The sequence below is a fragment of the Chiloscyllium punctatum genome, chromosome 6, assembly GCF_047496795.1.
Source record: "Chiloscyllium punctatum isolate Juve2018m chromosome 6, sChiPun1.3, whole genome shotgun sequence".
NCBI classification, from domain to species: Eukaryota; Metazoa; Chordata; class Chondrichthyes; order Orectolobiformes; family Hemiscylliidae; genus Chiloscyllium; species Chiloscyllium punctatum.
Genome location: NC_092744.1, coordinates 20,812,689 through 20,868,613, shown reverse-complemented (window position 1 = coordinate 20,868,613; position 55,925 = coordinate 20,812,689). Strand labels below are relative to the sequence as shown.

At 41.8% G+C, this 55,925-nt stretch overlaps 1 protein-coding gene across 6 annotated transcripts; it reads left to right on the top strand.

Moving 5' to 3' along the window:
• The first annotated feature begins 7,307 nt into the window (after positions 1-7,307).
• On the top strand, positions 7,308-50,674 carry gpr160 (G protein-coupled receptor 160). 6 transcript variants are annotated; one of them, XM_072572102.1, is made up of 4 exons: positions 7,308-7,484; positions 28,700-28,781; positions 38,499-38,574; positions 48,603-50,674. In XM_072572102.1, the coding sequence occupies exon 4, from the start codon at positions 48,692-48,694 to the stop codon at positions 49,724-49,726; it is 1,035 nt and encodes a 344-aa protein (XP_072428203.1). In that variant the 5' UTR covers positions 7,308-7,484; positions 28,700-28,781; positions 38,499-38,574; positions 48,603-48,691; the 3' UTR covers positions 49,727-50,674. The 6 variants fall into 6 exon arrangements, with proteins under 6 accessions (XP_072428203.1, XP_072428202.1, XP_072428206.1 ...); XM_072572101.1 differs by lacking the exon at positions 28,700-28,781; XM_072572104.1 differs by lacking the exons at positions 7,308-7,484; positions 28,700-28,781 and adding an exon at positions 7,662-7,732.
• The last annotated feature ends 5,251 nt before the right edge of the window (positions 50,675-55,925 follow it).

The window sequence follows — 55,925 nt, the reverse complement described above, 5'->3', positions numbered from 1 at the left end:
AAGATGGACTGTTCTACATACCCACCAAAGAGACAGGCATAGCTGGGACCCATGTGGGTGCCAATGGTTACCCCTACCATCTAGAGGAAGTGAGAGGATTCAAAGGAGAAATTGTTGAGGATGAGGACCAGTTCAGCCAATGAATGAGAATGTCAGTGAGGGGTACTGGTGGGGACATCGACAGAGGAAAAAAACGGAGGCTTGAGGCCCTCATCCTGGCGGATGGAGGTGTATAGGGACTGGATGTCCATGGAGACGATGAGGCATTGGGGACCAGGGAAACAAAAGAGGTGGAGGGCGTGGGTAGTGTACCGAACATATGTGGGGAGTTCCTCGACTGGGGGATAGGACAGTATCAAGGTATGTGGAAATGAGTTTAGTGCTGAACTCATCTCCACATACCTTGATACTGTCATAACCAAGATGGACCAGAGCTCCCCACATACATTCAGAACACCATCCACACCCTCCACCTCCTCCAAGACTTTCGTTTCCCTGGCCCCCAATGCCTCATCTTCACCATGGACATCCAGTCACTATACACTTCCGTCTGCCATGACAAGGGCCTCCAAGCCATCCATTTATTCCTCTCCCGACGTCCCCACCAGTACCCTTCCACTGACACTCTCATTCATTTGGCTGAACTGGTCCTCACCTTCAATAATTTCTCCTTTGAATTCTCCCACTTCCTCCAGATGAAAGGGTAACCATGGGCACCCACATAGGCCCCAGCTATGCCGGCCCTGGAGAAATAATTAGCTCCCTTGCTCAGTATGTCTCATCACCATTGTCACATCCTGTTGCAAGTCCTATTACACAGGCATAGTTTCACAATAGAATTGGTGAAAGCTTGCTTTTTATGTCCCCTAGGCACATTATGCAGGTTTAGTCATGGTCCAGTGGTAATATTTTCACCCAAAGTTATAAAATTGTGGAATCACATTCCACGCCAATACATGTGATCATGTAATCCAGGCTAACACTCAGGTGCCATTACCAATGCACTACTAATGCAGTGGGGTTGCTGTCATTTCTTAAAAGATTAAATAAAGACTCTGTCTGTCCTTTTAGGTTGGCATGAATGATCACACTTTGCTTTTTTGAAGATTGTAAACCAGGTTTCTTGACAAATATTTATCTCCCACACAACTCTGAAAAGCAGATGAAGTAATTTCAGTTATTATCTGATGTGGGAGCTTGCTGTGTACATAATGTCTGCCATGTTTCCTTGGATTGCAAGACTGCCAATCATTGGATAGTTACTTGTATACATGTAACGAGACATTTATTTTCACTTAATAGTGGGTTGTAGAGTTGGGTTATACATTTAAATTCATAGAGTCATAGTGATGTACAGCACGGAACAGACCCTTCAGTCTAACTCGTCCATGCCGACCAGATATCCCAACCCAATCTAGTCCCACCTGCCAGCACCCGGCCCATATACCTCCAAACCTTCCTATTCATATACCCATCCAGATGCCTTTTAAATGTTGCAATTGTACTAGCCTCCACCTCTTCCTCTGGGAACTCACTCCATACATGTACCACCCTCTGTGTGAAAAAGTTGCCCCTTTCTCCTCTCACCCTAAACCTATGCCCTCTAATTCTGGACTCCCCTACCCCAGGTAAAAGATTTTGTTGATTTATCCTATCCGTGGCCCTCATGATTTTATAAACCTCCATAAGGTCACCCGTCGGTCTCTGACGCTCCAGGGAAAACAGCCCCAGCCTATTCAACCTCTCCCTATACCTCATGAGCGATTTATGTTCGGTCCTATGGTATATGACTTTGTCATCCATGATACTTCAGCTTCAATGACTGTGACCAATGTATATGCTGAATAAGTGCTTGAACACTTTAATTTCCAACACAAAAAGCTTAACTAAACTCGGGTTTACTACCGGTGCCACGAGATAGCGAGGTGAGGAACAGGGAGCGGGCGCAGCTTAACACGTGGCTGCGCAGCTGGTGTAGGAGGGAGGGCTTCAGATATGTAGATAATTGGGATGTCTTCTCGGGAAGGTGGAACCTGTACGTGAAGGACGGGTTGCACCTGAACTGGAAAGGGACCAATGTCCTGGGTGGAAGGTGTGCTCGAGTTGTTCAGGAGGGTTTAAACTAGTATGGCAGGGGGGGTGGGAACCTGAGCTATATACCGGTGGTGAGAGTTGATGGAGATGAGGCAGTAGCAAGAGGTAGTGCAGCCAGTGGGAAGGAATTTCCTGGGAAAGTACCAAGGGATCAGTTAAAGTGTGTTTGCTTTAATGCAAAGGGTATCAGGAATAAAAGTGATGAACTTAGAGCATGGATCAGTACCTGGTGCAATGATGTTGTGGCCATAACAGAGACATGGGTTTCTCAGGGGCAGGAATGGTTGCTGGATGTTCCAGGGTTTAGATCATTTAAAAAGAATAGAGAGGGGGGAAAAAGAGGAGGGGGTGTAGCACTGCTAATCAGAGAGGGTATCACAGCTACACAAGTTACCATTGTCGAGGACAGTCTGTCTACTGAGTCAGAAATTAGGAACAATAAGGAGCAGTCACTTCATTAGGGGTTTACTACAGGGCCCCCAATAGCAGCAGGGAGATTGAAGAAAGCATAGGTCGGCAGGTTTTGGAAAAGTGTGAATGTAGTAGGGTTGTTGTAATGGGTGACTTTAGCTTTACCAGTATTGATTGGAACTTCCTTCGAGCAGATGGTTTGGAAGGAGCTGTTTTTGTAAGGTGTATACAGGAGGGTTTCCTAACTCAGTACGTTGACAGGCCAACGAGGGGAGAGGCCATTTTGAATTTGATGCTCAGCAATGAGCCGGGGCAGGTGTCAGATCTTGCGGTGGGGAGCATTTTGGTGATAGTGACCACAACTGTCTCACATTCTACATAGCTATGAAGAAGGAGAGAAGTAGGCACAATGGGAGGATATTTAATTGGGGAAAAGGAAACTATGATATACTATCAGACATGCGTTGGGAAGCATGGCCTGGGAGCAATTGTTCCATGGAAAGGGCACTATAGACATGTGGAGACTGTTTAAGGAACAGTTGTTGCGAGTGATGCACAAATGTGTTCCTCTGAGATAGGCAAGAAGGGATAAGATAAAGGAACCTTGGATGATGAGAGCAGAGGAGCTTCTCGTCAAAAGAAAGAAGGCAGCTTACGTAAGGCGGAGGAAGCAAGGGTCTTGCTCAGCTCTAGAGGATTACAGGCAGGCGAGGAAGGAGCTCAAAAATGGTCTGAGGAGAGCCAGGAGGGGGTATGAAAAAGGCTTGGCAGGAAGGATTAGGGAGAATCCAAAGGCATTTTACATGTATGTGAGGGATAAGAGAATGATCAAAGAAAGTGTAGGGCCGATCAGGGATTGCATAGGAAACTTGTGTATAGAGTCTGAGGAGGTAGGGGAAGCCCTAAATGAGTTTTTTGCTTCTGTCTTTACGAAAGAAAAGGACGATGTAGTGACTGAAACCATTGAGGAGCAGGTAAGCATGCTGGAACAGATAGAGAATGAGGAAGCTGATGTGTTGAAAATTTTGACAAACATTAAGATTGACAAGTTGCCAGGACCAGACCAGATTTGTCCTCGGCTGCTTTGGGAAGCGAGAAATGTGATTGCTTCACCGCTTGCGAAGATCTTTCCATCCTCTCTCTCCACCGGAGTCGTATCTGAGGACTGGAGGGAGGCAAATGTAATTCCTCTCTTCAAGAAAGGAAATAGGGAAATCCCCGGCAATTGCAGACCAGTAAGTCTCACGTCTGTCATCTGCAAGGTGTTAGAAAGGATTCTGAGGGATAGAATTTATGACCATCTGGAAGAGCGTGGCTTGATTAAAGGCAGTCAGTACAGCTTTGTGAGGGGCAGGTCATGCCTCACAAATCTTATTGAGTTTTTGAGGATGTTACTAGACAAGTTGATGAGGGTCGAGCAGTGGATGTTGTGTAATTGGACTTCAGTAAGGCACCTGATAAGGTTCCCCATGGTAGACTCGTTCAGAAGGTCAGGAGGAGTGGGATACAGGGAAATTTAGCTGTCTGGATACAGAATTAGCTGGTCAACAGAAGACAGCAAGTGGTAGTGGAAGGAAAATATTCTGCCTGGAAGTCAGTGGTGAGTGGTGTTCCACAGGGCTCTGTTCTTGGGCCTCTACCCTTTGTAATTTTTATTAATGACTTGGATGAGGGGATTGAAGGATGTGTCAGCAAGTTTGCAGACGACACAAAGGTTGAAGGTGTCGTTGACAGTATAGAGGACTGTTGTAGGCTGCAGCGTGACATTGACAGGATGCAGAGATGGGCTGAGAGGTGGCAGATGAAGTTCAACCTGGATAAATGTGAAGTGATGCATTTTGGAAGGTGGAACTTGAAAGTTGAGTACAGAATTAAAGACAGGATTCTTGGCAGTGTGGAGGAACAGCGGGATCTTGGTGTGCAGGTACATAGTTCCCTTAAAATTGCCACCCAAATGGACAGGGTTGTTAAGAAAGCATATGGTGTTTTGGCTTTCATTAACAGGGGGATTGAGTTTAAGAGCCGTGAGATCTTGTTGCAGCTCTATAAAACTTTGGTTAGACCGCACTTGGAATACTGTGTCCAGTTCTGGTCGCCCTATTATAGGAAAGATGTGAATGCTTTGGAGAGGGTTCAGAGGAGGTTTACCAGGATGCTGTCTGGAATGGAGGGCTTATCTTACAAAGAGAGGTTGAATGAGCTTGGACTTTTTTCATTGGAAAAAAGAAGGAAGAGAGGGGACCTAATTGAGGTGTACAAGATAATGAGAGGCGTAGATAGAGTTGATAGCCAGAAATCTTTTCCCAGGGCAGAAATTGTTAACATGAGGGGTCATAGTTTTAAGTTGTTTGGCGGAAAGTATAGAGGGGATGTCAGAGGCAGGTTCTTTACGCAGAGAGTTGTGAGAGCATGGAATGCGTTGCCAGCAGCAGTTATGGAAGCGAGGTCATTGGCGATATTTAAGACACTGCTGGACATGCATATAGTCACAGAAATTTGAGAGTTCATACGTTAGGTCTTCCTCACATGAGGATCAGTGGTTGGCACAACATCGTGGGCAGAAGGGCCTGTTCTGTGCTGTACTGTTCTATGATCTATGTTCTAAACCTGAGAATTCCTCACTTAACTCGGCTGTGAAGTTCCCACAGTTCAGCTCCTTAGACCTTCACTTATACCACCAGTTCGGAACTTAATGAGGATTGAATCCTGGTTTCCTCCTTCACAAGCTGGCTATCAGAACTTTAACAGTATGTTGTAACATTATTACAACATTCCTATATTACAATAGTTTGCTTAAGAAATATTTCAATATAAAGTAACGAGTCAAAAAAGGTTGTGAAAATCATTACAAATGCACTTTATAAGAACAGTCTTCTCTTTTTTACTCCCAGAAGATTTAGAGAGAGAAGTTTGAAGAGATAATTCTGAAGCTCTGTAGATAATGTGTCCATTTGTACTTGCTGCAAAATTAAACAAAGCCCCTTACTTATGCCGGTTCCCCTCCAAGCCATACTCTATCCTGACATGAAATTATTTTGCTAATCCTCCATTGTTGTTGGGTCAAAATTCTGGAACTCCCTTTCCAACAGCACTGAGGGCATCCATGCACACCATGGACTGCAGTCGTTCAAAAAAGGTAGCCACCACCTTCTCAAGGGCAACAGGGATGGACAATAGATGCTGCCTCAGCCAGCAAAGTCTGTATCCTTTGAACAGCCCCATTAACAAAGTATCAACTCTATGGCTTTCTTTTTCTGTTTTGAGTATGTAGCATCAGTTTTGTTTGAGATCATCCTACCATAAACAATTACTACCCACATCTGACTCCTGCCTGACTGGCTAGGGCCATTTTCATCTTTCTGTGCTTGGTTCAAATTGATACTGCTGAAAATGTGTTGCTGGAAAAGCGCAGCAGGTCAGGCAGCATCCAAGGAACAGGAGAATCAATGTTTCGGGCATAAGCCCTTCTTCAGGCTTATGCCCGAAACGTCGATTCTCCTGTTCCTTGGATGCTGCCTGACCTGCTGCGCTTTTCCAGCAACACATTTTCAGCTCTGATCTCCAGCATCTGCAGTCCTCACTTCCTCCTCAAATTGATACTGAACCTGTTTGGCTTTAAGATGTATATTTGGGTGTATGATTTATGCACATCAAAGCTTTAAACTTATCCAATGTTTTAAAAAGCATTTATATTTCTGTTTATCAAACTTTAGTCCATGCAGTTAATATGACAAATGAAGGATTTATGTTCGCTCCTATGCCATATGACTTTGGCATCCATGATATGTCAGCTTCAATGACTGTGAGAAATGAATATGCTGAATAAGTGCTTGAACACTTTAATTTCTAATTTAAAATGCTTAACTAAACCTGAGAATTCCTCATTTAACTTGGCTGTGAAGTTCCCACAGTTCGGCTCCATAGAACTTCACTTATACCACCAGTTCAGAGTGCACAAATGGACAATTGTTTGGTCATTCTCAGTATATTGTATTCCATTAAGTGCAAACCATAACTGACTTGATGCCATTGTCATTTTTCAATCACATGTTGCCAGTATGAGCTTTGAACAAAAACATCGGCTAATGATCTACTATTACTCAGTTCTGTCTTTTCAACGAGCTTTTGAAATGAGGACTTGTATACACTCTCAGGTGTACACTCTCAAGATCCCATGACACTGTTTTGATGTACAGCAGCACTTTGCTATTTGTGGGACCTTGTTGTGCTCACATTGCATGCTACATTTCCCTATCAAAGTACTTAATAGACTATAAAGTACATTGAGCTACACGCAGGGCATATAGGTCCATGTATAACTGCATACATTATCAGACAACAGGACTATAAGAAATAGGAAAAGCAGTAGGCAATTCAGCCCCTTGAAAGATCTTTATTTCTATTGAAACAGAGTGTGTTCTCTTCATCTGTAAAATTTCACATGAATATTTTAGTTGTTTGTTTAAGCCAAGGAATCGTCTGAACATATAAATATTTGGAACACACACTTCTATTAATTGCAGTTTGTTTTACAATAATATGTACTTTTATGTCGAAATTACACCCAATGTAATTACTTTAAAAGTTATACTTGTTTGTTCATTTGTAGGGAGAGGCATGAGTTGACTAATCTTGGAAACCAGTCATAAAAGCAAAACAATTATGGTTTTTCTTGTGTGCTTTTCGTCTCTTGGTGAACCTGACAATGTTTGAGATATGGATCACACCCATGGCCTGGGGCTTTGATTTGGACTCATTTGTGGGAGGAGTTAAATGGTGGGCAAAGCAATATATATAATCTCTTCATCAGTTTTTGTGATTCTTTCTCTCTTCGGCACACCTTCTCCTTCCTTTCTTTAATAATTACAATTCAAAGTTCTCTCGATTGTTGAGTGTGTCAGATGGTGAGAAAAGCAATTTTGCATTTAATCGAGTGGAAACAGGCTTCTGTTCACTGGAGAGGAAGGCACTAAGCTCAGGTGAGTGGCTTTAAGTTAGGCTAATAATTCATTTATACAGAGTGGATGCTGACTCTAACATATGTGTATTATTTTTACTGATGCCTTTCATGAGATCTGCACATGGGTTATTTTAGTGTGACAATATTTTTAAAAATTAATTTCAGAACATACCAAGTACTAGCATGGCAAATTTGGTTACATGGAGGCTGCAGCTTGTGCAACATTATGAGGCAGACTACTTGAATGAGGAAGCTGGTGTTATAATGGTAAAGTCAGTAAACTAGCGAACAAAATAGCCTTTCCTGCCGGCATGGGTTCAAATTCACGTAAGGTGGCTGATTTTTAATTTCAATCAATAATTCTAGAATTGAAAGCTAATCTCAGTGGTCGAAAACTATGACAATTATAAAGGATTACTGTAAAGACTCCTTTGCTTTACTGAAGCAGTTCTGAGAGGCATATCTGCCTTCTCGACCTGGTCCAGCCCACTTGTCCCATTGCAATTTGATTGACTCTAAAATGGCAGCTTTCTGCTCTTTTCTCAATATCCTGCTTTCACAGAATTTCCGGTATTGCAACTACAGTAGTACTCTTTGATGTATGTTATAGCTAAGGCAATAATGGCCATTATAAAAGGCAGCTGAACAGCTCTTCCTAAATAACTTACATTTAGATGTTTAGCATACACCTTTATCCAAGATGATTTAAACTGTGTGCTTTCTGCTGCACCTCCATTATGCATCAGAAATATTCCAAAAAGAGAAAGTAGTTAAGTTAGTGTACTCTGGATTGAAATTTGTGTACCAGGGACTTCCAGGCTCTTTCCTTGAGACACAGCTGCCTAAACTTGGATTTATCTGGAACATGAATCACCCTTGGCTATTTCCAAAAAAAAGTGATTTTAAATCATCTCCTGTTATTACTATCTGTTAGATAGGAGACAGAGGGTGGTGGTGGAGGATTGTTTTTCAGACTGGAGGTCTGTAATTAACAGTGTGTCACAAGGATTGCTGCAGGGTCCACTGCTTTTCATCATTTATATAAAAATTTAGATGTGATTATAGAAGGGATTATCAGCAAGTTTGCAGATGACACCAAAATTAGTGGTGTGGTAGACAGCAAAGAAGGTTAGCTAAGAGTACAATGTGATCTTGATCAAATGGGCCAAGGAGTAGCAGATGGAATTTAGTTCAAGTAAATGTGAGGTGCTGCATCTTGGAAAAACAAATGAAGGCAGGACTTATACACTTAATAATAAGGTCATGGGAGTGTTGCTGAACAAAGAGACCTTGGAGTACAGGTTTATAGTTTCTTGAAAGTGGAGTCACAGATAGACAGGATAGTATGCTTGCCTTTATTGGTCAGTGCATTCAGTCTATGTTGTTTACGACATTGGTTAGCCCACTTTTGGAATATTGCATTCAATTCTGGTCTCCCAGCTATAGGAAGGATATTGTTAAACTTGAAAGGGTTCAGAAAAGATTTACAAGGATGTTGCCAGGAATTGAAGGTTTGAGCTATTAGGGAGAGGCTGAATAGGGAGAGGGCTACTTTCCATGGCACATCAGAGGCTTATAAAATAATGAGGAGCATGGATACAGTGAATGGCGAAGGGCTTTTCCCACGGGTGGAGGCGTCCAGAACTAAAGGGCTTGGTTTAGGGTGAGAGGAGAAAGAGTTAAAAGGGACCTAAGGGGCAACTTTTTCATGCACAGGGTGATGCCTGTATGGAATCAGCTGCCAGAGGAATTGGTAGAGGCTGATATAATTAAAATATTTAAAAGGCATTTGGATGGGCATATGAAAAGGAAAATTTTTGAAGGATTTAGGCCCAATGCTGGCAAATGGGATTAGATTAATTTAGGATTTTTGATTGGTGTGGTCGAGTAGAACTGAAGGGTCTGTTTGCATGCTGTACATCTCAGTGACTCTTTCATGAACACCAAAAAGTAAATAGATTAGATTCTCTGCAGTGTGAAAACAGGCCATTCGGCCCAACAAGTCCATACCAACACTCTGAAGAGTAACCCACCCAGACCCATTTCCCTACACTTACCCCTGACTAACACACCTAACACTATGGGCAATTTAGCGTGGCCAATTCACCTGGCCTGCACATCTTTTTTTGAATGTGGGAGGAAACCAGAACACCCGGAGGAAACCCGCACAGACACAGGGAGAACATGCAAACTCCGCACAGTCATCCAAAACAGGAATTGAATGTTGGTCCCTGGCACTGTGACGCAGCAGTGCTAACCAATGAGCCACCATGCCACTCCATTATATTCATGCTAGGGTCATTTTAAACCTTATCATTGGCACACCCTAACCTGTTAGAATTCAGCAGGAGTAGACAATTTAATTACTGGCATCTGCATCCATCTGGCTGATCACAAGCAGTAAGGGCACTCATACAAAGTCACCAGTGTTGTTCTTTAAATATGCAGATTAGTTATTGATGATATTATCAGGAGTTGGCAGCAGAATCAACTTAAGGCCTGGGAGTGAGGTGAATGTTATTCTGCTGATTTTTCCTCTTGGAAAAAGGTCTTAGGAGTTTGAAGTGGCTCAGAGAAATAATAAAAGGACTTGGGACCCATCCACTGCCACTGCTGAGATTCTGCCATTCCCGCTCAGAGGAAAAACAGTGTAGTGATGCATTTTCACATTATAATTGCACCTGATTGAAAACCAACACCCTTATTCAACAAAATTATACAGTGAGAACGGTAAGGGAGGACATTGTATTTGGTGTCCTCTCCTGATACCAGCCTCCTGTTACATGTTATTAGATGTCACTATAAGCTCGCTCCTTTTACTTAGTAGCTATACTTAAATTTCTTAGTTTCAATTTTCTTCATTCCTAAGTGTGCAAGGAATGGTGTATGGAGGATAAACATAGTAAACTCAATGTAACTTGGTGCATTACACTGCCCATGCTCTGTCATTTCTGACCATATTGATTTCAAATTGATCCCATTGCCCAAATATCATGTCACAAACTAAAACTATTCTTCCAGCCTGTTGTTCTCACTGCAGTGTATCAATCACAAACTAAACATATTGACCTTATCTCAATTCTAAATCTCCTCTGTCACCATAGCTATGTCTCAATTCAAAATAATTCCAGTTCCCTCAAAATCCCTATTCCTTATATCATTCTCAAATTAAATCCACTGACCATCCTATTCCCCTAGCCTTCTTTCAATCGCAAGCGAAACTCACTCCTGATCTCTCACCCTTGCCTTGTTAAAATCCCAAACTAAACCCTCTGCCCTACTCTGTTCCCATAATCCTGTATCGATATCAATCTAATGCCACCATCTGCTATCTCCCGATAGATCAGTGATTGAATGGCTTCATTCTGCTTCTATGCCTTATGGAGAGGGGAAGAGGAATGTGATTGGTGTTGGGTAATATTTTTGATGGCAGCCAATGAAAGTTGGGGGGTGGGTGGCAGTATGGGTGAGGGAAGGGTAATATTGATGGAGAAGGTAGGATAGCGTGGATGGTAAGTGGGCAAAGGTGTTTCAGGTGGAATGGGGGTTCATTTCTGACCAGCCTTTTCACAATCCAAGGAAAAGGTCTAGACTGGAAAAAATGAGTGACGGTGTCAGTAACTTAGTTTTCTGGATGTGTTTGAATATGACATGTACATTCTCCTCAAGCATCTCATGTAATACAATTAACACAATCCTTTTAAGATTGCAAAAGATAATTCAAATGATTCAATTTATGGTAGTCTTGAATTATGGAAGTCCATTTGAAAATGTTTCACATGTTTTCTGATAGCCTCATTAGTCTCATATTTGTTAAATAATTCAGGGAGAACTGTTTGTAGCAGAGAAATGCTTGGTATCATTTAAAAGCCAAGAGCAGCATAGTGCAATGCTGAATCTGGGCAAATGGTCAGATACAAAGAGAATTTAGCCATCTTTGATTTATTTTTATGCCAAACATAACAAAAGTCGGGCATATTGAGGGCAAAAGAAAACTTTTGCTGTGACGCATTCAGTCAGGTCAGTAACTTACAATTTTAAGTGAAGAATTAGTTGACAATCTCACAGAGTTGCCTTGGGTTTTTTCAGAAATACCATGACAACAACAAGTTCCATTTATATAATGCCTTTAATTTAGTAAACCATCCCAAGTCGCTTCACAGGAATGTTAAACAAAATTTGACATTGGACTACATGGGGAGATTTGAGAATTGGCAACTTAAAGCTGGGCTGAAGAGGTTGATGGAGCATGTTGGGGGAGTAGGAAAAAGGAATGAAGGGGTTGGCAAAGGAAATTGCAGAGCTGAGGATCCAGGCAGCTGAAGGCTCAGTCACCATTGTGAAGTGATTAAAAATCTGTGGCCAGAGTCAGGGGAGTGCATATATTTAAGAGGGCTGTAGGACTGGACGAGACTATGTAGAGGGGCAAGTCCATGGAGGAATTTGAAAGCAAGAATTTAAAATCTAGGGAATTGCCTAACTAGGAACCAGCAAGATGAGGTCATTAGGACTATGATACAGATTGCTGGGAGGGCTCTACCTCTGGCCCAGAGGACCTCGGTTTAAATCCCACCTGCTCCAGAGGTCTGTCTTAGCACACCTGAACAGGCAAATTGATTTTTTAAAAAGCTTTGACAGGATAGTTCTGACTGATTTCAATTATCCCAAGAGTATGGACTGCACAGTGGCTCAGAGGTAAACACTGTTGCCTCACTGTACCAGAGACCTGGGTTTGATTCCACCCTCAGTGACTGTCTGTGTGGGGTTTGCACATTCTCTTTGTGGATTTTCTCCAGTTGCTATGGTTTCCTTCCACAGTCCAAAGATGTGCAAGTTAGGTAGATTGGTAATGCTGAACTGCACTTCCTATCCAGGGATGTGCAGGCGAGGTGGATTAACCATGGGAAATGCAATTTCATTCTGACTATGGCCAACTTTTAATGGACATTCCTAACTATCCTTGAGGAGTGCTGGTGAGCTGCCTTCTTGAACCATTGCAATCCTTTTTTATGTAGGAATACCCACAGTGCTATTATGGAGGGATTTCTGGGATTTTGACCTAGGAACAGTGATAACTTGTGTCCCAATGTGATGGGCTGGATTAAATTGTGCCCTGTATTCATCTATACTATGCATTCTATATCACTTACAGCACAAAAAGATTTTGTCTCCTGAAATCACCTCTGGCTCTTTTGACAATTACCTGAAATTTGTATCTTCTCTTTATCAACCTTCCAATCATTCGGAAAGGTTTTTCCTCAAATGCTCTATATAAATCCTTCATCAGTTTAAAAACTCTATTAAAACCCATCTAAGTACTATGACTGCAAGAACAGGCTGGGAATTCTTAAGTGAGTAACTCATTTCTTAACTTCCCAAAGCATCCACAAGGCACAGGTCAGGAGTATGTCAGACTACTCCCCACTGGCCTGGATGGGTGCAACTCCAACAACATTCAAGAAGCTCAAAGCAACTGACTTGATTGGCATTCCATCTATCACCTTCAACATTCAGACCCCTCACTATCGTTGAAAATGGTAGCAGTGAGTACCATCTACAAGATGCATTGCCGCAACTCACCAAGGCTCCTACGACAGCAGCCTGACCTGACCTTTGCCACCTACAAAGACAAGGAGAGCAATTACACGGAACGCCCCCATTTACATGTTCCTCTCAAAGTCACACACCGTCCTCCTTTGGAAAAATATTGCCATTCCTTCAGTGTTGCTGGGTCAAGCTTTTAGAGCTCCCTTTCCAACAGCACTGTGGGTGTACCTTAGCTCATGGACTGCAATAGTTAAAGGAAGTGACTCAACTTTTCCATGGCAATGGGGGATGGGTAATGAATGTTAGCCTAGACAGCAATACCCAAACCTTATGGCTGAATATGAGAAAAAAAACTTGGCATAGTCTCCTTTGCAATAATCCAGTTTCTGCAGTTGATTCACACACCTGTAATTCCTCATTCTGTCACCACTCTAGTAAAAAAATCATATCCTTTCCAAAGATTTCCTCATGCGTAGTGCACATAAGTTAAACAAAATAGTCCGGAAAGAGTGCTGATTGTTTCTGGATGAATGATCTCTGATGAGCAAAATGATGTTCTTCGTTTAAATCTGTACAGAAATTTTTGACCATGCAGAAGTAGTAATCTCAATGGACTGCAAGCAGCACTGTTAATTATTAGAAAGAGTGGGTGAGAAATGGTTGAAACCCATTCAGTGTCCTTTCTCACCAGTGAGGTCAATGAACAAACCTCAACAATGATCTGTTCAAGATAGACCATCCTTTGAGTTAAATCTTTTCCCTGGTGGTAGAACCAGGAGTTGTTCCGGTTCCTGAAGATTGAGGTGAGGGGCAAAGGAGTTTAATTTAGTAAAATGTGAGGTGTTGCATTTTGGTCAGGCAAACCAGGCAGGACTTATACATTTAACAGTAGGGTCTTGGGGAGTGCTGCGAAACCAAGAGAACTAGGGGTGCAAATGCGTCACTCTTTGAAAGTGGAGTCACAAATAGACAGGGTAGTGAAGAAGGTGTTTGGCACACTTAACTTCATTGATAATAACATTGACTAGAGGGGTTGGGATGTCACATCACGGCTGTACAGGACATTGGTGAGGCTACGTTTAGAATACTGGGTACAATTCTAGTTGCGCTTCTTTTTAAATTTGAGAGAATGTGGAAAGAATTTATAAGGGTGTTGCCAGGACTGGAGGGTTTGAACTAGAGGGAGTGGCAGAATAGACTGGGACTTTTCTCGCTGGAATGTAGAAGGCTGAGGGATGACTTTATAGAGGTTTATTAACTTAACTTATTAACTTATTGAGAGGCATGGATAGAACAATTAGCCAAGGCCTTTTTGTAGGGTTGGGGGAGTTCAAAACTAGAGGACACAGGTTTAAGGTGAGAGGGGAAAAATTTAAAAAGGACAGTTTTACGCAAAAGTTAGTGCGTGGATGAAACAAGCTTCCAGGCAAAGTATGGAGATGAGTACAGTTGTAATATTTAAAAGGCACTGGGATGGGTATTTGAATAGGAAGCGTCAGAGGGATATGGGCCAAATGCTGGCAAATAGGACTAGGTCAGATTGGCATGTCTGGTCAGCGCGGCAGAGTTGGACTGAGAGGTCTGTTTCTGTGCTATATCATTCTGTGACTCTTTGAAGAATTCACTGACCTGTACATCTGACCAGGGAAGGTTCTGAATTGGCATGGACTTAGGCTCAATCTCCAATTATGCGCAGTAGTTTGGCACACAAAGCAGTGGATTGCTTTGCAAGAAGAGTCCTCTTAATTACTGTTTGAAACCTTTAATTCAACAAGGCTGGTGTCCTTTATATGCCCTGGAGTTGGTGCTTGCATACCAGCCATTCTTGTAATTTTCAGACCTCTGTTCCCATCTTCAGTTGGGCCTGCAAATTCAGTGTTCTCTCAGGCTGCATGGATACTATTTCAATTCTGAAAGGATAATTGTCGAAAAGAACAAGAAGATGTGCATTTTTATGTATGCATTCACGACCTAACGATATCAGAAAATGCTTTTTGGTACTTTTTGAAATGCATTTATTGCAGCAATGTGACAATCAATTATGCACCCTGCAAACAGAAATGCAATGCATGACCAGATAGTTTGTTCTGTATGACATTGATTGATAGATAAACATTGGCTGAGGCACTTAGGAAAACTCATCTAGAAAACATTTAACATTGCTGGAAAAGTGACATGCCATTGAAGCTTTGCCTTGCAATCATCAGGCCAGATGAAAGAACGCCAAATTTCAAGTGGAGCAAGAATTTATACTGCATGGGAAAAGAGTGCTGATTTGTTGGCAAATTAATTCTAATTGAATGAGATGTTGCATGGAGAATGCACTCAGGAATTATGTCCCAAAGCTTTTGTTAATACAAATTATGCAATGCTTGAACATGTTCCTTTTGCCCGCAAAAGACCTGCATGAATATATGTAGCTTTCAGTATGCGTAAATGATCCGAACTGAGAGCCCAACTGATAATCGTAAATTACTTGTTAGTGTAATTCTTAGTACATTCTCAATTGTTCAGAAGGTGCTGCTAATAAAAAATCCCAACCAAAATTAGATCTTATAAATAAACAAATGCAGCAATTGCTGGAAAAGCTGAGATCAGGACTGGCAGCATCTGTGGAGAGAAAGCAGAATTAACGTTTTATGTCCAATGACCCTTAGACATTATGACCTGGATTTTCCAATGGACAGGCAATCCAGTTATTCTAATGTAGATGAAAGTTGTACACAGAAACCCTGTAAAATCCCCATTGTGGCACGCTCCAAAGGAATTACCCAGGAAATTGAAGATTCGGTTGTACAGCTCTTTTTTGCCTGGGATCTTCAGAAGTTAGCCATTTAAATTGGAGATTTCAGAAGTTTCCGATAAAATTAAGTAAATAATTGCTCAGGAAAAGCTAAACTATTAAACATAGAGGAGGCCTAATGGTATTATCACTTGAATGTTAATCTAGAAAAGTCAGCTAATGTTCTCGTGACCTGGGTTCAAATTCTACTATGCAGATGGTGGAATTTTAAAAAAAGCTGGAATTAAGAATCCAATAATGATCAATTGTTGGAAAAACCCATCGAATACATTAATGTCCCTTAGGGAAAGAAAATGCCACCCTTACCTGGTCTGGCCTACATGTGACTCCAGACCCACAGCAATGTGGTTGATTCTGAACTCCCCTCTGGGCAATTAGAGATGGGCAATAAATGCTGACATACCCAAAGATGCCCATATCCCATAAGTGATTTTAAAAATATAATTTAACTCCTTAGTAACTATTCAACTGATCCCATACTTACCTCATGCACCCACAACAACTCCTCCCCCAGACCACATACGCATGCTAGACCATCCCAGGACCCTACACTGTCCCACTTCAGCCCTGACATCCATCTTTCCTTTGCTCTGGAGCCAACACACACCTTCCCCCACTTCAGAACTTCTCCCCTTCTCCCTACTCTGAACCTGAATCTACCATCCCCTGCTCTGCCTCCCATCCCCCCATCCCAGTACACAACCATTACTCCCTCCCCTCATCATCATCTGTTCTGGACTTGGCACCTCCCCTTCTCCACACCCTTCAGACTCATTGCTCCATTCCTCAGCTCCAGGCCTAATCTATCTTTGTGGCATCCAGCCCAAAAGGATACGAGATCTCCCAACCACACCAACCTATCCTAAACACTGCATCACTTACCAGCACCCCTCTCTTATTACCTTGCAACATGGACAAAAGAGCTGAATTCCTGAGGTGAGAGCAACAGCCCTTAACATCAAGGCCTCATTGACCAAATGTACCAACCGAAAATGAAATCATCTGGTATCAGAAAGCAAACTCTCTGCTGGTTTGAGTCATACCTGGCACATAGGAAGGTGGCTGTGGTTGTTGGCGGTCAGTTATCTCAGCTCTAGGACATCTGTGCAGGAGTTCCTTATGGTAGTGTCCCTAACCCAAACATCTTTAGCTGCTTCATCAATGACTCTGTCCATCATAAGGTCAGAAGTGGGGATGTTCACTGATGATTACACACTGTTAAGCACTATTTGTGACTACTCAGATACTGAAATAGTCTGTGTTCAAATCCAGCTGGACCTGGATATCTTGAGCTGACACATGGCAAGTCACATCGCTCCACACAAATGCCAGGCAATGACCATAACCAAAAACAGACAATCCAACTACCATTTCTTGAATTCTCACTGTCAACATCCTTGGTATTCCTATTGACACGAAACTCAACTAGCCTCACAATATCAACACTACAAGAGCAGGCCCCGAGCCCATGAATCCTGTCGCAAGTAATTCACCTCCTGACTCCCGAAAGCCTGTCCACCACCTACAGGCTACAAATCAAGCGTGTGATGGAATACTCCCTACCTGCCTGGATGCATACAGCTCCAACAACACTCAAGAAGCTTGATACCATCCAGAACAAAGTAACCTGCTTGATTGGCATCCATAAACATCCACACCCTCCACCATTGATGCTTAGTACTATCTACAAGATGCACCACAGAAATTCATAAAAGATCTTTAGACAGCACCTTCCAAATCCATAACCACTTCCGTCTAGAAGGACAAGGGCAGCAGATACACCGCTACTTGCAAGTTCCCCTCTGTCACTCATCATTCTGCATTGGAAATATATCACCAATCCCTTCACTGTCACTGGGTGATAACCTTGGAATTCCCTCCCGAAGGGTATGGTGGGTCAGCCTCCCATATGTGAACTGGAACACTCAGCACCACCTTCTTAAGAGCACCTAGAGATGGGCAATTAATGTTGGCTCCCTGGTGATGTCCATTCCCATGAGTGAATTTTAAAAAAATCTTTATCTGGCACCTTCCTCGCCAACCCATTTGGCACCCTACTTCTCTGCCACCTCACCCATCTGGTATCCCACCTTCCAGTAGCCTAAACTCAGTCTTTCCTTATCCACTTACCATTTGACAATAGCTGTCATTGTGATTGTAGAACTTGAAATTTCAGAATATGGCAGCTGGCTACTTAAAAGCTGAATGATTTGCCTTCCTGCAACAATTTCAGTAAGATTAGGGAGGGTTGTAAAAAAGGAGGGGGGGTGGCATTGCTAATTAGAAATGGTATAACGGCTGCAGAAAGGAAGTTTGAGGGGGATCTGCCTCTGGAGGTAGTATGGGCTGAAGTCAGAAATAGGAAAAGTGCAGTCACCTTGTTGGGTGTTTATTATAGGCCCCCCAATAGCAGCAGAGATGTGGAGAAACAGATTGGGAAACAGATTTTGGAAAGGTGCAGAAGCCACAGGGTCGTAGTCATGGGCGACTTCAACTTCCCAAATATTGATTGGAAGCTCTTTAGATCAAGTAGATTGGATGGGGCGGTGTTTGTGCAGTGTGTCCAGGAAGCTTTTCTAACGCAGTATGTAGAGTGTCCAACCAGAGGGGAGGCCATATTGGATTTGGTACTCGGTAATGAACCGGGACAAGTGGTGGGCTTGTTAGTGGGTGAACATTTTGGTGATGGTGACCACAATTCTGTGACTTTCACCTTGGTTATGGAGAGAGATAGGTGCGCACAACAAGGTAGATTTTACAATTGGGGGAAGGAAAATTACGATGCTGTAAGACAGGATTTGAGGAGCATACGTTGGGAGCATAGGCTGTCAGGGAAGGATGTGGTGGAAATGTGGAACTTTTTCAAGGAGCAGATACGATGTGTCCTTGATATGTATGTACCTATCAGGCAGGAAAGAAATGGTCGTGTGGAGGGAGCCTTGGTTGACGAGGGAGGTTGAATGTCTAGTAAAGAGGAAGAAGGAGGCTTACATAAGGTTGAGGAAACAGGGTTCAGACAAAGCAGTGGAGGGATACAGGATAGCCAGAAGGGACCTGAAGAAAGGGATTAGGAGAGCTAAGAGAGGGCATGAAAAATCCTTGGTGGATAGGATCAAGGATAACCCCAAGGCATTCTATGCGTATGTGAGAAACCTGAGAATGACAAGAACGAGGGTAGGTCCGATCAAGGACAGTAGTGGGAGACTGTGTATTGAGTCGAAAGAGATAGGAGAGGTCTTGAACAAGTACTTCTCTTCAGTATTTACGAACTAGAGGGACCGTATTGTTGAAGAGGAGAGTGTGAAACGGACTGTTAAGCTAGAAGAGATACCTGTTAGGAAGGAAGATGTGTTGGACATTTTGAACAACTTGAGGATAGACAAGTCCCCCGGGCCTGACGGGATATATCCTAGGATTATGTGGGAAGCAAGAGAGGAAATTGCAGTACCGTTGGCAATGATCTTCTCATCTTCACTGGCAACAGGGGTGGTACCAGGGGACTGGAGAGTAGCGAATGTTGTGCCCCTGTTCAAAGAAGGGAATAGGGATAACCCCGGGAATTACAGGCCAGTTAGTCTTACTTCTGTGGTAGGCAAAGTAATGGAAAGGGTACTGAGGGATAGGATTTACGAGTATCTGGAAAGACACTGCTTGATTAGGGACAGCCAGCATGGATTTGTGAAGGGTAGGTCTTGCCTTACAAGTCTTATTGAATTCTTCGAGGAGGTGACCAAGCATGTGGATGAGGGTAGAGCAGTGGATGTAGTGTACATGGATTTTAGTAAGACATTTGATAAGGTTCCCCATGGTAGGCTTATGCGGAAAGTCAGGAGGCATGGGATAGAGGGAAATTTGGCCAATTGGATAGAAAACTGGCTAACCGGTCGAAGGAAGAGAGTGGTGGTAGATGGTAAATATTCAGCCTGGAGCCCAGTTACAAGTGGAGTTCCGCAGGGTTCAGTTCTGGGTCCTCTGCTGTTTGTAATTTTTATTAATGACTTAGATGAGGGAGTCGAAGGGTGGGTCAGTAAATTTGCAGATGATACGAAGATAGGTGGAGTTGTGGACAGTGAGGAGGGCATTTGTCGTTTGCAAAGGGACTTAGATATGATGCAGAGCTGGGCTGAGGAGTGGCAGATGGAGTTCAACCCTGCCAAGTGTGAGGTTGTCCATCTTGGAAGAACAAATAAGAATGCGGAATACAGGGTTAATGGTAGGGTTCTTATTCAGGTGGAGGAACAGAGGGATCTTGGGGTCTATGTACATAGATCTTTGAAGGTTGCCACTCAGGTGGATAGAGTTTGTAAGAAGGCCTATGGAGTATTATCGTTCATTAGCAGAGGGATTGAATTCAAGAGTCGTGAAGTGATGTTGCAGCTGTACAGGACTTTGGTTAGGCCACAGTTGGAGTACTGTGTGCAGTTCTGGTCGCCTCACTTTAGGAAAGATGTGGAAGCTTTGGAGAGGGTGCAGAGAAGATTTACCAGGATGTTGCCTGGAATGGAGAGTAGGTCGTACGAGGATAGGCTGAGAGTTCTCGGCCTTTTCTCGTTGGAACGGCGAAGGATGAGGGGTGACTTGATAGAGGTTTATAAGATGATCAGAGGAATAGATAGAGTAGACAGTCAGAAACTTTTTCCCCGGGTACAACAGAGTGTTACAAGGGGACATAAATTTAAGGTGAAGGGTGGAAGGTATAGGGGAGATGTCAGGGGTGGGTTCTTTACCCAGCGAGTGGTGGGAGCATGGAATGTGCTGCCCGTGGGAGTGGTAGAGTCAGAATCATTGGCGACCTTTAAGCAGCATTTGGAGAGGTACATGGATGGGTGCTTAATCTAGGTTAGAAGTTCGGCACAACATCGTGGGCCGAAGGGCCTGTTCTGTGCTGTATTGTTCTATGTTCTATGTTCTAATTCTAAACTATAAGAGAACTTTCAGAATGGAAGTACACCTCTGCATTTCTGAAGAAACTAAGATCGAAATCTCCTGTCAGAAATGGGGAGTTATCTTTTTTGTAAAACAGGGAGCAGAGTGGCAATCTCACAGAGATTGAGCTGGATTTTCTGAGGAGGGGCAATGTTTTGAATTGTGCAAGCATGAGCTGTTGATTACAGCCAATGTTCTGTTGATTGACAGCAAGTAATTTCCTTCAAAGTTCAGCATTCCTGCATCTTTCTTGATGGCTCCAAGATGGCAAGTTGACAGCATGTCTTTTTTTCTCCTGGTTTGCTTTGAAATGTTGTGATGGAATCTTTTATGACGATCTGAGGCAGCAGATTGAGCCTTGGTGGGCAGTTGCGGGGGAGTTACACGGTGGCAGTGGCAGCATGGTGGCACAGTGGTTAGCACTGCTGCCTCACACCACCAGAGACCTGGGTTCAATTCCCGCCTCAGGCAACTGACTGTGTGGAGTTTGCACAGTCTCCCCGTGTTTGCATGCGTTTCCTCTGGGTGCTCCGGTTTTCTCCCACAGTCCAAAAATGTCCAGATTAGGTGAATTGGCCATGCTAAATTGCCTGTAGTGTTACATGAAGGGGTAAATGTAGGGGAATGGGTCTGGGTGGGTGGCGCTTCGGTGGGTTGGTGTGGACTTGTTGGGCCGAAGGGACTGTTTCCACACTAAACTAGTAATCTAATCTAAAATAAGACACATGATTTCAAAATAAGGTATCTCGCATAAAGACAACGAGGAATTTCTACTCTTAGAGAGTTAGGCAAAAGTGATGACTGCAGATGTTGGCAATTAGAGTCAAGATTAGAGTGGTGCTGGAAAAGCACAGCAGGTCAGGCAGCATCCGAGGAGCAGGAAAATCAACATTTTGGGCAGGACCCCGAAGGGCTCCTGCCCAAAACATCATTTTCAAGTGATTAATTTACATACAATGCCCATTGACGGCCAGGCGTAGGCAGAAGGAGAGGGGACTACGTCAAAATGGAGTTGAACATCATTTTATTCTTTGCTTTTAAGTAAAATTACTGTTTTGATAAATTCAACAACAGTAACCTGTATTATCAATGGTGCTTTAGTCCCCTGGATTGATTCTTTTGTATTCCCATAAAGGCAACCGATACCCATGCTCGGAATGGAACCACATCCAACCTAGAGTCATAGAGATGTACAGACAGGAAGAGATCCTTCGGTCTAACTCATCCATGCGGACCAGACATCCTAAACTAATAGTCCTATTTGCCAGCACTTGGCCCAAATTCCTCTAAATCCTTCCTATTCAAATACACACCCAGATGCTTTTTAAATGTTGTAATTGTACCAGCTTCCACCACTTCCTCTGGCAGTTCAATCCATACATGCACCACCCTCTGTATGAAAACGTTGCCCCTTTGTTCCCTTTTAAATCTTTCTCTCTCACCCTAACCCTATACCGTCTAGTTCTGGATTCCCCCATCTCAGGGAAAAGATCTTGTCTATTTACCCTATCCATGGCCCTCATGATTTTATAAACCCAAATTGGATGGTTAACTATTTCCTGTTGAGGTAAAGCACAGGCAGATGTGAAGGAAAGGGTCCTCTTCTACAGGTGAACTGAGGTGACGCAGACTGAACTATGGCTACATTGAATGGTACAAGAAGCTCAAAGCACTGAATGGCCTTCACTTTCCCTCATTCTATGGCATCAATCAACACTCTGACCTCCACAGTGTCACGTTCTCTTTCACTATCTTACACCAACCTAGCTGTGCACCTCTCAGAATGGGAATGGGAATTGATGAAGGATTATGCACAGATGGTTCCTGACTGAAGTCTAATAATGAATCGCAATAGATTTCAAAACCTATCCATTTGGGATGATCGCCAATTTCTAATGGGTTTTAACAAGCACTGATCTGAAAATCACCCTTGATGACCCTATCAATTGGCTGCAAGAATTCTGGGAATACAATCAACTAAAAACAACATTTAACAATGTTTCAGGAACTCAAAACTCCCCAGTGAGGATTCATGCCATTTAGAGTATTGGCGTTATTGCACTGAATATTATTTATATTGAATAATATTATCAAAGGCAAATCAACTACTCAATACTCTATTAAATTTATTACTCAAATATCTTTTGCAGACCTCTTATGCTTGAAACAACAGAATTTAAACTTTTATAATTTGATTCCTGTCTGATGCACAAGGTGAGTCTCCTTTTACGACTTCAGTTTCCTTTTTATCAGAAGCAATATCCGACCAACATAACAAAATTGGTGGCTCCATGACTTCACATCCTAAAAATGCAATCATTACAACAAGTTAGTGCCTGAAACTGGGAGAATAGTTTTCTTCTCTGACATTGTAGAGTTTATTCTTCTCAAACTCAATCAATTGTCTTCATGTAGAATCACATATAAACAGGCTTTTCAGCCCAAAATGTTTATTGTTGAACTCCCCTGAAATTAAAAGACATTGATGGGAGGAACACCTAAGAATAAAAGGCATACAAGTTAACTAAAACGCTGTTTTTAAAATAAATTAATTTCACTGCTTTAATCTATTTTACACATATCAGGTATGTGAGCAAAATCTATTTGATTGACAGCCAATAATCATTTAGTACATTCATTTTCTTCCTAATTGGTATCGTAGGTTGAAACATAATGTTGGGTGACCAATGGCAGGAGAGTTGGTGAGCAACAATAGAGGGCAAAGATCATGTGTTGGTACTTCCTACTAGAGTGCACCTGTGTTTGTGCTCCACATGAGCTCCCTTCCACCTTCAACCCTCCAAAACAATATAACTTTCTGTTCTTTTCTCCCTTATATACTTACCAACTGTAGTGATTATAACAAGGTCAGCCAGGTAGACATCACAGAATATGAGTTCCCTGAATGGAGCTGTTAATCTGGTCCAATCAAGGAACCCTGGCTGACAGCTATAAACAGGAGTGTTAGATGTTCTGTTCACTCTGATGGCTGGCTCAGAAGAAGTTGGACCAGTGTCAAGTACTATGCACTTGTAAATCAAGTGTGATTTGCTGATAAGACTTTAGACAAGGCTCCTCTAAGCAAGAGTTTACTTTAAGGGACGGAATTTGGTGCTGAAATCATGGAAATGGCCCTGCATGGGTGAAACGCATGGTTGATGTGAGGTAAGGTCCCGTGATATACAATGTTCAGATAGGTCAGGTGGCCCTGAACAAGTTCATGGACCAGGTGAACGCTACAAATTCACAAATGAAGCAGGAGCAAAACACAGTCAGTCCCTCAGAACAGCTGGAAAGGCTGTCAGAACCCATGGGATTTCCCCCTGCATCCAGCATTGAAGAAACCTCAGAGTCTGGGATGGACAAGGCATATGTTGTAACGTTGAAGCCTTTATTGCCTAAAGAAGAGGATGAATTTCTTCCAGGATGCTCTGGCCACAAAAGACGGGTTACAGTGCAGTACATACTACCTGCACCAGAGTCTGAGTTGAAGGAACCAGACCTGGTTCGAAAATGCCCCATGACAGGCTACAAGAAAAAGAATAGGCCCGTGTCCACAGACTTAGAGAGGGATGGATGTAGTAAGGTCAGCCAGGTGGACCTCATTGATTATGAGTTCCCTGACTGGGGCTGTTAACCTGATACAATCTGGGAGCCTTGGTTGACAGCTGCAAACAGGAGTGTCAGAGGTTCTGTTGGCTCTGAGAGCTGGAGGCTGGAGTGCCTCGTTCTACGCACATGTAAATACAGCTTTACGTGGTGATGGGATACCGGCCTCTGTGCAGTTATTTGACCTACCTTCCCCTAAAGGCCTCTACTGTTTTAAACCAAAAGTAAATCTCCATCCACACTGTCCCAATCAAACAATCCCAGCAGAGGTACAGTATGGAGTTAGTTACTGAGTAAAGTTCCCTCCATACTGTCCCCATCAAACATTCCCAGCAGATGAACAGAATAAAGTTAGTTGCAGAATAAAGTTACCTCTACGCCATCCTATTAAACACTCCAAGGACACGTATCAGATGTGGATAGACACAGAGTAAAGTTGCCTCTACACTTTCCCCATTAGATACTCCCAGGACTGCTACTACACAGAGTTAGATACAGAATGAAGTTTCTTCTACTGTTTTAAACAGAATGTAAACCTCCCCAGCACAGGGGTTAGATATAGAGAAATAAATCTAGTCTTTTTAAACAGAAGCTCTCAACATAGTTAAATAGCCCCTGCTGGGACACTGAAAGGCCTATATACTACTGACCTCAGTTTTTTTTAAAAATTCATTCATGGAATATGGGCATCTCTGGCTAGACCAGCATTTACTACCCATCCCTAATTGCCTAGAGGAGTTAAGAGTCAACCATATTTTTCAGTTAAGGATGACAGATTTCCTTCCTCAAGGAACATTAGTGTTCCAGATGGGTTTTCCAACAATTGACAATGGTTTCATGGTCATCATTAAATCCTTAATTCCAAATTTTAAAAATTGAATTCAAGTTCCACTATCTACCATAATGGAATTTGAACTCGGGTCCTTAGAATATTAGCTGAGTTTCTGGATTAATATTCCAATAGTAATAGTAGTAGGCCATTGCTTCCCCTTTAATCTATTGAGTGATGAAGGTTCATGATATATTAATCTTACTAATTGGAAAGTTGGGTTCTAAAGAGGACAGGACCATGTTTAGCTTGATATTTTATATGTATTTCTATATAGTGTGGGTTAAAAAAGGATGGACCTAAGTTTCATTCTTGAGTTTTATGTACTCTGGTTGAATGTCTGAAATTTTGTTTACATGCATCCAAAAGAAGCTTTTAACCTCTTGAGGTTATTTATTCAGTGACTAAGCAATAACAGAGAGAAAAGAAGGTTTGTTACCTATCAGTGTGTCCAAGGACACAGGCAAACTAAGGCAGACAGAAAATTTCCCTTTAGAGGGAGAAAACCCACCAGACACTCAGTTAGAGTGTGTGCTCAGAGAGGAAAGGCCTTTTCCAGTCACAATCAGGACAGGAGAATGATATCTAGAGAGGCTCCGTAAGCAGACGATTGTAGAAGAGTAATTTAATTAATTCATGTTAAGAAATAAGAGATTTAAGGATTTCATGAAGAGATTTTAACATCAGAAGCTAGCATAGAGGTGGGTCCAGAATTTTGCCAGAAAGAAACTAAGTATGGCAGCACGAGCTGATCTTTAAATTGGAAACAGGTTGACTCTTCAGTGAGATTTGAGTATCTGCAAGGTTGTTATTGAGATAAAATGGGTTGAATTTTTATTGCTCATATTTATAGTAAAACAATTTCTGATAATTCTTATATAGTGCAAAATAGCTTGTGCTTTTACCTTTTATGTGCACCAAACTTTCATGTTGGTTTGTTCAATGTACATTTTTACCATCAACAGGGTCAGAAGATATATAACCAACTCTTTGGGTAAAGACTATTGTGGCATGGTTGAGATAACTTAAAACCGTATTCTCATAAGATGCTAAGTAATAGGAACAGGACTTAACAATTCAACCCGTCAATCCAGCTCCAACATTCAAAATGTTCATGCTTGATCTGACTGTGGCCTTTACTTTCCTATCTTTGACTCCCTTATAGGTAAAAAATTTTTGAGTGTCGTCTGGGTAGTACAACTAAGGCTACAGTTATGCTGCACTATGAAATTAAACAATTTGCTGAAAAGTGCAACCAGTGAAACTAGAGTTATATTGTAGATTGGGAATTCCAGTTGGCACACCAAGTCCATGTTGCGATATAAGTGATTATAAAGACATATCTCAACATACCCATTTCAACATACCCAATTTTTAGACCATTTCAAACTGTGACCAGTATTTCTCGATTCTGCACCATGCTGCATTCACTCATCACCTCTGTGCTTTCTGAACTGCATTGGTTCCTGGCCCAGCCACACCTCAATTTTAAAATCCAAATTTGGTTTTAAATCCCATGATAGCATTGTCCTTCTCCAACTTAGTAACTTCCTCAGGCCTTGCAAACCTTTGATTTATCTTTGCTCCTCCAATTCTGACCCCTTGTATTGCTTTGGTTTTCACCACTCCACATCATTTGTTGCCATGGCTTCAGCCATTTAGGTCCCAAAATCTGGAATTCCTTACTGAAACACCGCTGACCCTGTTTCCTGCTTTAAGATAGCCTTTAACGTACAATTTCTGCCCTGATATATGGATCTTTATCAAAATTTATTTGATAATGTTCCTGTTAGGCAGTTTGAGTCATTTTACGATGCTGCAACACACAGGAAAAGAAATAGGCCAGTCAGCCATCGAGACCATTTCAGTGCTATATAAATGCAACCTATTTTTGTGATGTATCATGTGATTTATACAGCTTGTGCAACTTAAACAGGATTTGGTTCATGCAATCAGTTGAAAACTGGTTATATTAGATACATCTTTACACAATTGGTGTTGCAGTTATTGATATTGAAGACTGCTAAATACTAGAATGCTGTGAGTGATTTTTTTTTCTCTATTGTGCTGGTTTAGGATGAAAACAACTATTGTTGCATTACGCAAATCTGGATTTGGCTGTTGTGCAGGTTCTGTGGGTCTGATTTCCTTTTAGTCGAATTCCATTAAAATGACATCATTGCAATTATTGAGAGTGTCTGTAATGATCTGGACTGCTTAGTGTGGTTCAACTAAATACAAGTTCATTTCTCATGACTTGAGATTTCAAAGATTTTTGTTTTATTCATATTCTGTTTTCATAAACTGTAATTTTCTGTTTATTCACTTTGTCACAATATTAGAGAGTTTGAATAAGTCCATTTCATTTGTATTAGATTGGTAGGGGTTGGTAGGCGCTCAGCTGGACAAGAAACTGACATTGAAGTTATTTTTCTCATCAGTCTGTTCAGAGATGTTATTGTATACCTTTGGAACATATGGGACTTGAACCTAGGCCTCCCAACCGAAAAGCAGGGACACAATCACTGTACTACAAGAACCCTACATTGACATTTAAGATCACTTGCCTGTGACAGAAACCACCTGAATTTCATTTCCAATTTTTTTAAACTTGCTCTTTGTGCATGGACATTGCTGACTGGTCAGCATTTATTGCCTATTATTAGTTGCCCTTGAGATGGTGGAAGTGAGCTGCCTTCTTGAACCACTGCAGTCCACCTGCTGTAAGTTGACCCACAGTACCCTTAGGGAGAATATTCTAGGATTTGACGCAATGATAGTTAAGGAATCGCAGGTGATTGGTTTCAAGTCAGGATAATGAGTAGCTTGAAGGAGAACGTACAGAGGGTGGTGTTCCCATGAATCTACTGCCCTTGTCCTTCTAGATGGAATTTGTTGTTGTGGGTTCACAGTGTGTCTTGTGGGTAGTACTGTACATACTGCAGCACTTGAAGGATGGCAGTTACATATTTGTAGATGTTTTGCCAATCAAATGAGCTACTTTGTCCTGGATGGTGTTGAACTTCCTGAATGGTGTAGGAACTGCAATCCTACAGGCAAGAGGGGGTCATTCCATCATACTCCTAACTTTTGTCTTGTAGATAACAGGTTTGGGGAGGCAGGAGTTGAGTTACTCACCGCAGTATTCCTAATTATCTATTTAAAACATGAATGGTGAATAGGTATTTCCTGTGAAAACGTCAAACAGCAGGTTTTAATAATTAAATCTATAACCATTTTATCATCAATGCAGCTACTAGCAACAAAGCTGGAATAAATGCAGAAAAACTGTGAAACTCAGAAGGTCTGGCAGCATCAGTGGAGAGAGAAGCAGAGTTAAAATTTCGAGTTGGATATGAATTCTCTATCTGTTTGGTCAATGCTCCTAGTTCTGCACCAGAAGCATTTACCTAGATTTAGTGTTCAAGCCTTTGGAATGAGATTTGAGCCTGTGACTTTCTTCCGATGTTCCCAGAGAATGAAGATTTAATGTATTTCCTTTTATCACTGAAACCACTAGTTGCGAAAGGAAGAAGCAACTCTGAGTAAACAAGACATTACAAGCTTAAAGCCCACTTTTGTACTTGAAGGTCCCCAATCAGGTTAGTCTTATTTGAATTATAATAACTTTTGATTGAATACAAGTTGTAACTGTAGTCTGATACAGGCACATCTGTTGCTAGGAGATGCTGGAACCTTGTTTAATTACAAACAAGATAGCTTTGCTTTCATTGGTTAATGGGTGTAAGCTTGCTCTTAACTAACCAATGAAGCTGAAGGGTGGAGATTCTATGTTTATCTATAAACCAGCTCTGAGTGGAATGATGGCTGTGTGGAAGGTTAGTACAAGTTGTTTATAATGAATCTTAAAAATGTCTCCTGTGAGTTATTTTTCTAAGCATGAAGATTTTATTGCTATTTCAGCATGGGTGAATGAGCACAGCCGACTAAACTGGTGTCAGGTGTTTATCTTCTGTTGGGACAAATGTTTATCAGATAATAAATCTTGTGCCTGCTCATATTTGAAGAAGTAAAACAACAGCATACCAGTGTTTTAGAATTTCTGTTTTGCTGGGAGCTTCTGACTAAATGACTTGTGGCTGTAAGGTGTTCAGAACAGGGAGGGTGCATAGCCAGCAGTCAAAGTGCATTATTGGTACCAATGATGTGTAAAATAGAGTTGCTGCAGCAGGAATTTGGAGAGTTATGTAGTAGATTAGAGGAAGACTGAGGTTGTAATCTTTGGATTACTTCCACTGTCATGTGCAACTGAGTAAAAGAATAGGAAGGTAGGTTAAATGAATGAGTGACTGAAAGGATTGTTTAAGAGGGAGGGGTTTATGATTTTTGGGTTGATGGGCCAGCTTCTGGGGTAACTGGGGTCCTGTACAAACCTAATGGATTGTACCTGAACCAGAATAAGTCCAATATCCTTGCTGGGAGGTTTTACTGGTGCTGTTGGGGAGATTTTAAACTGATCTGGCAGGGTGATGGGCCACAGAGTACATGAAAAGTTAGGAGCCAAGTCCAATTCCATATAGGAGGAAGACCACAAAAGTCCAGTGGGTGGAGGAGAAATGGGCAGGATAAGGCACATGAGGACTAGAAAGCTCCATTATGTCTATTTTAATGCAAGGAGCCTGACTGGTAGGGTGGATGAACCTACAGCACTGAGACATGGTTGAAGGAAGGACAGGACTGGTAGCTCAACATTCCAGGTTATACAAGTTTCAGGTGTGATGGAGAGATAAGGTCAGAGCATTGTATTATTGACAAAAAAACCATCACTATAGTAATGTGGGAAGGTAGCCTGATTCAAAGGCCCTTCTATGATATCTGGGTACAGATAAGAAATAAAAAGTGGGGTGTTCACCTTGATTGAATTGTACCACAGGCCCCTCAATCAGAGGGAGATAGAGGAGCAGCTTTGGAGGCAAATCAGAAAGATGAGAAACACTGTAGGGAATTTCAGTTTTGCTGACATTAAAAATTTCAACCCATCTGATCTTTTCAGTTAAAGTGCATCCAGGAGATCTCTATGCCAGTATGTAGCTTCACCTACTAAAGATAGGGCAGTGCCAGACCTAATCCTACTGAATGAAGCCATAAGTGAGCATTTTAGGAAGGGTGGCCGTAACTAAGTTTCAAAGCCATTATGGATAAGGATAGTACAGAAGTTAATGTCTAAAATGCGTGAATGCCAATTTCAATATCACTAGACAGGACCTGACAAAGGTTACACCCAAAACATTGACTTCTGTACCTCGTGATGCTGCCCACTTGCTGTGTTCTTCCAACCTCCTACCTGTCTACTTTGGATTCCAGCATCTGCAGTTTCTTTTTGTCTCTACATGTAAATTGGGGGCAGATACGTACAGGTAAACCTACATTTGGAAAGTGGGAATCCATTTCAAGTACTACAGTGAAAGTTTAAGGCCAGCATGTTCCTCCCAAGAGTAAAGGGTAAGGGCAGTAAGTCCAAAGAACTATCAATGTCAAGGAATATTGAAAGTTTGAAAAAGGAAGTATATGTTAAGTCTAGTGCATTTATAAACTGGGGAGGCCCTTCAAAAGTGTACAGTATAGGAGACTGCTTAAAAAGCAAATGAGGAGAAATAATACTTGTTAGCCTTGGGATCTTCCTTGTTCCCACCTGCAAAAAGATGTCATGAGTCAGATTATTTCCAGGAAAAGAATAGGACCTCCGAGACCAAAGGGACAACCTATGCATGGAGCCAATGGATGTGGGTGAGGTCTTGAATGAACACTTCTCATCCATATTCAGAAGTGGAATACACTGTAGCTGGAGATTAAGTGCATAACTACCCGGGGTCCTGATGAGATCAGAATGCTATGGAAGGCAAGATGATATTTAATTACTTAATTGGCTACAGGTGAAGTGCTAGATGACTGAGGGATGGGTAATGCGGTTTCTTTTATTAATGAAGGACAGCAGGGATTGGCCAGGTAATTACAGACCAGTGGTAGGGAAATTATTTGGGAAAAAATTCTGAAGGACAGTATTAATCGACATTTTGAAAGGTGAGGATTTATCAGGGATAGTCAGCACAGATTTGTTAAAGGGAGTTCCTGTCTGACAATTCAGATTTTTGAAGTTGACTAAATATGTTGAGGTTAGTGTCTGTCTCCCTCTGTCTACATGGCTTTGCACCAGGTGCTCCAGTCTCCTCCCACAGTCCCATTATTCCTTGATCCTATTTCTATTGAGATGTCTACATTAATTAGTTTGTTGGCCCTAAAGTTTTACCTCTAATTAAAATGGTCTTAAATGTTCTTCCTTACTTTAAAATCCTCTGTGCAACTCTCCAGCTATAATCCTGAGTTCTCTACAATCTTCCAGTTCCATCCTTTAGTGCATCCATGCTGCTAATCTCCATTAGCCGTTATGCTTTCAGCTACCTAGGCACCAACATCTGGAATTTCCATCCCACAGCAATGTCATATAAAGTAATGATCCGGATAGTTAATGTTGTGGCTGCATTTACCTCCATCCAATCTATATTGATGTCTCAGTTTTTTTTTGTTCTGAAGGGATCTAGCACAAAGCCCTAATGGAGACAAATGTTTCATCTCTAGCTTCTGATGATCTTTATTATTGTGCCAAACTAGTCAATGTAATTTTAACCTATTGGCATTGAGCAACAAACTATCCCTTGTTTTCTTACCACTCAATAGTGGTTTATCCTCTACCACTGCTAATGGCTAGACCCTTTTACAATAGTATAGGAAGAAGGATTGATTAAAGTTCGCTTCGAAAGAATAGAAAGGTGATGTTTCATTGCATTTCAAGAGATAACTCTCTGGGAAATAGGAGTGTGCATCTGTTCCCAAAATAAGCAGTAATGGACCTGGGATACATTATAGGCTGATTCAGACTGAGATAAAGGGAAAACTCTTCATTAGGAGGGTGGTATTCCTTTGACGTTCTCTATCTTAGAAAGCTGTGGGGGCCAAGTCAGTGAATATATTTTTGACAGAAATACCTTTCTAGAAGCCAAGAATGTTGGGGATGGCTGGGAGAGAGTGGGATTATCTCTTTGAGATAGAGAGTCAGCCATGATCATGTTGGATGGGATAGCAGCCTTGATAGGCTTAATAGCATATTGTTGCTCCTATTTTCTGTTTCATCTACCTGGTTTTGATTTAATTTTGATCTTTGTGTTGGTTTGTTGTTATAGTGGCCCATTAAGGGCTGTCTAATCTGCTTAACACTTAGTTTAATAAGAGTAGCTAAAAGGTTTATGCCATTTTTGCTGTCAGTGCTAGCTTTAATTTACTTTGGATAATTGATTTTGGTTTTAAGTGTAGAAAAGTGGGGGTACGGCTGATTAAAAGCTGTGCCAGGCACCTCTTAACCCAAAGTGAAAGTGGATGGCTAGCGGTACGTTTGAGATTTAAAAGAACATTAACATCCAACCCAGCCTCATCTGTTTTAGGAGGTTAAAAAATATCTCCCAATTTATTTGGAGTTTCTGCCAAAGTTAAAATGCTAGATTGGGGAAGTCTGTAGAAACTCCATCATATTATTCTTGATTTTGTAGTTTCGGCCATGGAGGTGAATTTTACAGAAAGTTGGGCTGCACAGTGACTCAGTGGTTAACATTGCCGCCTCTCAGCACCAGCAACCTGGATTTGATTCTAATCTTGGATTTCTGTCTGCGTGGAGTTTACACATTGTCCCAGTGTGTGCATGGGTTTCCTCCTACAGTCCAGGTTGGGTGGATTGGCCATGCTAAATTTCCCATAGTGTCCTGGAATGTGCAGAATAGTGGATTAGCCATGGGAAATGCAGGGTTATAGGGATAGACTGGATTTAGGTGGAATGCTCTTTGGAAGGGTTGTGTGGACTTGATGGGCCAAATGGCCTGTTTCCACACTGTAGGGATTCTATGATTGTTAGTGCATTTCAAAGTTGGATGAAGCTGCATAAAATAAAGCAGGTGACCAGTCCAGTCTTCTTTCCCCACCTGCACCTTAGACCTAAACCGTATGCCTTGATATTTTGGGATGGGTAAGGCTTCAAACAGCTCACTTCGTCTACTTAAGGACTTCAATACACCTAAGGCAATTAGCTGCCACTTGCACAAGGGTCACAATCTGCCTCTGGTAATTTATCCATCTGTGGGGTCATGATAAACAACCTGGCAGCTAATTGTGGACAGAAAAGCTGAAGGCTTCTTGGGAGGGTCTGTGTGCCCATTAGGGCCACCCTCATCCCTGCCCCACCAAAGAGAGCAACCTTGTTTGTCCTAGTTCCCTAACACCATAAATGTACCCCCTTGCTGGGATCTCTGAGCCACACCTGCTCAAAATCCCAGGACTTCCATCTTCATAGGAACAGAGGTAGGCCACTCAGCCCCTTAAACCTGCTCCACCATTTTTAAAACAAAACTGGTTGATCTGTGGCCTAACCCCATTTGCCTATCTTGCGCCCATATCTCTTGATATCCTTGCTTTAAAAAAAGTCTATTAGATTTAAATTTAATAATTGAATTTGACATTAACACATTTGAGGAAGAGCTCCAAACCTCTCTTACTCTTTGCATGTAGAAGTGCTTTCTAATGCCTGCCCTGAATGGTCTGGCCTTAATTCTTATACTATGCTCCTGGTTCTAGAATCTTCATCCAATGGAAATAGTTTATCTTTATCTACTCTCTTTTCATGTTAATATTCTGAAGACTTAAATTAGATCACTCCTTAACGTTCTAAATTTTAGAGAATTAAAATCTAACTTGTCTCCTCTCTAACTTAATCCTTGATGTCCAGGTATCATCTTGTTAATGTGCATTGAACTCCCATCAGGACCAAAACACCATTCCTAAAGTGTGGTGCCCAGACCTGTTCACCGTACTCTTGAATCATTAGAATCTCTCCAGTGTGGAACAAGGCCATTGCATCCACACCACCCCTCTTCAGAAACCCACCCAGACACACTCGATCCCTGTAACCCTGCATTTCTCATGGCTAACCCACCTAGCCTGCACCTCTTTAGATTGTGGGAGGGACACCAGAGCAACCCACACACTGGGAGAATGCGCAAACTTCACGCAGACAGTCACCCAAAGCTGTAATTGGATCCCTGGAGCTGTGAGGCTGCGGTGCCAACCACAGAGTCACCATGCTGCTCTAATTGGGATCTAACCAGGATTTTGTGTAACTGCAATATAATGTCTGTATCTGTCTACTCTGCCCTTTAGATATGAAGACCAGCATTCCATTAGCCTTTTTCTCTTTTCTGCACCAGTTTATGGTATTTTAACCAGTCAGGCACCTGAAGCCCCAAATACTGTTGGATGTTTGCTGTATTTAACTTTAACTTCTTGAAAGAAATGCCCTGATCTGCTGTTTTTTGGTCTGAAATGGATAACTTCACACTTGCCATATTAAAATCCATCTGCCACAGCATTTATCAGTGTCCATTATTTTATGCTGTCATTGGCAGTGTCTACAATGCTACCTGATTTTATGTCATCAGTAAATTTGGATATTTGACTTTTTATGCCATTATCCAAGTCGCTAATGAATATTGTGACTATTTGAAACATCAGCACAGATCTTAGCAGGACACCACTAGTCATGTGGTACTTTCCCATTATTCCAACTTTGTTTCCTGCCACTTAAATAATTTTCTATCTATGTCAATTATTTGCCCTCAATTCTACATTAACTAGCAGTCTCTTGTGTGGGGCTTTCTCAAAAACCTTCAAGTCCACTTATACAATTCTATTGACTTACCTCTACCCACCACTTTTGTTACCTCTTCAAAAGCTGTGGTTTATCAGGCAAGACCTATCCTTCATGAATCTTCATGTAGATTCTCTCTGGTTAACTTAAATTTTAAGGTGGTTAGTTCCCCGATCCTTGATTAGACTTCAAAAAGGTTCCCCACCACAGATATTAAACAAACTGGTTGGTAATTCCCTGCTTTCCCTCTGTCACTCTCTTCAACGAATGGAGTGACGTGAGCAAGTTTGCAATCCAGAGGTCTATCTCCTGAATTTAGGGAATGCTGAATGATCATGGTTATGGAATCGGTAATGTGCTTTCCTACCTCTAACACCTGTAGATGGTGACTGTCGGGTCTTGGGGATTTGTCACTTTTCAGTTTCACTAATTTCCCCATTATTGATGATTTACTTAAGCTAATCTTATTTAGAACCTATCTATTAATTTCCTTGGGACTTCTGGCAAGCTAGCCTCCTTTTCTGTTGTGAATACTGAAACAAAATAATTGTTCAGCATTGTCTGGAACTTCCTCCATGGTCTTTGACAAAATCCCCACTCTCAGCCTTCACGGAGTATGTAGTTCTAGCAAAGCTACTGCAGCATTTTGGTGTTGCTGCTGGGACTAGAGTTTTTCATAGAGCAGTTGCTGCTATACATGAGGAACGAATGTTCTACTCTGAGTCAATGAAGGCCACACAACCCCTCCCATTGTTGCTAAGGGGCAGCCAGATTTCACATTGGTAAGGCACTAACCATCTTTTGGGGAGGGGCACAAGTAATCCACAACCTACTGTCTACAGCATCCACCCTGTGACCTTCTATTTACAAAAAGCAAAAATGGGTTTGCATTCAGATAACTGGTGTCATGTCCCAGAGTGATTTTCATCCATCAATATCAAAGAATCTGCAATAAATAAAAACAGAAATTGCTGGAGAAACTCAGCAGATCTGGAAGCATCTGGGGAGAGAAAGCAGAGTTAACACTATACGTCCTTTCAACAAATAGCAAGAAAAAGGTGGTATTTTTGCTAACAGTGAGGGTTGGGTGTGGAAAGGAGTGGAGATAGAGCCAAGAGAGAGGGAAAAGAAAGGTTAGGGAGACAAAGGAATAGTAAGCCAGGGGATATGAGAGGCTCGATAAGTGATAATGGGTTGGCTATGCTGAAAGCAACCCATGTCAGGGACTGGGGGTAAAAGACATGGAAACAGGTCTTCATACTAAAGTTATTGAACTCCATGTTTAGGGCTGGAAGGTCTCCAAGTGGAAAATAAGGTGTTGCTCTTTCAGTTTATGCTGAGCTTCACTGGAGTAGGCCAGAGACACAGATGTTGGCGTGGAACATGATGGTAGGTTGAAATGGCAGGTGAAAGTTCAGGGTCATTTTTAATGGACAGAACATTGATGTTCTGCAAAGCATGCACCTAATCTGTAATTCATCTCCCCACTGTAGAGCACGCCGTATTGTGCGCAGTGAATATAGACTGGATTGAGTGAAATGCAGGTAAATCACTGCATCACCAAGGTGTGTTTGGGGCCTTGAATAGCAAGGAGAGACGAAGTAAATGCACCATTATTATACTGTCTGTGATTGTAAGGGAAGGGGACATGGGGATGCGGGGAGATGTAGGGAACAGAGGAAGAGTGGACCAGAATGACCCAGAGAGAAGTGTCCCTGCAGAATCCTGGCAAGAGGGGAAGGGAAAATGTGCCTGGTGGTACCATCCCACCAGAGATGGGCAGAAATGACAGCTTTTTTTTTATTCAGACATGTTTGAGGGATTGCAAGTTCGTGGCAAAGAGAAGGTGATTAGAACTCGCAAACTGGATGTTTTGAAATTGGCATAAAGTGTCGGAAAAATCAAATTTTATATTTAATTCTTGTAAGCTTGTGTGCCAAACAGCACCAGCAACAAGTAACACTCAGAGCTAGGTGATCCCACAACCAACAGATCAGTTCTAAGCTCTGTAGTCCTACCACATTCAGTCATGAATGGATATGCTGGAGGAAGAGGGATCATTTCCTTTCTCTATAATGGCAAAGCCTAGTGTAAAAAATAAAGCTGATGTATCTGCAACAATCTTCAGCAAGAGGTGGCCAAGTAGATGGTCCATCTTGGCCATCTCCTGAGGTCTACAGATATCAATCTTCAATCAAGTTGTTTACCCTGGTCAATTACCACTCCATCAGTAGGCTCTCCATCATCCGTAAAGTGATGGAATATGTCATCAGCAACTATCAAATAGCACTTATATAGTGATAATCTGCTCACTGACACTCCAGTTGAGATCCACCAGAACCACTTGACTGCTGAACCCATTTCAGCCTTTGTTCAAACATGGACAAAGAGCTGAGTTCCAGAGATAAGTGAAATTGATTTTCCTTGATATCAAGGCTGCATTTGACCATGTAAGCATAAGAATCCTTAGCAAAACTGTAATCAATGGGAACATGTAGAAATTCTTTGTTGGTTAGAGTCATGCCTAACACAAAAGAAGATCATAGAATACCTGCACTGCAGATAGAGGCCATTTGGCCTCCAAGGAACATCCAGCCCAGACTGAGCACCCATCTTATCCCCATAACCCTGTATTTATTATGGCTAATCCACCTAACCTGCCCATCCCTGGACACTATGGAGCAATTTAGCATGGTAAATCCACCCAACCTGCACATTTTTGAACTGTCGGAGTAAACCAGAGCACCTGGAGGAAACTCATGCAGAAATGGGGAGAGTGTGCAAACTCCACACAGCCATTCACCCAAGGCTGGAATCAAACCCAAGTCCCTGATGCTGTCAGGCAGCGTTCTAACCACTGTGCCACTCATAAGATCTCAGTTTCAGGAAAACACTGCACACCACATAGACAGCAGAATCTATAAGGCAACTCATCAATCACTTTCTCAAGGGCAACTTGGGATGGGCAATAAATACTGATCTAGCCACTGATACCTGCATTCCCTGAACAATTTCTTTAAGAACCTGTTCCAGCTGTTGCATAAAGCCAAGGATACAGTCTCACTCCCATTGCTGTATCCTCATAGCCCTGTAGATATTTCCATTGAAATATTTATCCAGTCCTCTGCTGAAATTTGCCGTTGAATCTACTTTGATCATCTTATCTGGTAGTGAATTTTAGATCACAATAACTCACTGTAGAATAAAGTTTTTTTTTAATGTGCCTTCTGGCACAGCACATTAAAACTACGTTTTTGTACTTTCAGAAATAATTTATGTCATTCAAGTTGATGAGCCATGAAACATTCTTCCTTTTGAACATTTAGTCTCAGTGTGATTCAATAATACTGTGTTATGAGACTTGCACCTGATGTCATAAATCAGTGGTCAAGTCTTGGGTCGGTTTGTTTTTGCCTTATTTGAGTAGAGGTGGAGTTATTTCACAAAAGCTTCTTAGTACTTTTCATATATTTGTTTGGAATTTCAAATCAATCAGGTTCCACTCCATGCACACAGCAAATATTTAAATGTACAATGAACTCTTCAAGAACAATCAACAATCTCCATGGAAACCACCAAGTTAACGCAATTTGAATAAGTCTTTTGTTTGCAGATTGGCACATTTAATCATCAGGCAGCGAGCAGCGTACCTGAATCTGCTACCGATGTGCACCTGGAGTTGGTGAAAGGTAACTACTGGCTCTCATTTTCTTGTCACATATAGAGAGGAATTTTACTCTGTCTTGCCAATGTGGACTAAAAGTCAGGAAAAGTATTTTACTTTTGAGCTTGCTAGTGTTCCCATTCTATTGGTGAGGCCCTAAACCAAGGTCACAGTGCTGCCTATTAGTTCAACCGAAAGATTCCACAACTGATATTTGGCCCTCCCCACTTAACCCCATTCCAACTCCACACCCCTGCACTAGCCCATTCACTGGGCCAGCATACATATGTCATTCAATTTCACTTATAAAAATGAAATAGGTTATCTAGTCATTATTTGATTTGTGTGCTCTTAATGTTCACAAATAGCCTGTAGTGTGGTTACAAAAGTGACTTCATGTCATAGTTAGAGGATTGGCTAATTAATAGAAGACAGAGAGTCGGGATAAGGGGATGTTTAAAGGACAGTAACATGTAACTAGTGGTATGTCACAGTGCTCAGTTCGAGGGCCACAATTATATACCAATGATTTAGATGAAGAAAGTAAATGTACAACAGCCAGGTTTCAGATGACACAAAATTAGGTGGGAAATCAAGTGGTGAGGATGACACAGAATCTGCAGAGGGATATAGCCGGGTTAATTAAGTGGGCAAAAACTTGGCAGATGGAATGCAATGTGGGGAATTATGAGGTTTTGCACTTTGATAGTAAGAACAGCCAAATGTCCTTCCTCAGACCCTACCTACGGAACCGACTGATCCTACAGGGACTCCGGGCCACATTCAGAATCACACGGGATCAATGTGGATTTCACCAGTTTCCTCATTTGCCTTCCCCGCCCCCTCCCCCTACCGCCCCACCCAGCTTATCCCAGTCTCAAGCCTCCAACTTGGCACCGCCCTCTTGACTGGTCCATCTTCCTTCCCACCTATGTGCTCCACCCTCCTCTCTGACCTATCACCTTTGCACCCCCCCAACCTTCTTCTACCTATCACATTCCCAGCTACCTTCCACTCCCCCCCCCCCCCGACCCCCCACCCCCACCCCCACCCCCACCTTCCATTTATCTCTCAACCCCCCCTGGCCCACAAGCCTCATTCCTGATGAAGGGCTTATGCCCAAAACGTCGATTCACCTGCTCCATGGAAGCTGCCTGACATGCTGTGCTTTTCCAGCACCGCACACCCGACTCTAATCTCCAGCATCCACAGTCCTCAATTTCTCCCAGGAAGAATATAGGAGCTGGATATTATTTAAATGGTGAAATACTGGGGAAAAGCAACAGGACAGAGAGATTTGGGAGTCATCTTCCATGAATCACATTTACGTCCAAAGTGTAATAGGGAAGGCAAATGGAATGTTGGTCTCTTTTTATTGGGAATGGAGCATGAAAGTAGAGAGGTTTTGTTAAAATTATACAAGGCGCTAGTCAGACAACAACTGGAATAGTGAAATCAGTTTTGGGCCCATTATCAAAGGACAGGTATACTGGCATTGGAGGCAGTTCAAAGAAGGTTCATTAGGTAATATCAGGTATAGAGGGACTGTTTTTATAAGTAGAGGTTGAGTAGATTGGGACTGTGCTCAACCTATAGAAATAGAAAAATGAGAGGTAATCTGATTGAAAGATATAGGATTCATAGCGAACCTAGCAGGGTAGATGTTGAAAGGTTGTTTCTCCTTGTGGGAGAGTTGAGGACCAGAGGGCATAATATCAGAATATATGGTTGCACATTTAAGATACAGATAAGAAGGAATTTCTTTTCTCTGAGGATAGTGAATCTGTGGAATTCTTTCCTGTCGAGGTTTGTTGAGGCAGGGACATTAAGTACATTTGAGGCTGAGATAGACAGGATTTTATTGTGCAACGGAACAAGGATTATAGAGAAAAAACAAGAAAGTGGAGTTGAAGGATATCAGATCAGCCATGATCTCATTGATGGGCTGAATGGCCTGTTTCTGTGACTGTCTTATGATCTTAAGAAGAACTGCATTGGATATATTGCTTTAGAGAAGAGAGACTGGATAGATCAGAGTTGTTTTCCTTGAAGCAGAAGAGACTGAGGGAGGCATCATTGAGATATATAAAAATGAGGGTTGTAGACTGGACAGTCAAGAAGAAATGTTTTCCCTTGGTGATCAGTGACCCGGGGGCAGAATTAAAGAGGATATGAAGGAAGTCTTTTTCTTTTGGGAACCTGGAGCGCACTAACTGGATGGGTGGTAGAGGCAGAAATTCTCAGAACATTTAAGAAGTGTTAAATTAACATTTCAATGTGCATTGACAATGTAAGGGATACAATGCTATAAGCCAAGTGCAGGAAAATAAAATTAGAATAGTTAGATGATTTTGACCAGCACAGATTCGATGGGCATATTTCTATGTTGTAGAACTTTATGACTAATGCTAGAAAGGTTTTATATAAATTCATGTCGCCTTTTTCTTCTCTTTCCTGCAAGAGCATTGTATTTTTTAAAATCTGGAATTTGTGCACTATGGCTGTTTAAATATTGACAGCCACAGGTACATAATTATAATGTGTTGTTTAGTCTCTATCACGAAAGTTTTCTCCTCCAATCTTTAATTTCTCATTTTAGCAGGCTCAATGGCATCATGTCTGTCAGGCAGCATCCAAGGAGCAGGAGAATCGACGTTTCGGGCATGAGCCCTTCTCCCATTCCTGAAGAAGGGCTCATGCCCGAAACGTCAATTCCCCTGATCCTTGGATGCTGCCTGACCTACTTCACTTTTCCAGCAACACACTTTCAGCTCTGATCTCCAGCATCTGCAATCCTCACTTTCTCCTAGATGGCATCATGTCCTTTGTTTCCTCTCAGTACAGCAGGGAAGCTTGTTGCCCTTAATTTATTTAATTTAAAATAGAATTCAAATTTTTGAAATTATTTGAGGAACCCATACAGCAACCAAAAGGACTAGAATTCTGTGGGGAAAAGCAGGGAGGGAAGATTTCCTGTTTCCCACAAGTAATGGCAAGAAGAACCAAGGTTGTACAGGAATGCAAACAGAACTTTGCAGAATTTTATGGCCAGGATATGAGACAGAACCAAACCACAATGATTTTGAAGGATTAATAGGAGAAATGGATTCTCCTGCAGATATGACAAAAGAAAATGATAAAGGTAGACAAATTTTATTTTACACAGAACATTGTGATCTGGAGAGGCATTGTCTGGTGAGAGTGGTGGAAGCAGATGTAGTAAAAATTCCAAAGTGGAATTAAATAAAAATAATTCAAAGGGGGAAGTGGAGATGGAATGGTTGAATAGCCTTTTTAAAGATCCAACTCAGATGCAATGGTCTAAATGATTCCCTTCTGTGCTTAATGACAAAATGGCTTGGATTTTTTGTTGTTCATTTATAGGATGTGGACATTACTGGCTGGGCCAGCATTTATTGGCCATCATCCCTAGTTGCCTTTGAGAAAGTGGTGGTGAACTACCATCTTGAACTGCTGCAATCCATGTGTTGTAGGTAGACTCACAATTCTTTTAAGGATGGTGTTCCCAGATTTTGACTCAGCCATGCTGAAGGAACAATAATATACTTCCAAGTCAGGATGGTGAGTGACTTGTAGAGGATGTTGCATGTAGTGATGTTCCCATGTTTGTGCTACCCTTGTCTTTTGAGATGGAAATGGTTGTGAGTTTGAAGATGCCATCTAAGGAGCCTTGGTGAATTTGTGCCATATACATTCTATATAGTATACACAACTGCTACTGAGCTTCAGTGTTGGAGGGAGAATATGTTTCTAGATGGAGTGTCAACCAAGTGGGCTACTAGCTTCTGGGTGATGCTAAACTCCTTGAATGTTGTTGGAGCTACACACCTCCAAGCAAATGGTGAATACTCTACCAAAGTTGTGAATTGTGCCTTGTAGATGGTGGAAACCTTTGAGGAGTCATGAGGTGAGTTACTCACTGGAGAATTCGTAGTTTCTGGAATGGTCTTATGGCCACTATGTTTATGACTATTCTAATTCAGTTTCTGGTCAATGGTAAATCTTAGAGTGTTGGTAGTTGGGGTTTCTGTGAAGATACTGCCATTGAATGACAAGAGATCATTGTTAGATTGTCTTTTTTTTTGGAAATGGTCATTGCCTGACATTTGTGTGATGTGAATGTTACTTGCTACTAGAATATTGTCCAGTTTTTCGTACATTTTGGCATGGATTGCCTCAGCATCTGAGTCATCACAAATCTACCTGTCTAGGCCTGTTGGAATGTTATTGATTTTTATAAAATCCATCCCCCCTCAATTTCTGAATTCTAAAGGATATAATCCGAACTGATTCAACTTCTCATATCATCCCAGGAATCAGTCTGGTAAACCTTCATGGCATTCCCTTTATAGCAAGAACATTCTTCCTCAGATGAGGTGACAAAAACTGCACACAATATTCCAAGTGTGACCTCACCAGGCCCATGTATTATTTTAGCAAGACATCCCTGCACCTGTACTTGAATCACATTGCTATGGAGGCCAACATAACATTTGCCTTTTTCAATGCCTGCTGCACCTGTATGTTTACCTTTAGTGATTGTTTTATGAGGACACCCATAACTCACTGCACCTTCCCTTCTCTCAATTTATAGTCATTCAGATAATAATCTGCCTTTCTGATTTTGCTACCAAAGTGGATAACTTTGCATTTGTCCACATTTTACCTCATCTACTACTCATTTGCCCATTCGCTTAGCTTGTCCAAATCACACTGAAGTTTCTCTGCAACCTACTGAAAGCTCGTCCTCCTACCTAGCTTTGTGTCATTTGAAAATTGAGATATTACATTTACTTCCTCATCTAGATCATTAATATATAGTGAACAACTGAAGCCTTAGCACTGATCTCTGCGTTACCCCACTACTCGCTCCGTGTCACTCAGCAAACGACCTGCTTCTTCCAACATTTTGTTTCCTGTCTGCTGAGAAGCTTTCTATCCATGTCAATACACTACTCCAATCCCATGCGCTTTAATTTTTACATATTAATCTTGTATGCCGGACATTGTCAAAAGCCTTCTGAAAGTCCAAACTAACCACATCACTGACTCGCCCTCATCAAAGCTATTAGTTACATCCTCAAAGAGAATTGCAGTAGAGTTTTCAGGCATGAATTCCCAGATGGAGTACTGGGTTTTCAGAGGCTGGATGAATGGCATAGCCAGCAATGAGAGGTTGAGGTGGGGCAAGAGGTGGACTTTATGAGCCAGCCTTTTGAAAGATTCCCTCATGCAGACTATTTTTTCCCAACAGTTCCTATGCGACGTAAGCCACAACTCTTTGAAAAGTTAGCCTGACTCCATAGGAACTGTGCAGGACTAGCTTGTGCTGATCTTCACCTTGAAATCGACCAGGTTTGGAGTGCAGAGTTTGAGCTAACAACTCCCACCAAACTACAACCTTTAAAAGGCCCTGATGAAAATCTGAAGTTGCAGATGTGGCCGCGAAAATCCCATAATAGGGACCAGCCTCCACTTTTACTGGAGCTTCAAGTCATCCTGAATCACTGAAGATCCAGACCAATGTATTTAATGTTTGTTGTATTGCAAACATACAAATATGAGAGCGACTCCAGTTGAAACAACTTTGATTTTATTTTATCTTTGTAAAGTGCTGAGGGATATCTAGTTTGGAACATGTTGGTAACTATGAAGACACATGCATCCTCAACATATGGAGGCCCATGGCTAAAGATGGATAATCTACAATGTTAGAATGGTCTGCATGAGTTATCTGTGGAGATCAGAGATTGATGCTGCTAACAAAGAATACTGGATAAGCACATGAGAGAGAAAGGAACAGAGTTCAATGAACAGGCTGACGTAAAAAGGGTTGGAAGTTGAGCTGAATGATTTGTTTGTGTGCTGTTAGGTCAGTGTAACCCCTTTTTGAAGTGGTGAAATGGTTTAGAGAACAATAAAGAAATTAATTACTGATCTTCAAAATAGCCTTCCAATCATTAAGAGTAGACACTAAGAGATAAAGGCAAACTACTACATGTGCTGGAAATTTGAAATAAAATGATAATGCTGGAGAAACTCAGGTCTGGCGGTAGGTGTGGAGAGAGAAGGAGAGTGCATGTTTCAACTCCAGTATGACTCTTTCTCGGAACTTTAGAACTGGATGGACAGCTGCTTAAGCTAGCAATCCACCGACATCTCTATTTGCCAATGACTATTGCCCCTTGCCAGAGAGCCTGTAAAGTTAAGATCATGCTTATAGGCCATCTGCAAACCTACAGCCAACACTGACATGTCACTCCCACCCAGTCGCCACAAGGGATTGCAATATGAGATTAATGGGCCAATATGGCCAATTAGTTATACTGCATAGTTTTATTAAGCAATGTCTGCTGTTTTGTCTTTTAATTCAAAAAATAGTAATGAATAGATTCTTGACATGCAAGGTGGGAAGGTAGAAGGGTTTTGAAGGGGTAGGTGGGACTGTAGAGTAATTCGATCAGTCATGATCTTATTGAATGGCAGAGCAGGTACAAGGGGTCAAGTGGCTTAAGGCTGCTCCTATTTCTTATGTCAGCAATGCCAAAACCAATTTAAAAATCCATTTGCAATTTTTAAAGAACCTGTGAAGGATTTTAATTATAGATCATTTTGACACACTTTCAGAATGAATAATTCAACAACTTGCATTTCTGTCAAGTGTTTAACATAATCAAACATTCCAAGATGCTTCACAGGCCCATGATTCAATAATATTTGACACAAAGCTACATAAAGCAAACCTTAGGCAGCTAATCAAAAACTTACAGGATTGTGCAAGATGCCAGATTTTGCACAGAGATCTTAGAAGGCTGGACAGCTGGAAAACACTTCAGTGACAGGGAGGGCAATGGTTCAAAAGGATTTTGAGCATTAGTTTGAGAAAAGTATAATTGAGTTCATTGCTGAACTGTGATTCAGTGGGCACTGGGGTAATCTCTGAATGGGATGTGTGTGTTGTGATACCAGACCAGACCTTCAAATCTAGTTACAATCAGTTAGGAGACAATAACTTTAGAGTTGACAAGATTTGTAGTCCCTTTTGTTCATTCAGTTGAGGGATGTCGCTGGCTGGGCCAGCATTTATTGCTTGTCCCTAACTGACCTTGAGCAGGTGGTGGAAAGCTGCCTTCTTGAACCGCTGCAATTCAAGTGCTGTAGTTAAACCCACAATATGATTAGGCAGGGAATGTCTAGGGAAAGAGAATAAAGCCATGAGATTCTATGGTTTCAATCAAACAAAAGACATATTGCTTTGTAACTCTCAACAAGAAAATAATCTGCAATATCTGTTATATTTTAATATCCAAAATTAGAATGAATTAAACAGAAAGTCTCTTTCTGATTTATTAATGGGATGCGGGCATCGCTGGCTAGGCCAGCATTTATTGCCCCTCTCTAACTACACTTGAGAAGGTAGTGGGTAGCTGTCTTCTTAAACAACTGCCGTCCATTTGATATGGGTAATTCCACAATGTTGTTAAGAAAGGTATTCTAGGATTTCGAGCCGGAGACAGTGAAGGAAGAAATATTATATTTCTGAGTGATGGTGGGTAGCTCAGAGTTGCAGTTGGCGGTTAATAGGAAATTTTTATTGGATCACATGATAAATTGCATATTAAATGGCAGATACAATCAAAACAGATCCCACAAATCTCTCATCAACTCGCCCAGCTGTGAGTCACAAAAGTCTTTAAAATCGTAGCCTTGATTTTCTACCATAGTAGAGGGCATCTTGGCCAGGGCAAAAACTGCCAAAAGAAGTTTGGAATCTTAAGTCATGGGGAATGGGTAGACGATGTTAAATTGCACAGGTAAACATGGGAAGTGTATGGATGTGAAAGGAGTGAACGCTCGAGGACTGTTTAATATTTCTCTCCTTTTGATGAGGTAAGGTAACCCTTTGGTTCAGGTCTTGAGATTATGACAAGGCAAGCTTGTGCATAAAAGTACATAAACTAATTGGAACTGACAAATTTGTCAAGAAGCTGTCTTAAAAAGGTAGGAAGTTTTAAAAAAAAGTACAAGCTATTTCAGAGTGCCTGGTCATATAAAACCACAATACGATTTGTGCTGCAAAACTGATTTCCCCATCATTATTGGAAAATATGGGGTATGTGGAGCCGGGGGTATGGGTACACAGGATTGGGTGCTAAAGGCTGATACCTGAGGTAGGCTTTCCCCTTTGCCTTGGATTTGCATAGCTGTTTTTTTTCCGAATACCGTGCATCCCACAAGGGGATGAAAATCAGGCCACTGTCTCTCACGCAAGTTGTTGCAGCAATTTTCTTTGAAGATCTAGCATCTGATTTCAAAAGTCACTCTATTCAGAATGCCTCAACAACTGCTGACCTCCTAGATACTCACTCACTTCTTCTGAGACTTTGTCCCTTGGATTCACAAGTCTGCCCTCTAACACCTAATCATGTCACAAGTCCAGCTCCCTAGCTATTCTAAGTAGAACCGTATGGCCTATATTCATTACTTTGCCCCAAACCTCAGTTTTCTGTAACAGAAAATGGTTGCTTACAGGCTTTGCCTTTAACAGCTGTCTGGCAGACAGCTCCCTTTCAATGGAATTGATAAATAACCCAGAGTTTCTTGAATCCCAATTTCTCAGCAGCACTGAACTATTCAAACTCTCCTTGAACCCCAATGTACAGAGCCAGCCAGGACTTCAGGGCATGGGACCTAATGGACTGATTACTCACTGACCCTTGAACTGACCTGTATGATCTATTGAGATGCGGCAACTTGGCGCTATCCCTGTTCTTTTTCTTCTTTTTCCAGCATTTGTTGCCATTCTAATTGCCTTTGAATAGCATGGACTGGCTAAAGTTAGTATGAAGGGCTTTCCTTCTAAGTCTCTGCCACTGCCTGAGCCATGGTGACCCTCAAGTTGGACCATCACAAGTCATTTCTCTACGATGAGAGAGGAGCCCAATGGTCCAGTAGGACTGTGGAAACTTTAGCTTTTACCTTGAACTGAGTGGCATGTTATTTCTGAGGGCAGTAAAGAGTCATTACTGAGGACTTAGTGTTACATATAAGATTTTCTTCCCTGAAGAGAGGAAGTTAGAAAACCAAATGTTTTGTTTTGAAAATTGACAATGGCTTCATGGTCACCATTACAGAAACTAGGTTTCAAATACAGATTTATTTAAAGAATTTAAGATCCTCAACGTGCCATGATGGGATTTGAACCCATGCCCAAAAGCATTAGCCTCGGATTATGGTTTGCTCGTTCAGTGATATTACCACAACATCACCATCTCCCTTCGGGATTGGCTTGACTGTAGAATCATAGGATCCCTACAGTGTGGAAACAGGCCATTGAGTCCACACTGACTCACATCAGAAAACTGGAGCACCCAGAGGGAACCCACATAGACATGGGAAGAATGTGCAAACTCCAAAAAGACAGTCACCCAAGTGTGAGATTCAAACCCGAATCTTAGGAGCTACCCCTATATATAATAGAATCCCTATGGTGCAGAGGCCATTTGACCCTCTGAAGGGCATCCCGCCCTATCCCCGCAACCCCACATTAACCATGGTTAATCTAGCTAGCCTGCTCATTTTTAGACTGTGGTTCAAAACCAGAGCAACCAGCGGGAAATCACATAGACAATCAATCAATCCTGCAATCAAACTTGGGTCCGTGGTGCTGTGAGGTAGCAGTGCTAACAGCTGTGCCACCCATTCTGTATCTGAGAAAAAACTGAATGAAAAAACCCTTGGAACATTTGGTGCTTTAAATGGTGTAATCCCCAGGCATCTAGCTGATTAGTATTCACAGCTGCTATCTTACAGAACACAGAGTGACAACAACAACAAAAATAATCTCATCACTTGCGGCAAGAAAATGACAGGCAGAAGAACTCTGGACAAGTTGTAGTTCTTCCTCTCACTAAAATAAAGTTTTCCAAATATCTTTTATGAAATCATTGATCCATTTAGTGTATTGCTTCATGATTCTAGATATTTCATTGTTTCATGTCAGGTTGAAGAACTAATTTTGCTTTGTTTTAGCTTTGCAGGAATTCTGATGTCAATCTAAAGTAGATCTATCCCTCATCATATAAAGTGGAAGATAAGCAGTGGATTGAAATTAGTCAAACATGGAACCTGTTTTCTGTGAGAACTGCATTAAGATTGACAGCAGCCTATATATTTACCAGATCATTGACGGCAGAAATTTATTGCTCTTTGTCCTGTTTGCAAAGGTCATCCTCAACTTTATCATCCTGAGCACAAAGCGAAAGATACTCCCAAGTTTAATTGGCTATTTCTGCATCTCCCTATCACTGATGGATCTTGCATTATTTGTGAATGTGTTAATCATTTCATGTTTTAAGACATGTACAGTGCTCGGAACTCAAATTGGAAACCATCACATCTGCCTGCTTCTACAGATTTTCTCATCCATGTACAGTGTCCTGCATTTGCCCATCTTCTTCCTCTCTGGTCTTGATTTTTACATAAACCTACCTCGTCTTCCCAAACCCATAAACACCTCTCGGAAAATCCTATATATTTTCATTATCATGCTGTTATGGATTGGAGCCATTGTCTACATATTTGATATCCACAGTCTCCATCCACCATTAAAAGCTGTCTTGTACTACTATTTGTTCCAATGTGATGTCACCATCAGCATTCAGAACCACTTTCTCTCCATTCTGATACTTCTGACAGTGATTCTTGTGACAATTTATTGTTGGTCTGGTTTGAGCGCCCTTGTCAGATCTCTGAAGGTGATTTCCTATGTGGAAGAGGTTGTGGTGATATGTTCACACTCCAACGCATGGAGGCAGTCCCATTCAGCCAAGGAACAACTCCTGACCAATATTACCATGTGCTTTCTCTTGACCTGGAGCCCATTTATTCTCCTTCAGTTGACTGTTGTTTTGATCTGGGCTCCCCTGCCTGCCTACATGGATTTGAACGTTCCTTGGCTTTGTTTCATGAACAGCTTCCTCATTGGAGCCATCTATTGGCTGAGGTACGGTGAGGTCTCTCAGGATGTCATTTCCTTATTTCCAGACAGTTTCTGCCATTGGAGATTTTGCCATCTTCAGCAAGTTTTCACTGCAGCTGATGAAGAATGGATCCCAGTGAAAGAGGACAATGAATCAAAGATTCTAATTGCCTGAAGGAACTTCTGTTTTTCCTACACACATCACAGTGTATTTTTCAAACTAATAACAACATTGATTCATCTTACTCCTTAGTCTTCGATAAGAACATTAACAATTACTAATGTTGATGAATTGAGATTTGTGCAAGATCAGAATTATTCAACGGGATTTTTAAAAATTGTGTTCTCCTGGACGCACCAATCTCTTGAAATGTCTGAATGTGATCCTTCTAACTGTGCCTCTCAAACCTGTCACTTTTATTGCAAGATATATTTCGGTTTCACATTTATGAAGCAATTTCTGCGGAGGGGTAATGGTTATAAACTTTCAAAAGAAGCTCTAATATTTTGTAAAAGCCATGAGGCCTGTTTTCTTGGGGCATTTGGTGATCAAACCATCTGAATCCCCAATCATGGAGCTATTTAGGTTTGCCTACAACTGACATGTAACTTTGAAACGTGTAGCACAGGAAATAAGTCAAGCATTTCAGTTGCTGATGTTTAATGTAATGAAATTGAGGGTGACAATGATGATGAATAAAATAGTTTGTGCCTTGCATGAATTTGTTATCAATCACATTGTGTTCTCGGATGCATGGATGGCTCATTTTCATTCATGGGTATTCTGTCCTACTTTACACCACCTCCACTCAACTGTGTCTCCTTCACGACCTCTGACAGCCTGACAACCACCTCATGTCTTGCTTTGCAGATCATAACCAATGTGAAATGTTAAGTTTCAGTGGTTGTTTTTGGCTGTGACACTAAGGTGAAGGTAATAAATGCTGCTTTCTCCTTCAAGTAGCCAATTAGGCTGCTCTATCATGGACTTCACCAACACTGTTCCATCTCCTGCACCCTAACCAGAAATTGAAACGATATTAAATCTCCGTATTTTCATCATGGCCTGTCCAGTTGCTATTGAACTGATATTTGGCTTGTGCTACACAGTGCTAGAACCTGCATGCCCCTTGGGATTAGATGATTTCTAAACATCCCTAGAACTTTCAATTCCCTCCCCAAAGAATTTAATAGTGTAGATAATGGATGAAATATCAGGTCAGAGTTGTTTGTAAAAGTTTACTACATCCAAATTCTTCCACTCTGAAATTTTGCTTCAAGTTTGCTAATTTTGTACTTTGTCCTCTAGTTAAATACCTACAATTCCAGAACCACCTAGTTAAAATATGGACCTCATTGAACCATTCAGGCAAAATGGCATTGATGTATTTTTGGGGAAGCTAGATCAACTTCAGTGGGAAAAGAAATAGAAGATGATGAAGAAGGCTAAATGGAGACCCATGTGGAACATTAATACTGGGATGGACCAGTTAGAACACATACTTTGATTTTGTGCTGCACATTGTTATGGACCAGGCCAGACCCCCTCAAAATATTTTCAGAAGGTTGCCAAGACCCTAACCTTTTTCTTAAAGGCAGATGTGAAGTGGGTGTTGCAGGTTGGCTTTAGGCAAAACAGAATTTATTTAAACACTACAGTTGAAACACAAATTAAAGAAAGGGCAATTTAGAATAACTTAACTATTGGAAAACTTAACCCCCACTATGCATTAACTATTATTAGTTAACAGTTCCAATTAACTGTTCATTAAACTGAACAATTAAAATGTTCCAACATCCCATAAACACACCCCTTGGCAAAAAGGTAAATTCAAACGAAGGTTCTAACAGGCAGGAGGGAACAACATCCAGAGAGAAATTTCAGAGAAATCTTCTCCTGAAGCTTACAACATTCTGGACTCACACATCTGGTGACTGCTACAGCTGAAAAAACAACTAGAAAAAAACGTGAACTGGGAGAATTGGCCATTCTCCTTCCATTGTTTAGCCATTACTCTCTAGAGTCTTCAGTGCCTCTGCCTTTGGAATGTCTCTCCAAAACAAAACCAAGGACAAAATAATCTTTTTAAAGTGGCAGCATCGTCACAACATTCTATGTAATTCAATTTTCATTCAGTTTACTACATTACCTCTTTTCGGCTAGTTCTTTAAGCAATCCCAGTCAGAGTTTGATTTTTTTTCTTTCTAAATTCCTAACTTCCTCCATACTTATTTTACTAAAAGTTCTCATTATTTCATTGTAATCTCCCTGAGTTTCCCCATATGCCATTTGAAGGCCACCTACATCACTAACAACCACAATAATGTTCTTACAATATGCCTACTTAAATGAGTATGCGTGTTGTATCCCATTCACCCACATGTTAAAGGCAACTGGCACATTAGGCTAGGGATATACCAGTAAATAGATAGTGGCTCCATCTCCCGCCCTCATTTCAGAAACTCCGACCACAACGTTGTGCTACCTCTCCCAGTTTAGAGGCAAAAGCTCAAGCTGGAGACGCCCTGTGAATACAGGTCCAGTGCTGGTCGGAGGAGGCAGAGGATCACTGCGGTGCTGTCTGGAATCGGCTGATTGGGCCGTGTTCAAACTGTCCGCAGGTACCTTGGACGAGTACGCCACCACCGTCACAGACTTTATGAGCAAGTGTGTGGAGGACTCCATACCAAGGAAGTCAATCCGGGTGTTCTCTGACAGGAAACCCTGAATGAATCAGGACATACAGAACCTGCTAAAAACCAGGCGTGAGGCCTTCAGATCAGGAGACCCACGCAAATCTATGTATGACCTGCACAGAGCCATTAAGACAGCCAAGGATTAATACTGATCCAAACTAGAGACCCAGACAGACACCCAGCGACTATGGCAAGGACTGAATGACATCACAGGTTCTAAAAAGAGACAGTGCAAGATAGCAGATGATGACATATCCCTCCCAAATCATCTCAATGCATTCTATGCTCGATTTGAGCAGAATTTTGGTGGAGAGGTAACACCTATTCGGACAAGTCCTGCCTAACCTATCCCACCAGTCACTTCATCAGTGGTCAGATCAGTTTTCCTTCGAATGAATCCAAGGAAAGCAATGGGACCCGACAGAGTACCAGACTGTGCACTCAGAGCATGCGCAAGTCAACTGGGAGAGGTCTTCTTGGACATCTTCAACCTTTCCCTGCAGCAGACTACTGTCCCTGCTTGTTTCAAAAGGGCTAACATCATCCCTGTGCCTAAATAGCAGCACGTTTCAATGACTACTGCCCAGTGGCCCTAACTTCAGTGGTCATGAAGTGCTTTGAAAGGCTGATAATTGCATTAATCAATGCCAGTCTCTCCACTACTCTTGACCCACTCCAATTTGCCTATCGGACCAACAGATCCACATCAGATGCCATGTCACTTGCTCTTCACCCTCCCTAGAACATCTTGTCACCAAAGAACAGATATGTAAGAATCCTACTCATTGACTATAGTTCAGCCTTCAACACTATTATCCCCTCGAGCTTGATTACTAAACGTAGTGATCTTGGACTAAGCCCCACTCTCTGTAACTGACCCACAGGCCACTATCATTGAAGACTGGGGATAATATTTTATCATCACTAACACTCAACACTGGAGCCCCCAGGGGTGTGTACTCAGCCCCCTATTGTATTCACTGTATATCCATGACTGTGTCGACAAATACCAAACTAATGCCACATCCAGGTTTGCTGATGACACCACCATAGTCGGTCAAATCTCAGATGGCGATGAAACAGACAACAGACAGGAGGTGGAAGACCTGGAAAAATTGTGCACTGAGAACAACCTAGCTCTCAATGCCAGCAAAACCAAGGAACTCCTTATTGACTTTCGGTAGGATGTTACTCATGCTCCCCTACACATTAACAACACAGAGGTGGAACGAGTGGAAAGTGTCAAGCTCCTGGCAGTGATCATCCACAACAAGCTTTCTTGGACTCTTCATGTGAATGCTCTAGTTACAAAGGCCATCAATGTCTCTTCTTCCTCAGGCAGCTGAGGAAATTTGGCATGACTGCAAATACCCTTGCCAACTTTTATAGGTACACCATCGAGAACATTCTGTCTGGATGTATCACTATCTGGCATGGCAACTGTACCATTCAAGATCGAAGACAGTTACAGAGAGTGGTGAACTCGGCCCGGACAATCACAAAGGCCAACCTCCCATCTATAGAATCCATCTACCAGGCCTGTTGTTAAGGAAAGGCCACCAGCATTCTCAAAGATCCATCCCACCCTGGCAATGTTTTTCTACAATCTCTACTGTCAGGGAGAAGGTACAGAAGCCTGAACACATGCACCAGCCTGTTTCATAACAGTTTCTACTCTACTGTTGTTAGAATACTGAATGGACTCACAAACTCTTAACATTCGCCTGTACATGTTTTTGGTTTTGCTGCTGATTACCGATTATTTACTATCTATGCTACTTAACTATGCGATCTGCCTGTATTGTTCGCAAGACAAAGCTTTTCACTGTGCCTCGGTACAAGTGACAATAAATTCAATTCAATTCAATATTTAAAGTGGATGATTTAGAATAAGTATATTTGTACCATAAAGGAAAATTATATAAGAAGGACCCATCATCTGCGGTTAACTACAGATTGTCGTCGAGATTACAGTTCTTTGTAGGGATATCATTTGCTGTGGATAACGAGGATCTTGGATTTCCAGACAGTACATAGAACATAGAACAATACAGCGCAGAACAAGCCCTTTAGCCCTCAATGTTGCGCCGACCTGTGAACTACTCTCAGCTCGTCCCCCTACACTATCCCAAAATCATCCATGTGCTTATCTAAGGATTGTTTAAATCTCCCTAACGTGGCTGAGTTGACTACATTAACAGGTAGGGTATTCCACGCCCTTACCACTCTCTGAGTAAAGAACCTGCCTCTGACATCTGTCTTAAATCTATCACCCCTCAATTTGTAGCTATGCCCTCTCGTACAAGCTGACGTCATCATCCTGGGTAAAAGTCTTTCATTGTCTACCCTATCTAATCCTCTGATCATCTTGTATGTCTCTATCAAATCCCTCCTTAACCTTCTTCTTTCCAATGAGAACAGACCCAAGTCTCTTGGCCTTTCCTCATAAGACCTTCCCTCCAGACCAGGCAACATCCTGGTAAATCTCCTCTGCACCTTTTCCAATGCTTCCGCAGGACCTCTTGCATTGAAGTAAATGTGGTTTAATTCATCAGTCTAACCTTGTTCTCTGCCATATTCTTGTCTGCCTTCACTCTTTGACTTGCTCTCCTTAGCTACTGTACCAGCCTCAGACTTTTTTCTCACTATCATTTTAGTTCCCACACTTCCATCAGCCCCTGCCCTCAAGCCGCCCAATCCTCCTTATTAGTTTAAAGACTTCTGAATAGCACTAGCAAATCTCTCCACAAGGATATTGGTCCCCTTCCAATTCAGGTGAAGCCCGTCCCTCTTAAACAGGTCATTTCTACCCCTGAAGAAATCCCACTGGTCCAAAAATGTTCCCTTCACCAGCTACTCAGCCACACATTCATCTGCTCTATCCTTCTATTCCTATTCTCACTGGCACATGCCATCAGTGGTAGTTCAAATACTTTTACCCTTGATGACCTACTTTTTAACCTTCTACCTAGCTTCTTATATTCTCTTTGCAGAACCTCATCCCTTTCTCGACACACGTTGTTGGTACGAAGATGCACAACAATCTCCTGCTGATCACACTCCCCTTTTAAAATACTCTCCGTCTCAAAGATATCCTTGACCTTGGCACCACGGAGGCAACACACCATCCTGATGTCTCACTGACAGTCACAGAAAAGTCCATCTGTGCCTCAGACTAGACAGTCCCCTATTACAATCAATCACTTGGAATCTGACACACCCTTTGTTACAGTAGAGCCAGTCCTGGTACCAGAAACCTAGCTGACAGTGCTACACCCACACTCAGAGGCAATTCTTCCCCGCAGTATCCAAAAGAGCATTGCTGTTTGAGATGGGGATAGTCATAGGAGACTCCCTGCGTTACCTGACTATCTCTCATACCATTCCTAACTGTCAACTATCTGCGTGACTGTATCTGTGGTTTTGCTACCCTCCTGAAACTGCTACCTATCATACCCCTATGCTCTTGTAAACTTCTCATTGCCTTGAACTGCCACTCCAAGCGATCTGTGTGATCGATAGGTTCAAATCCCATTTTCTATTTAAGTTATATTGTCCTTTTTCATTTTTCCTGGAAAGTAAGCAACTTCACATTCTCCCATACTATAATTCATCGACAAAAGTTTTGCCTATTCATGCAAGCTATCTATATCCGTCAACAACATCTTTGACTTCTT

Bases quoted from the DNA above. Each gene is read 5' to 3' on its own strand.
- gpr160 (XM_072572105.1), top strand. From the start codon at position 48,692: ATGGAACCTGTTTTCTGTGAGAACTGCATTAAGATTGACAGCAGCCTA.